At 41.0% G+C, this 60,038-nt stretch overlaps 4 protein-coding genes across 5 annotated transcripts; 2 read left to right on the plus strand and 2 right to left on the minus strand.

Moving 5' to 3' along the window:
* Positions 1-1,737: 1,737 nt before the first annotated feature.
* Positions 1,738-16,260, plus strand: pacsin1b (protein kinase C and casein kinase substrate in neurons 1b). 2 transcript variants are annotated; one of them, XM_084542653.1, is made up of 9 exons: positions 1,738-2,392; positions 6,227-6,383; positions 6,769-7,004; positions 7,181-7,336; positions 8,556-8,731; positions 8,814-8,934; positions 14,129-14,250; positions 14,452-14,645; positions 15,439-16,260. In XM_084542653.1, the coding sequence occupies exons 1-9, from the start codon at positions 2,333-2,335 to the stop codon at positions 15,546-15,548; spliced, it is 1,332 nt and encodes a 443-aa protein (XP_084398779.1). In that variant the 5' UTR covers positions 1,738-2,332; the 3' UTR covers positions 15,549-16,260. The 2 variants fall into 2 exon arrangements, with proteins under 2 accessions (XP_084398779.1, XP_084398778.1); XM_084542652.1 differs by lacking the exons at positions 1,738-2,392; positions 6,227-6,383; positions 6,769-7,004; ... (1 more) ...; positions 8,556-8,731; positions 8,814-8,934 and adding an exon at positions 12,100-13,412.
* A 6,787-nt stretch (positions 16,261-23,047) lies between these two features.
* On the minus strand, positions 23,048-31,220 carry spdef (SAM pointed domain containing ets transcription factor; the record flags this gene model as incomplete). Its single annotated transcript, XM_084542656.1, has 6 exons — positions 30,828-31,220; positions 25,308-25,761; positions 24,439-24,636; positions 24,258-24,305; positions 23,896-24,030; positions 23,048-23,226 (listed from the first exon to the last, which is right to left on the minus strand). The coding sequence occupies exons 2-6, from the start codon at positions 25,750-25,752 to the stop codon at positions 23,048-23,050; spliced, it is 1,005 nt and encodes a 334-aa protein (XP_084398782.1). The 5' UTR covers positions 25,753-25,761; positions 30,828-31,220.
* Positions 31,221-41,920: 10,700 nt separating this feature from the next.
* Positions 41,921-52,801, minus strand: ilrun (inflammation and lipid regulator with UBA-like and NBR1-like domains). The gene is made up of 5 exons (XM_084542657.1): positions 52,514-52,801; positions 49,981-50,135; positions 49,662-49,859; positions 48,656-48,960; positions 41,921-44,766 (listed from the first exon to the last, which is right to left on the minus strand). Exons 1-5 carry the CDS (start codon positions 52,669-52,671, stop codon positions 44,731-44,733), a joined length of 852 nt encoding a protein of 283 aa, XP_084398783.1. The 5' UTR covers positions 52,672-52,801; the 3' UTR covers positions 41,921-44,730.
* Positions 52,802-55,326: 2,525 nt separating this feature from the next.
* snrpc (small nuclear ribonucleoprotein polypeptide C) lies at positions 55,327-58,565 on the plus strand. The gene is made up of 6 exons (XM_084542659.1): positions 55,327-55,399; positions 56,039-56,081; positions 56,194-56,302; positions 56,884-56,943; positions 57,165-57,269; positions 58,013-58,565. The coding sequence occupies exons 1-6, from the start codon at positions 55,392-55,394 to the stop codon at positions 58,132-58,134; spliced, it is 447 nt and encodes a 148-aa protein (XP_084398785.1). The 5' UTR covers positions 55,327-55,391; the 3' UTR covers positions 58,135-58,565.
* Positions 58,566-60,038: the final 1,473 nt, after the last annotated feature.

Here is a 60,038-nt window from a genome sequence, read left to right on the forward strand (position 1 = left end):
TTCCTCTTCTTCTTCTTCTTCTTCTTCTTCTTCTTCTTCAGTTTTTTGGCAGCTGTGATGCCACCACTAATACAGATGAGGAAGAAGAGGATGCTTTGAAGCTACAGAGACCTGGTTTTGGTTCATGGCAGAACTAAAATAAATAACTACAAAACGCCTGGATCAGCCATGTGTATGACATCCCTAGAAATTACAACAAAAACTGTTTGCTTGTTAGATATCCACATTAAATCAGGTTTGTCTGTTCTGTGTAAATGTATAGATGCTGTGATATCCCGGAGAGTTAAATGCCAGACTATTTCCTGGTCACATGCAGGGATATTTACGCTTTTTATCCACTCCACATAAAGACGACTTCACCCATAGATTACCTGAAGAGCAGTTTTGAAGCTGAATGTGGCAGCCCTGGCTGTATTTCCCAGCTAATAAACATCTTTGCAAAGAGGTGGAGATAGAGTAATGCAATGTCGGGTTGTTGATGCCAAGGCAGACAGCTAGCAACCTGTGACGTGACCCACCTACTACTCAAAGCAGCCATGTTGTTAATAATGCATGACTTTAAGTCTTGATGTAATTTAAACAGGTGAGACTTCTGAGTTGGCCTCATTTTTCAGTCCTTGAAGTTACCACTTGTTTTTGTCTCACACAGCCCTTCCAAACAGCCCATTAAACAAAAGTGATATGACGTGTTTTATTGTCACAGTGAGCTTTAATTGTGCTGGTAGGTGGATTGTCCCTTTTACACGGAGTCAATCTTGCTGTTTTCTTTCCCCGGTTTACTCTTTTTGCAAAGCCAAGCTATGTGCTATATGTTTAGCAGGAGACATGAGAGCAGTATTGATCCAACTCTCAGAAAGAAAGCCAATATTTTCTCAAAATGCCAAACTATTCATTTGACTCCCAGAGTTAGTCATTCATCACAGGTTAGATAGTCCGTGCCTCAGCGTTTCGGGTTATTTAATTGAGCCCTGCGGCAGAAATGACCTCACATTCGTTAGCCAGTCAAAACAACATAGCAACCCAGAGCGAATCCTCATCAGATCCCAGTCACGTCATCTGTCCGATGATATTTAGTATTCCAGCAGAAGCTGTGGTGGCTGCAGCTGGCGTTTCACACACTGATAACAGTTTTGTCAGAGAGCCGTCCTCATTGTTCAGTTGTTATCTCGTGTTTGTTATCCGCTTCATTAGCATCTGCACTTTGCATTTCGTCTTCATCTGCATTTCTGCTTGGTTTGTTTGCACGCTTTGGTTTGGGTTTGTGTCACCTCCGCACATGTATATTATATATTTTTTGGGACACATCTATCTCACTTGTGTCGCGTCAGATTTGTGATTTCTGCTTGTTTCTAAAGTAAATAAGATCCTCATCTGCTCCCCTTTCATTAGCTAATTTCATTATGGCCAGAGGCTGTTTAAGTGTATTTCCATAAAATTGAAGTTTATCTAGAAGGCTTTAGGATGCTTGTGCAGCTCATCCTGTTCATTGTTTTACCGTCATTTTCCAAAAACAGTGGAGGTGGAGGCGATTGCACCATTTGAAAAAGGCTGGGAAAAGGCTGGAATTTTCCTTTTAAGCGTGCCAAGCTAAATTAATGAGCTGCTGCTGGTTAGTGAAACGTAGCAAATGTTAGTATCATTGGTCTGATTATGTGTTGGAGTCAGATAGATAGTTAGATAGTTCTGTGATATAAGGAACACTGGTGCTGAATCAACTGTAATTCTTCCAGTTCATCATTTGCCTGGATATAAAAAACATTGCTCACCCTTGTTCTAATCAACCAGAAAATTAAGCTATTTCGTGATAAATCATTTCTTCCGTTTATTGGTTCCACGGCCGTGAGAATTTTCAGCTTTCCTGTATTTAATTTGATTATAATCTGAATATTTGCGAGTTGAAGGCAATTAAACAGAGAAACTGAGCAATATGAAGACACTCGAGCTTTTATGGACTAAACAATAATTTATTTGTTGGCAGTAGTCACACTGTGTACTGTTCTGTAAAAAGCAGCTTTATTTGTGTGTCTGTACTATTCTGCCTGCACGCAGCAGCTGTATTACAACTAAGAGCTTGAACAAACCATTTATATTAAGACTGATGTGATTACAGAAGCTGCAGTGATGAACTAAGACATGCATTTTTCAGTCAGCTTCATTAGGGCACAGTGTTTAAGTAGAAATTGTTGTTTTACTGAATCTAATATGAGGGCACGTAATTTGCAGCTTATTTTCTTTTTATGAGTTTGTGTTTCTGTTCCTCTTACAGTGCATGAGGAGCTTTGTTCTGCTGCAGACCGCCACAACCTGAAGCCACCCTGCCAAATCTGGGACCATGTCTGGAGTCTTCGACGAGTTCACCAGCCAGGAGGAGACCACGGACAGTTTCTGGGAGGTGAGACAACGTGACAGATTAAACCTAACTGGGGAGTGACACGGTCTGTTGATGAACTCCCAGTGAACCTATTTCATCAGGGAGGCGTGAGGAAAGATAAGGGGCCTCATTTATGTGTGTCAACACAGGTTGGCACATAAATCAAGGATAGCATCGGATCGCTGCTCTGGATGCTGCGCACGCCACTGATCAGTGATGACACTTTCCTCAAATAATAATGACAAACGTTTTAGTACGATTATTTATCAGTGAGTTGAACTCAGCCGTTGAAATCTTCTGTTCAACCTGTAACAGAGCGTTTCAGTGTAATATCAGTGACTACTCCAGCAATAACTGCTGCTATTTTGTCATCTCTGGATGACCCTGCAGTGACACTCTGACTCCTTCTGAGTCAATGACGCCTCTTTTTATGAGCTGTACATGTTGTTTTCTAGTCATTTAGTCCACCTCGGATACAGCTCTTATTAAAGGTGGTGGTTTATCACTTTGTGCTGTCTTGTTTCTGTGTGTACAAGCCACTTGAGAAATGTAACACTTTGGTTTAGTTGAACATCTTTCACAAAGATCAGCCATTCTTTGCTGCTAGTTCGATGCTTTAAGGCACTGGTTTAATATTGTTTTGTTTTTTTTGTTCACAGTAACTATTAAACTGGTAGAAGCTTCTATTTTCTGCCTGTACACAGGTCTAAAACTGTGTTTAACTCAACAGCTACACTCAGCTCTTCTAACGCCTGTCTCCTGTTTAGGAAGTAGTCCCAAAAACTTGCGTGCACTAGCAAACGTGATATTATCCGTGATGTCTTAAGCAGAGTTTATGCCTATGCGTAACTAGACGGCATAACTTACGCACGTAGCTGACGTCGGTGCGAGCCATTTATACTTGTGCGCTCGTCAGTCTGGCTCGCTCTGTAACAACGCCACCCAAACGCTAGTCGGCGCCGTGTCTTTTCTGTCAGTTGGGTTAATTTGTGTTTCTACTTCCTACTTCACTTAAAACTTGGTGTGGGGAAAGGTATGAAGACAGACTATGGCAGAATTCAGACAACTCAATACTGACACAAAAATAGCCCAACCTGAAAGACGTAGAGTGTGTGGACCGAAAAAAATCTGTTGTGCCTCGTGATTACTTTGACCTCCTTTCACCACCTTTTGAGAACCTCCACAACATGTCTGTGACGCTTGCCAACACAAACCCAAGCCACTCGTCTGCACACGACATGTCAAATGACGGCCCTGTATGCTCGATGAACTGTTTTTTTTTCTTTCTTTGCTGCAAACGCAGCCAGTTTACATTGATCTGTTTGCATTAAATATGGGAAGCAATGATTGGTTGTTTCTCTCTCATGTCTCTCAGCCAAGTCAGGACAAGGATTTATGTTTCTATAGTCGCCTAATCTGACACAGCGACCAAAATATTGTTGTGTAGTGTGCCTGAATGGAAATAGCGCGGACAGTGACACGCATCACACAGTTCCACATCATGTCATAGAAAATTGTAATTGATTAACGATGCCGCACTGGAGTGGCCTGGCTAAACTCAGTTCTTGCCAGAATAAGCGTCTGGTGACACACCACGAGGATTTCATTATGGGGCAATAAACTACGTCACTGATACTACATATCATATAAACCCCACCCAGACAGTTAGATTGACCCGGCAGATATTTGCCTGAGCACAATCATTTCCTAGAGGAGAGGTTCCAGACCACAAAATATTTGTGGTAACAGAGATTTCTATCTCGTAAATGTGTCAGTACTAACCTACCATTATAATACAGTATCTCAACTCTGATTACAGGTTAAAAGTTCATTATTGATCAATCTGAAGAATATTTTTCTTCACTAATTATTAGTTTAGTTTATTGAATATCAAAAAAATAGGGGAAAGCAAAGATTTCCAGAATTATGATAGCCACATAAACAGCAGCAGATTGTTGTCACATAAGTGACAGAAAAGCAATATGTTGTTAGTCATTACATCACCAGCAACCTTTCCTGAGCACAAACAGTCCTGAGTAATTTGAGCAACAAGATCCCAGAAGCTCATCCATTATATATGAGAGCGTCCGGAGCAGGGAAACATTCACCTCATCTCAAACAACAGAGAACACAGACTGTGAAGCGGCTGTAGGTTCAGGTGGATTTATGATGAATGTTCTCAACGGGCGCTTTAGAACAAAGAGAAGTGTTGTCAGTTCCTACGCTCCACAATCAATTTCCTCTCAGGCTTCGCTCTGTTGTATTTTGCCCTGGTTGTGTCTCAGCAGCCTGGCGGTGTGCTCAGGAATCAGCTGTTACAGCAAAGGTGTTTGCTTTCAGCTCACAGTCACTTCATCACGGTCAGTCACTGCATTACAGTGAAGCTGTGGCAGAGCTGCCTGCTGACTCGGCTGGCTGCCGCCGGAGCAGCAGAGGCCTGGTGCGGAATGCAATCATTTGTCTCCCAGCGGATTTCGTTTAGTCGCAATTTGATGTTCGTTGAGTGTCATTTTCAGGGTGAGTTAGGCGTAAATATGTTCCTTATGTTCGCCGTTTCAAAGGCGGGAAATGAACGGAGCGAGCAGGGTCTCTGTGGCTCTGTCTCTGGGTGAAGCTACCTGCTCTCTGGGAGGTTGCTGCCCCTGCGTCTGTTGAGAGTTGTAAATTATGTGACATTAACCCAGCCCCTGCTTTCATTGCATAACTCCACACAGCAGCAGCAGCAGCAGCAGAGGTAGACTGCTTCCTGCTGTTCCCTCCTCCATATTCAGTGCATCACCCGCAGGATAGAGGAGAGTTTGTTTTTAAAGTGGCATCTCACACAGAGGTGGTACACAGCAGTTTGAGTCGTTCAATAATATAATATCAAATCTACCAGAAAAGTTTCTTATTTTAAGTAAAGACTGTGAAAGTCATAAAAACACGAGGCCATCCTTGTTTTTTATACACCTTCTTTTGCATTTTTACAAGTTGAGAGGTGACTTAGCATGAGCAATGAAGAAAGGTTCCTTGCTGCAGTGCATTCAAGCTCTTTTTCAACTTTGTAATGTCCTCATACATCACCAGATTGTGTCATGAATCCTCTAGTTTCTGCTGACTCATGAGCTCAAGAAGAAAACAAGATGCTCTATCCGCGCCAGTCCGTTGTACCCGTCGTTCATGTTCATCCATTCTCACATGGCTGGGGTCTTTTAGTGACCCAATACTGACCTGCAATTAGAGGATGAAGTTCATATTAAACTGGGTGGTAGCTTCTTTTGCACATCAGCAGTTCTCTAGCGCTAGTTTCAGGTGAGTTTTTAGATGGGCGGCACCAACCTCAAACTCACAGATGTTCCAAAATAAAAACCTAAACTCCCCTTCAATCATTTAGAACTGAAGAAGCTACGTGGATGAAACGTCTTCACAAAAACATGTCCAGTTGCCATTGTTGTAGCTCTAACAAGAAAGTTTTTTGAGTGATCTGATCTCAAAGGCATCCTTCATCTGTCTTGGGTGAGTTCACACGTGTAACTGTGGTTGAATCACCCAGGATTGAAGTCTGAATGGGGCAATAATGTAGGGTATGATGGCAACAATATGCCTCATTTGCAGAGAGTTTATCCCTACAGGAAACAAAGAGGGGCATCTGCATTTGAATCACTGATTAGGGCCCCAAGACAACTCCTCTCCAAAAGCATCTGATGTTCTCCAAACTGAAACAAATTGTAAGCCATATTTTAAGTTAAAAAGTTAGTGGGTACAAGCAGTCGTAGGTTATAGGTATGTTTGCATCCTTTTTTGGCTTGTACTGTAAAACACACATATGAGTTGGCCTAGAAGCTACATTTAATGTTGATTGTCTTTTAATGTAAGGTTGGAAACTACAAACGCACAGTGAAGCGGATTGATGACGGCCATCGGCTCTGCAATGACCTAATGAACTGCATCCAGGAGCGTGCCAAAATCGAGAAAGCCTATGCACAGCAGCTGACTGAGTGGTCCAAGAGATGGAGGCAGCTGGTGGACAAAGGTGGGAAGTTTTTCTCACTCTTGTAGTGCAAGTCTGCATCAGTGCTGTGCAAATGCATGAGCGTTTTTTTATTTATCAGCTGACTTCCTGCAAAGTACAGTAAAGAGAAAGACCTACTGATGTTGAGATCTCTGAATCTCGAGATGAGATCTTGTGAATTGCACAATGAATTTGCAACCTAAGTTACATATCCATCGTGCCTGATGAATAGAAATCCAAAGATCTTAAATGTCTTAAACTTTTCACAGTCACACACATGTATATATATATATATATATATATATATATATATATATATATTTATGCATGTATGTGTGTTTTCCTTTGACGTAAATGTTAAGTGCCTTACTAACGTGCCTTACGTCACCGTTCATCCCTCCACCAGGGCCTCAGTACGGCACAGTGGAGCGAGCTTGGGTAGGGCTGATGGCGGAGGCGGAGAAGGTGAGCGATCTTCACCAGGACGTGAAGAACAGCCTGATGAACGAGGACTTTGAGAAGGTGAAGAACTGGCAGAAGGATGCCTACCACAAGCAGATGATGGGAGGATTCAAGGAAACCAAAGAGGCGGATGAGGGCTTTAAGAAGGCCCAGAAACCCTGGGCCAAAAAGCTGAAAGAGGTGAGGGAGTGTGGCGTCTTGTTGAGGTGGCAGCAGATATTTCACTAGTAAAAGCACAATGATTTACACGAATCTGACACGGTGACTGAGGAAAATATATATATTCTGCCCTCCCTTGTTTATAGCAGCTGTTCGTATTCTTGTTTCATTTATCTCATGTTATCTTTCTCACTCAGCTCGAAGCTGCCAAGAAGGCGTACCACATGGCCTGCAAAGAGGAGAAGATTGCGTCGATCAGAGAGAACAATAGTAAAGGCGAGGCGTCCGTGACAGCTGACCAGCTGAAGAAACTCCAGGAAAAAGTGGACAAGTGCAGACAGGACTCACAGAGGGTGAGGACGACAGCTCTGACCGGCCTGTGGAATTTGTTATTATGCAAATCAGTTTTTGTACAGTCGAGCCGTAGGCAAATCAGGTCACAGGGTATTTTAAGGCACTGGGCTGGAGTCAGCGTCGCATTGTTAATGTGTGACTGAAGGCCACACCCTCGCCTCTATATCTGTGCATTATTACAGTGGACTTCAGTCGCCTTTTACTGCGTCAGCCTCTGAACTATGATTCTTTTTAGCGCTCGAAAACACATTCCTAATGTCCTTTCATGGTTAACAGAATTCACATTTGACCACGATAATGAAAAACAGGAAGCATTAAAGGGGAACTACTGTTTTTTACAACCTGGACCATATTTCTGGCATAAAATACGATCGTTTACTCACTCATACAACTTTTGTGTAATTTGTATGGGTCAGGAGATAATTAGATCAGCGTATATCAATATAGTGGGAGTGACTGGGGCACCGAAACGCAGCCTCTAAATAACGCATTATCTGCCACGAAACTCGTCATTTCACCAATATTTTGTTATCGTACGCTAGTGCTATTCCCCGTTGAGTCCAGAGTTACCTGTTATCATCATCCAGGGTCTGTAGATTGACCTTCAGACCCCGGATGATGTCTTCTGACCTGGATGATGTCATCTCTGAGTGCTTGTTTACTTGTAATTTGCTACTGCTGTGGTTCGTCCACAAACTCAGAATTGGAAAAATATTCAACCATGTTGCAAAAAAACTAGCAGTATTCTTGTGTTCTTGAAATGAACGAGTTTCACGGCAGATAATTTATTATTTATTTATTATTTATGATTATTTAGAAGCTGCTTTTCGGTGCCCCAGTCACTCCCGCTATATGTATATACGCTGATCTAATTATCTCCCGAACCAATACAAATTACACAAAAGCGATATGGGTGAGTAAACGATCGTATTTTATGCCAGAAATAAGGTCCAGGTTGTAAAAAACTGTAGTTTTAAAGGCATTCTCCCACTTTCTGCATAAAAATTACTCAAAACATCAGTGGATTTTCAGCAGTGCAAGATTGATCTGTAGTATTAGCAGTAGTGCCAACGATGGAGTCCCTACAAAAATAGCATACAAACATACAAAAAACTTATACTGTCACAGGCTTAATCTACACAGGGAAATGGGGTAGTTTGAATTTTGTTCACAGTAATTTAAGTCCAAGTCTGTTGCTTGTGTGTGTTTATTATCCAGGCGAAGGAGAAGTATGAGAAGACACTGGATGAGCTGACTAAGTCCACCCCTCCTTACATAGAAAGCATGGAGCAGGTGTTCGAGCAGTGCCAGCAGTTTGAGGAGAAGAGGCTGAGCTTCCTCAGGGAGGTGCTGTTGGATGTCAAACACCACCTCAACCTTGCAGAGAACCAAAGGTTTGACGAACACGTTCGTACTTAACAACACATCGCCAGCCCATTATTACTTGTATGTTAAATCCTGCCTGTCTGCGCACAGTTATTCTACAGTATACAGAGAACTTGAACGCACCATCACATCATCCAGCCCGCAAGATGATCTGAAGTGGTTCAGCAACACCCACGGCCCTGGCATGCCCATGAACTGGCCACAGTTTGAGGTACGGAGAAAACAAACAACAGGTCGTAATTTAAAGACATAATATCACAACTGGAGACATGCAGAATCTTATATACCAATACATTATGTCTGACCATTTCCTTTTCACTAAATAGTAAACATAACTCCTACCAGTAATCTTTAACATGAAATCTGTGATTGGAGACGTTATTTAAAACTTTAACTTTTACCCAATAATTCATCACAAAACTTCCGATCTATGCAATTATTTAACATGCTGTTTGCTATATTCTGACATCAATTAGCATACAGAGTGAACTGGACTCACGCTCACACATTCAAGGTCTTTGTCTTGGTGTTAGGAGCAATAAACTTTGTATGAGAAAATAGGAAAGTAAAAAGCAAGTACTGCAAGTCAAAGCACAAAAAAGCAATAATAAATCGACCAGTAGATTGTGAAGGTAGTGCAGGTAGATTGCGTGCCATTGAAAAAATGTTAGATGTTAGTTTATCACCTGTTGCACATCCAGAACGAAAAGCAAAACACACCTTCATCTTTTTATTTACTTTTTATTGCAACATGCCCTCAGTTCAGTGGCACACATTCACAACAACAACTCAAGACTACAGTCTTTCTTAAAGAGAGAGCTTTTTTTCCCTGAAGGTGCCGTACAACACTTCAACAATGAGAGGTATATTTATATTCAAATAGACAGAACAACAACTACAGGAATCATTACAGTGAATCTGCAGGTCCTGTGGTCCTCTTTCTTTTTTTTGGGGGGGGGGTCCTGACTGATGGCAGCCCATTCTTGCATAATCAGAATTTGTGGGTTTTTGTTTGTCCACCTGCCTCTTGAGGATTGACCACAAGTTCTCGATGGGAGTGGGGAGCGCCATGGACCCAAAATTTTTATTTTGAGTTTTGCTCCCCAAGCCACTTAGTTATCACTTTTGCCTTATGGTAAGTTCCTCCATCATGCTGGAAAAGGCATTGTTTATCACCAAACTGTTCTCAGATGGTTGGGAGAAGTTGCTCATGGAGGATGTTTTGGTATCATGCTTTATTCATGGCCGTGTTCTTTATGCAAAATTGTGAATGAGCCCACTCAACCTGAACACATGAATGGACTCAGGATGTTTTACTGTTGGCGTGACAAAGGACTGATGGTAGCGCTCACCTTTTCCTCTCTGGACAAGCTTTTTTCCAGATGCCCTAAACAATCGCAAAGGGGATTCATCTGAGAAAATTACTTTACCCCAGTCCTCAACACTCCAATCCCTGTACCCTTTGCAGAATATCAGTCTGTCCCTGATGTTTTTCCTTGACACCAGGCCATCCTCCAAAAGTCATCGCCTCACTGTGGCTTCTGCTATCCCTGAGCAAGCTCTGCACTGGTGGCGCCCCAATCCCGCAGCTGAATCAACTGTAGGAGACGGTCCTGGCGCTTGCTGGACTGTCTTGGGCACCCTGAAGCCTTCTTCACAACAATTGAACCTCTCTCCTTGAAGTTCTTGATGATCCGATAAATGGTTGATTTAGATGCAATCTTACTAGCAGCAATATCGTTGCCTGTGAAGCCCCTTTTTGTGCAAAGCAATGATGACTGCACGTGTTTCCTTGCGGAAAACAGAGGAAGAACAATGATTTCAACCACCACCCTCCTTTTAAAGCTTCAGCTATCAGCATGACAGAGTGATCTCCAGCCTTGTCCTCGTCAGCACTCTCACCTGTGTTAACGAGAGAATCACTGCCATGATGTCAGCTGGTCCTTTTGTGGCTGGGCTGAAATGCAGTGGAAATGTTTTTTTGAGGATTAAGTTCAATTTCATGGCAAAGAGGGCCTTTGCAGTTAATTGGTGTGTTTTGCAGTGGTTCTGCCTCTTGAAACCCATGTAAGAATAAGAATAATAATAAGAATAAGAAAACCTTTATTAGTCCCGCAATGAGGAAATTGCAGATAGTGGGGGGAGGAAAGGGGGAAAAAACAAGAGGAGAGGGGAGGAGAAAAAAAGCAGCTCCCAGACTACACTCCTCTGGGGGAGTACAGTGTGTAACCGGGAAAATAACCTCAGCAGCAAAAGCACATATGAGGACACTTTACAACATAAGAACTCAAAACAACTTGCACCGGGGGAGGGGGGAAAGGGGGGTGGAGGTGTTCCAGCGCAGACAGGCAGCCGCGGCCACAGCCATCTTCGGTGCCGCCTTCGGACCCCGCCTGTCGCACTGGGGGGTGAAAAAAGCGGCGAAGGCGTGGGATTGGGGGTTAGGGAGGTGTATTGGATATGTGCATGTGTGTAAGTGTCCGTGCCTAGCCTTCCAATCAGTGCCTCAGTTCGCAGGATGTCATTGCGATAACACAGCAGGTTGCCATGGAGACGTCCCTGATCGGGTCCCAGACGGAGTCAACCATCAACAGGTGTCAGTGAAGGAAGGGAGGGAGGAATAGGACAGAGCGTCTCACTGCAGTGATCTCCTGGGGGGGTTGTTCCAGCAGCGGCCTCGGCCAAGGCCGATGCTGCTCAGGGGCCGGAATGCAGATAGATTATGATTGTTTGGGTTAGGGCGAGTAGTCGCGTTTCAATAGACACGACTTACTCTGTTTGTCCATTCTGGTCTTCAAATCGATTCATTCGCCTTTGCAAAGCCGAAAGCTTCTCCAAGATGTTTTCCATGTTGCGGTTAATGACCACAGTCTGAGCACGAACAGCTCTGCTCACTCCATCAATCATGTCGGGCAGCTTCAGGGGGCTTTGGACTGCTGACACCGTCTTCCGAATTTTCCGATACACCAATGCCTAATCCAATCAGCAGATAGCCTGTTATCATGGTTCCGAATATGTAAAGATCCTCGATGTCCTCAACGGAAAGAATCGCCAGGCACACGACCCTCCACTTCTCCCAGGAGTCCATCATGTATCCAGCGGCAAACGTTCCGTCAGGGCAGACAGGTTCCCCTGAACCCGAGCTTCTTGTCGAGAAGATTCTGTCAATTGCGTTGAGAGACCAGTTGACCAGTTCCATGATTTTAAATTTTGGAGAGCAATGCAGAGAGAGGCCCCCAAAGTTTGACACAAGACAGGACTAGACGTGAGAAGCAAAGCAGGGAAGATAAGGGAGAGGGGAGAGAGAGAGAGATGCGTCGGCCTTGTTGATGCTCTGAAGAAAAAAACTTTTCTCCACGATTGATAGAGGTGTCCTCGTGGTGGGAGAGGAGAGGATCTTGGAGTTAGACAGGTGTGAAGAGGTCTGCTGTGATTGGGGAGGTGGAGCCGGTGGACGATATCAGGATTGCCTTATTATCTTTCAAAGCTTTAAAAACTCATTCAGGCTGTTGTTGCTGATTTTTTGGAGCTCGTCTGGTTAGAAGACCAAAGATGGCACCTCGTCCGGCCGCGTTGGATTGTTGGGTCGCACTGTTTGGTTTAGTGTCGCTTTTAAAAACTGTGTCGTGCAATGATATGAGGAGCTCTTACACCAGACAGGAGCTCGTGGACATCAGGGATTCAACCCCGGAGGATATATTTGTTACATTCATCGCTACGTCTGTAGAGTTTCTAGACATCCTGGTAAAAGGAGCACTCACCCTTGTCCATGTGGTGAAACGCCGGAGAAGAGGAAAGCGTGCCGGTGCGCTTGCGCGTCTTCGCCAAATAGGACATCGGACGCCGCTGCCCGGTATATTTCTCTCCAGCGTGTCTTCGCTGATGGATAGACTTGAGGAACTTCAGCTTCTGGTGGTAAAAATCAGCGACTTTGCCAAATCATCCGTTCTGTGTTTCACGGATACTGGGCTGTGTGGGCTGACCCCGGACTGTGCGCTGCAGCTGACCGGCTTCCAGCTCTTCAGAGCGGATCGCCTCACTCAACTTTCAGAGAGCAATAAAAGTGGAGGAATCTGTTTTTATATCAACAGCGGCTGGTGCAACGACGTGGCCGTCATTCAGCAACACAGTTCTCCTGATTTGGAGTCATTCTTCATAAAGTGTAAACCTTTTTACTCCGTTGAGTTCCCCTCGTTCATTCTGGTCGGTGTGTTCATTCCAGCGCATGCCGCCGTGCAGGACGCACAGCGCGCCCTCGCCAACCAGATACTGTGTGTGGAGCGGACGCACCCGGGCTCCTTGGTCATTGTCCTCGTCCATTTTAACAAGGGAAACCTCGCTCATGAACTGCCCAAGTACACGCAGTTTATTACCACAGAGAAGGAGGACGTTGTGGATCACTGTTATACTTCAGTGAGTAATGCCTTCCGCGCCACCCGACGCACCTTCTTGGGATACTCTGACCTCACCACGGTCCATCTGATCCCTACATACAAGCAGAAACCCAAGCATGTGGCGAGGAAATCAAAGCGGTGGACCAGAGAGGCCTTGGACAATCTGCGGGCCTGCTTGGAGTGTACTGACTGGGAAGTGTTCAGGAGTGCTACCAACAGTCTGGAGGAGTACATAGAGGTTGTGACTTCATATATCAGCTTCTGCGAGGCCAGCTGTGTGCCATCACGCTCCAGGGTGAGTTATGGCAAACCCATAACGGCAAGAAAGCAGAAAAGAGAAGGAGAAATCATCAAGGAGACAGTTGAACTCGTGTGACTTACTCTTATCCCGTCTGGAAAGGGCCCAGACTTGCATGTATGATTTAACAATGGCTTTTGCAGACACCTGGAAACATGTCTGTATTATTCATATGCAGAGGGTTGCTTACACCCACTCTGAGCGTAACATTACAGATAATCTACGCTATTTAGTTTTATTGCTCTATTTGCACTCAGACAAACTGCTAAATGCACTGGAAAGCAGCGCTTCCATTAGCATCTGCTCTAGAGAGTCTTTGTTGCCACTCCTGCTGCCATCCAACGATCAGACAATACTCAATGTAACGGTCGGGTTACTGATGCTTCGGCCTCGTTGTTTTGAGGTTGAACAGTTGTGGCAGGACGATTCATTTTCCAAATTGGCTCCCACACTCCTGATGGTCGGGATTTTTTTTTTTTTATTCAGCATGTCTTGCTGCAGGAGCCTGAAGGAAACTACCTCCAGTTTATCGAGAACAAAAAGCTTCTGGTTTGCATTTGTATTTCCGTACCTGAAAGTTTCCACCAGGAGCAATCACAACCTTACAGCCCCTCCACGGCTCGTTCTTCTGATTATATACTTAGTTTAATTAACCTTTCCCTTTCATTTTGTATTTAACACTAAAATATAAACATGATTTTTGTTGTTCTCAGGACTACAACCCAGACCTTACCCATCACATCTCTAAGAAAGAGAAGTCAAGGAAAGGTGAAGGGATCACGCTGACTCATGTCATGCCTGCAGTAGAAAACGCTCAAGCTGGAGACCGAGAAAGGTAAAGTCTGATCAGTTTTTCTGTTTTTAAATTACATCCTATGCAGATCCTATTCGCATGGTACATCTGCTATTTCCACCGTCTTCATTACTGCTATAGTCTCTTATCACAACTACACCTGTGCTAAACGATAATAAAAGCACTTAACATTTTCCATTAAAACCTTGATGGCTAATGCATTTCTCTACATGCTGCGTTCAGCGTCAGCAGCTACGACAGGAACCAGGCGTACACGGCCTCCAAGGAGTGGTCGGACGATGACCAGACGCCCCCGAACTCGGGCTCCGACACCAACGGAGGGTCGAACCCCTTCGATGACGACGTGAAAGGCGTGAGGGTGAGAGCGCTGTACGACTACGATGGACAGGAGCAGGACGAGCTCACGTTCAGAGCAGGTGGGAATTTAAATGTGGAACATCCTCCTGTGGATTGATTGCGACAAAGCACCACGGCTGATCATTTGCTATACGACATAAAATGTTAAAGGTTAATTTGGAAAAAGGTTGTATGAATATGTTAAAATGTTCTTGTGCTTCTCGCCGCTCCATTCCTTCACACATTAAATGAGGAGAGATTTTTGCTGGAGTGCCAAGAGAGACTAAGTCTAGATGCTGGTGGCAGTAAAGCACATGCACTGAGAGATTGTCATTTAGATGCTCGTGTCCAACAGGATGAGGTTGAGATGGGGAGCAGGAGGGCTGCACAACAAACTGATCAACGGATAAGAATAATGATATGATGAGAATCATTTATCTTTCACTAAGCTTAATTTTAAACGGTTCATAAGTGATAATTCCAGTTTTGTGTTTGTTTTTTGTTTTTTTTCTGAGCCCGGCATATTTCTCATTAGTATACGGGTCATGATAATGTTCAAGCAAATCAGGACAACACGGAGTCGCACAAAACTTGTAAACAAACTGCAAATTGCAAAGAAGTGCGAGATCCCATAAAATTTCCAGATGAATGTGTTTTTGTTTTTAACACGGACCATTTTAAACATAATCACCATGTGCAATAGTTTACTTTTTGGATATACTGTATGCTGTTTTGAAATAAATAAATCAGAACTCTCCCATAAGTGACCCTTGGTGGGCTATTCATTTATTGTTGATGGTGTCATCTGGATGATCCATATAGAGTTTCACATGATCTCCTGCTCCATATTTCTGTTTCCGTTTCTTGGTAAAGGTGACGAGCTGACAAAGCTAGAGGACGAAGATGGCCAGGGCTGGTGCAAAGGTCGCCTCGACAGCGGCCAGCTGGGCCTTTACCCGGCCAATTACGTGGAGCCGGTCTAGCAGCTCCACCGGTGAGCTCTTTCCTCGTCAGAAGTCGACCCCCAGACTGAACCGTCCGGTCATTACTGCACATTGCCAGAGACTTCAAAGCAAAGCTTCCTCTCCCTGTCGGGCACAGCGAGCTGTCTTCATCTCAGCACTCATCACTGAAAAAGAAACTTTACTGAAACAAGATCGGGTCATGATCGCATCACCTCCAGAAACTGGAACAGATACAACAAATATTTTACTCTTTAGTGTGTAGCCGTTTTTGACGCTAACATGCCATACAGTATCTTCTCTCATCATAATATTGATATGGTATCGTCAATTGTGCCTGCATAGCGAGAACGAGCTGTGAATTGTGCATTTCATGTATATATTTTAATCTTTTTTTTTTTTTTTTTTTTTTTTTACAGTCTGGATGCGTGTACAGTTTGTTTTTCCTCACTAAAGACAGTGTTTTCATTCTTAGTCTTTATATGTTTAGCCTTAATAGTTGTTTGACTTTTGGAAAATGTACACATTAAATTTTATCCTTGAGTATCAGATGAGAAGATTTACACCCCTCTTGTGTCTGTATGGAAATATGAAGCTACACTGACATCACCGAAGAGCCATTTTGAAGCTCGGTGTGTTTGCTCTGGTTGTCACCATCTTGGCGGTGCCGGATTTTATTATTATTTTTTTTTTATATCCTCATAAAACCTCTTAAACAATCATCCGTGTACCGTTGTCACACATGAAGAATAGAGGCCAAAACCGTTTTGGACCATAATAATAATAATACATTTAATTTATAAGCGCCTTTCAAGACACACAAGGACACTTTACAAAACACAAGGACACAAAACAAGACAGAATAGAAAAAAAGGTTGTAAATGTTTATTTCTGCTATAAAGTTTAATTTTTTAACATTTATGGGGATTGATTCACATCTGGAGCCTGCCTCAAGTGGCCATTTGAGGAACTGCAGTTGCAGTTAGCTTGGCTTAGCATAAGGTCTGAAACAGTTGGCTCTGTCCAAAGGAAGCAAAAGGAAAATCCTACCAGCAACACAAGACAAATATACTGTCAGCAAGCCAGTAGTTGTTGTTTGATGCAGTTTGAAGTAGCAGAATAAAATTAGCTTTATGAGATCAGCAGAACTGCAGCCTGGTTTAAACCATAAGGATTTGCAGCACAAACTCAGCTGTAAAACCTCAACGTGACACTTTTGTTTGTGCAAATTAAACAATCTAGATGTTTAGAAGCTGGGCGCAAAGACAAGCTTGCTGTCTCTCTGAATCATATTTATCATTCAGACATGAGAGTCATATCAATCTTCTCATCTAATTCTCTGCAAGAATGCGAAGCAGCTTTTTTCCCCCTCAGACTGTTGAACTATTCCTTTTAATGCATTAAGTTGTGTTTGTACTCCACTCCGCAGCATGTCACTGAATTAGCATTTTGAAACGAGATAAAAGACAGAACGCCATCACCAGTGGACAAACGCACTCTGCCTCGGCAGAGCTCGCCTTTGAAATGGAAATGCCCGCTCGGTCGAACAGTGCGAGGATTGTTTAAATTAACCTCAGCTGTCCCAACTGTCTGCAACAACGTGTCTGTTCGCGCCATTTAGTTCCTCCATCTCTGCATTTGACGCCATGAGCGAAACCTGCCTGGAAATATAAGCCCGCGGCCGTTTTGTGTGAAGATAAGACTCACGCCCAGGGTTTTAACTTATTTATTTAGTTCCATGGGAAGTTAATGAGACTTGTTTACTCTGAGTGACTTTGCATTATCAGCTGTTCTCTCTATGTGCATGCTGATGCTCCCACACAGTGACCCAGCGCATGGCTTTGATCCGTTTCCTCCAAATCCATTGATTCAATCTCAAATGAACACTCCTACTCTGTACCAAAAAATCAAAAAAAGCAGGCTGTAATAAATCTGTTTAAATATTCTTTCATTGCTTTAATCAGAAAATCAAGATTAGGAGTGAATGGTCCACTCTGTAGGTGTCGTATGAGGTCGGTTTTGCTACCACTCGTAACCACACATACTGGTGAACGCTGCTCTTGGCAGGGAGACAGGCAGGTGTTCTCTTACTGATGCAGAGAGAGAAAGCTGCAACGAGAAGAGCAGAAAGACGATCCTCCTCTGAAATATTCATGAGGCGATCGTCGTTTCTGCCGCAAGTATTCATTTTTGCAGCCTCTCTTGCTGTGGCGCTTATGTGTGCTTCTTTAAAAAAACAAAAAACAAAACGTGTTGCTCCTGTTAGCGCTGGATTGATTCAGAGAGGTGAAACGTGTTCTGCCTTATCACAACCCACCACCCTGCCTCTTCAGAGACTCTCGGCCACCATCTTCAACAAAGCGAAAGAGAGCTTGCCTCCACGGACTTTAGCTCATCCCAGATCAGTTTACACCGACACGACACGACACGCTGGCCCTCTTTGACTGATTGAAGATGATATAAGATTTCAGCATCTTAACTGTCTTAACTGCTTTTTTGGGACTGTTAACAGGTGTACTGTAAAAGTGCGGCATCCACTGTGAAACTCCCGAAGGGCGGGAAATCGTGTTTAAAAGCGCTCCTTTCTTTTCTGTCTCTTGTCCTAACGCTGGAAACTTCTGTCTAGAGAACTCGAGGGCTTTCTCTCTCCTTTCTTCTTTCCTCTTTCTTTTTCTTCTTTGCATAGTGTTGTGATTTCCAAACTGTAGTGCCTGTTCATCTGCAGAAGCAAAAATAAAAGATGTCATTAGAAGTCTGAGTCATTTTAAACACGGAGTCGATTTTGAGGTTGTGTCATTGTTGAAGCGCACCAAGTGATGCCTGCTGCAAATAAAACATTCATAATGTCGTGTAATTTACCTGGAAGCTAGAGGTGGCAGAAGTAGAAGGTAGAAGTATCACGCAGCGAAAGAAATATTGTAAGTGGTAATAATGCAATGGAAAAACAGCCCCTTTAAAGGCCCCTTAGATTATTATGGCTGTTAATATGTTTTATTTTTCTGCCGTAGATTATCATTCAGTGAATTTTTATTTTATATACAGTAGGGGAATAAAGTAGTATTTGCTCCCCTCAGAATGTTTGACATGTCTGCAAAAAAAAAAAGACTCAAAACTTCAGCAGACAGTACAAAGAGAAGTACAAATGAAACGGAAATGTCATGTTTTTGTATTTGTTCACCCTGTTAAAAGGGAGTTATTTTTTCTTGCCATCTTCGCCTTAATACATGCTCCGTCTTGAGACAGAATTGCCAAGAGAGGGGTTTAGCGGGTAATGAGGGTAGGGCCCAAATGCAGGACAGAGAGGGCAGAGGCAGGAGTTGGCGAAAAAAGGTATTCAATTAACAAAAACAGGCAAAACTAAAGGCGCGGCTGGCACGGCAGGACTTAAGAAACAAAAGCTTCTATGAAACATAACCTATGAACTTGACAAAACAAAACTATGACAAGTTACAAGAATCATGAACTTGACAAGACCATTACAACAAACGTGACCAGTACGACAAGACAGAGAACAAAGGGGAAGGCAGGGCTATATATACACACACGGGGGGACAGGGGAGTGACGAGACACAGGTGAAACGAATCAGGGAACACCACAAGAAGAAATCAATGAACTAATCAAAAGGGGGAAACACAAAACAGGAAACAAAATAAAACAGGAAACAGAACCCCAGGTTAAACTAATCACCAAATCATGACAAGATTTGTTATTGATGCGACATAAGTGGATACAAACATGCCCCATTACGCTGCAGAAAAATTACCCTGTGGCTGACTGATTTATTCACATATGATTAGTTTATTTCTGTTAGTTCTGCTACACTGACACACAGGTAGCAGAGGGTGATGGAGCTATGTCGAACTTCTTCATATACAGTTAGACAGGTCATAAAGGTGCCAGACCTCCTCTAAAGGGTCAATATAAATTAGAGCGTTTCCAAGATAAAATTTCTTGGGACACACCAGTGCTAACACAATATATGAATAAAGTACATGACATCCATGGAGATGTCTCAGCATTCAAGTACAATTAATGTTGATTCTTAATTTTCTGGCTTTGCGGTTTTTTTTTTTTCATTCATAAAACTTTCTTAGATGAGAGGTGCCCCCTTTAATTTTAATCAAGGGTGACAGACTGGGGGTCATCATCCTTGTTTTTTGGTTTTGACAAAGACTTCTCTTTCACTTTAAAGTTAGTAACACCTGCTGCCAGTAGAGGTCGCCATTAACCAACCACCTTGAGAGAGGTTTCACTTTAATCATCAGACTCGAAGTCAGGTCCCAACAAAAAAAAAAAAAGAAAAAAAGAAAAACACACTTTTACTAATGCATTCACTCGGTAAGTTCGGCCCACACGCCTGCTGTCAGTAAGAGAACCTCATCTCCAAACCACTAAAGTTCATTACTCTGCAGGTGCCTAATATTTACCCCTGACATGTAGGCCCACAGGTGCTTTCGCTTTTTATCATTCAAAATATGTATTTAATAATATGCTGCAAAACTGAGCAGGCATTTGTCAACTTGTGCAGATTACTGGTAATTAAATTTGTGGTTGTATAAATATAATAATATGTACAGATATTTTGGTATTTCTTGAGGTTTTTGTCTCTATCACATGATTCTGTGTTTACTTTTATTTGTCTTACAGGCAGCTAACGGCAACGGCTGAAGTCTTATTCTTACGGATAAAACTAATTACCGCTGCATTTTCAATTTAATACTTTTTATTTTCAAGTTTAAGTGCATCAGAATCAAGGTGGTTGTTTCTAAATTTGCCACTTTGTCAAATTTTGGGAGAAGACCTTGAGTGTTACTGAAACAGCACAGTGTTTAAGTGATACATTGATTTGTACAAAATAAATATTGGAAAAACTTTGCTTTGCACCTGTTTTCAGAAGAAACTTTGGGAATTAAAGAAACAACACAGTGCAGGTAAAATAGTTGACCGTATCATAGCCGCCACTCTCTACAGAGGGAGTTTGGTACATATGTGAGTTTTTCCAGGCTGGATGATAGATGAATTAAAACCCTTACTGACAGCAACATGGGGTGGGTGAGGCCTTCCACAGCTTCTGTAAATACAGTGGTAACTCTGTTTGTGTTCTCCTCGTCTGTAATTGCTGAAGCATCACATCATGGTCTACGTTTCGCCACGGTGCTGATAACGATTATGATCACAAACATCACACTGTGAAACCCCTTCACCTTTCGAATGGGTCCATCCATATGAGCTGGGTTCTGCTCAAGGTTTCTTCCTGCTAAAAGGGAGTTTTTCCTTGCCACCGTCGCCTTCAGGCTTGCTCTGGGGGTTTCAGGCCGGGTTTTGTAAAGCGTCTTGAGACGATTCGTATTGTTATTGACGCTATATAAATAAGATTGAATTGAATTGAATTGAATGACATCTTGGTGCCACTCGATCTTTTCTGATTCGCTTTACCCTCGGTGACATTTGAAACCTGCAACAGCACATGCAAGAGATAACTTCACCTCTCGGTAAAGGCTGATTAAAAAAAAAATAAAAAAGCCCTGCATAGCTCCAAGCCACATTATATTGGCACATGTCCACCCCGTGACTCACTACACTGCAAGGGAAAGCACCAATATAAAAACCTGTTGGACAGTATCAGCATCAGTTAGTGGTTGGAGAAGATAAAAAGATCAATTCGCGTGGGGAAAAAACACACAGTAGGCGATAATTACCAAATAACTGCTGAGCCTTCAAGAGACGACACGGCTGACAGATCATAAAAAATTTTAATGAGTCCCGTTTGAACATTTAATGTGTTCAAACAGACATATACTTAGACAGATGAGAGCGGTAAGCAGTGTGGTATGTGGACACATCAGATGAAATAAATACTCATCGGGATAAATGTGAACAAAATACACAACTAGAAAGCTCCATTCATTATAATAAAATGTTGGTTAATCCCATTTCTTTCTAAAGTAAAGGATTTTGTTTCTTATTTCATGCTAACAGTGAAGCTGTATGTAAGCACAGGGCTGCTAGCATGTAAAGCAGATAATATGCAAGCTGCGTTTAGTGAATGCTAACTCGAATTAGCACACACAGGTATTTAGATAGATTGATAGATTGAAAAATATGAATTGATGATGATATTTCTCAGACGCCTGCGTATATTTGAGCAGCTACGCAGTTAATTTGTATAATTGTATGTCACCTGCAGTGGTGTAAGAATCAGATTATACAGTATGTTACTGGGTCAGAGTAAATGAACATTCATTCATTCATCTTCTGCAACCACTTGTCCTGGAGGGTCGTGGGGGGGCACATTTGAGAAGCATCTGTAAGTGCAGTTGCTCGCAGTACTGACGTGTGCTTAATGGGTTAAAACTTTTAAAGTCAACAATGGTTAAGACGTTTTACTCAGACAAATTACGGGTGGTACTACATTCATTCATCTTCTGTAACCGCTTGTTCCTGTGAAGGGTCGCGGGGGTCTGCTGGAGCCTATCCCAGCTGTCACCGGATGATTGGCAGGGTACAACCTGGGCAGGTCAGCCGTCTATCACAGGGCTAACACAGAGAGACAGACAACCATTCACACTCAGGTGCGGGTGGTACTAAATAAAAAAACAAAACAAAACATAGGGATTCATCTTCCAACATTTTGTGTCGATTACTGACAGAAAGGCGGATATATTGTGGCTAAAACTTGAAAATGCCACGGTTGAATTATATATTTTTGTATTTTCTATTTATTAAGTCTTGAACAATCCGGGTCTCAGACAAACACATAATATGCATTGCACAGTTGTATATAAACTGGAGTTGACAACATAAAATATAAAGCAGGGCTACGAAATGAATGCATCACTCTTCACCATCAAAACATATATGTACAAGTAAACTAACGTAGACACAGCAGGGCTGCTGGAGGATTTCAACCTCCAATCCCAACTTCAGCAAACTGCTCAAGTGTCCTTCTCTCTATCTTCCAGATGAGATAAGAGGAGAGTGCACTGTCCCGCGGTTTAACAGGTTCTGCAAAATAACCCTAAGCACATTTTCATCTGTGGCCGTGAAGATGAGAAAAACCAAAAGACAAAGCAAGCGTAGCTGCAGACGAAAGGCGTTTTCCTGAAGCAATCAGCTGTCGCTCTATGATGTTGGGAGTTTATGATGACTGGGACTCACATTATGGAAAGATAAACAGGCAGATCATGCAAATGAAAAGGCAGTTCATTGATTATCTTCTGCTTTTTTTTTTTCTTTTTTAATCACCAGGAAAATGCCTCGACAGCCACATTGTTTTGTCTCTTCCTCTCGACCTCTGCAAAGATAAGCCTCCATGCAGCAGCTGCCAGCTGTCGCTTCTGTGTTGGCAGTGGAAGTGTGTACCATTGGGGTTGGTCAGTGCACATGTTCCATGTCACCTGTCCAGCTTGGGCGTTCAAGTGCATGGCGAAATAGTGTGTCCTTTTAATTTAGTAAGTTTCCACCGCCTCCTCCTCCTCCTCCTCCTCCTCCTCCTCCTCCCTTCCTCTCTGCTGCAGCCTCATACTGGGTGAACAAACTGGTAGACCAGTCTCTGAGACACGTCAGGCTTGCGGATGATGCCTTTCTTGTAGTACTGACGTATGGAGCGGCTCAGCTTGTCATAGTTCATAGCAGGTCGATTCTTTCTGAGTCCCCACAGTCTGGCAACGTGAGCCGAGTCTTCGATTTTAAAAATGCCTGATGGGAGACACAACCGGTTTGAAGTTGTTTTAAAACAATGTACAACAAAATAAGTTTTCTTTTCCCAAACAGCTGTATGTGATCCAGCAAAGACATCATGTTTTATGTGTGTGTCATTTATTGTGCTATTGTGATATAAGAAAATTGTGCAACAGGGAGCTGCATTTCGGGGGTGTTTCTGTCTTCATTCTTTAAAAAAAAAAAAATGAAGAATTTTAATTTAATTTCTTTTCTATTATTTCAGTGTTTTTTTTTGAGAGAGAGAAGAAAGTTTAAACAGTGAAAGTGGTGAAACAGTGAGTCGAGAGGAAATAACTAAAAGCCTTTAGAGATAAAATTGCCTGACATTAGAAGCTGGAAAAAAAAGTGTTGGCTGAAACAGTGAAAGGGTTCAAAGTGCGACCGCTTAAGTCTAGTTGCTGCAGTGAGCTGAAGACTCTGCTGAAGTGAAAGAGTTTAAAACAGATGAAGCACAAGAGATGGTAACAAGTGAAAGTAGATGAAGAGGCAGGGTTACAGTCTAGTAATAAAAGCACTGCAGCGTAATCACAAAGGTTAAGCGCCGAAGACTAAGAAGTTTCTAATTTTCTCCTTTTATCGAAGTATGTGTCTGGCAAAATTAAAGCAAAAAAACAAAACTAAAACTAATTAATGGAGCATGTGTACCCTTTTCTTTATTGAGCCAGCGGATGCAGCGCCCGTAGTTGTGCGGTTTGAGCAGGAGCTCTCTGAGGAATTGCCACAGATGAATAGGTTGACCCGAACAAGATGAATCTGCCTCGGACCACAGCTCTTCTGTGCCTGCAGGACAAAACAAAAACATGTGGTCCTTAAGGTCATCGTGTCATGATTCATTGATACAAGACATGTTCACGGAACACCAAAGGGTTACAGAGACCATAGAGCTCTATGTTTCACTTTGCATTAGATTAGACTTTTTTTTTTTTGCCAAGCTGCAAAATGTGAATGCAACTTTCATTAATCGTAAATATCTTTAAGTTGTGACCATATGAGGAAAACAATCCTACTTGCAGTCTTGGTGTCTCCAACTGAACACCTCTCTTTCATCCAAGCAGCTGAGGAGAAAAGAGAGACTTTAAATTAGTTGATGCATTCACTCAGGGGTTCAGCCAAACATCAGATAATAAAGTAATCACAGGAGGTGCAGCAGCAGGCCGTAATTAACTTTAGCAAATATTACGCACTTACCTGACTTCCATATGTCCAGGTGTGCGTGCAGCGTGTCGCCACACTGCGGGGAACGCTGACGAAACTCCTCCTCGCTCATGGCGCACAGGTCCTTCCCTGTCAGTTCCTGGAAGGCCTTTCCTGCATGGGGCAACCTGTACAGATGCTCAGTCCACAGCAGCCACTTCTGGACATTCGCTGAGTTCCACTCTATGGGGTCTGTCGACAAAGAGATAGGTAAAAAAAAAAAAAAATGGTGAGAAAACATCCAGCTGGGACCCTGACTTCTGCAAGATAAAGGGCAATTTAGTACAATTTAAATTTTTTCAGCTGTGCACTGCCTGTATTTAGTTCAGCACCTTTACACAAGGTTATCGTGCTTTTATGCCACTAGAGTTTAAATCAGGAGAACAGATGACCGCATAGGTTTATGACAGCCAGAGGCAGTACAGTACATAAAAAAATAAAAATAAAATGCTTCCTCTGTTTGCTTTACGAGCAGGAGAGACCTCGCCCTTAAGACTGTGTACACATCCACTGGCAGAAAAGAACCATCACTGTCACAATCCAGAAGAACTCATGTAAAGGTCAGGATTAAACAGATCCTGGATCGGGCAAACACAGCTTTGCGTCAGTAAAGACATGATTTAGGAGATCTGTCAACTCGCCTGGCCTAGCCGCACACATATGTGTTGGTTTTGGGACTAAGATCCAGTAGCTTAAGTATCTTTGAATCAATATTTCTTTGTCTGTAAATAATGAGCAGCACTTTGGGGTTTTCTGTAATGAAATATGCCTTATTTGCTTTTGTTTATTTGTCGGTTATATGCCTTAATACTGTAACACCCTTCTTGATAGACTGCCGCAGCGGTTGTTGGAAAAAACCCTACCTGGGGTGATGTTGAGCAGTTTGCAAGCTGTTTCAATGTCCTTCAGCACTTCTCCCACCACCATGCTCTGCACCTGCTCCAGAGACCGTTCCTCCACCTGCCCCTCCAGCCCAGGAGAGAGTCCCTGTTCCTGGCTATCGATGACGGGGCACTGCTCTGGCCCCTCCCGGGGCTCCATGCGAGTCATGGGTACAGGCAGCGTTTGGGGGGCCTCGGAAACTTTCACCAGCCACGTGGCGTCTTCGGTGAGGAGCATGTCAAAGCAGGAGAGGTAGAAGCTTGGCATGCCTCGCTCCAAGGCTTCCACACTTGGTTTGCTTTCCTCCATGTCCCAGAGTTCTCCAGAGCTTCTGCTTCGCTCCAGGAGGGTGAGGGAGTCCTCTGTCATCCCGATCCGGGACCCATACAATGTGCCTTCAGATAAACTCTCCACTGGGTTTGACATAACTGGAACCTGAGAATGAAGAGAAACCACACTAAACTTGCAACCTTCACGTAAAATCTTTAAAAGCCCTGAAAAATCCTCATTTAAATCTGCATTTGACAAGAGTTAAATAATCTTCTCAGATAAAACATTACCTTTACCAGCCGTTCTTTTCTTGCACTTCTCTGGCTACTAAACCAGCAACTGTTTTGAAAAAAACTCCATCAGAGAAGCTGCAGAGCCGAGGTGAGACTGTGCTAGATGACGCTCTATAAGAACCCCCAGTCTACTGGAGATACCAAGGAAATTACCTTGAAGAGGGCTAAAACACACACAGCGCTGACAGGCATGGGGCAAAATGGATTTGACTGAGTCTCTTATTTGTGGGTCAGTGGCCCAGAATGGTTCACGTCTTAAGGGTAGGTGACTTGAATTGAGGCCCGAGGCAGCTCTGCTGTCTGCCTCGGCTTTCAAGGTGCCGTCTCTGCAGCCCTCTGTCTCCACTGTCAGCTGGAGATTTTAATCAAATAGAAGTTAGATAATGCGGAGAGGAGAGTTCCCGAACCACATGAAAACAACCAGAACGCCTGTTTTATGAAGCAGCTGCTGATTGGTCTAGCAGGAGAGTGCTATCAGAAGTGTGCATTTATGGACATATAACGTGTAGCATAAGTGTAATCTTGCATATGGCACCCATAATGTGTACCTGCCACAGCTGGCATATGGGAAGCACCACTGCTGCCACACACCAGGTTATCAGCGGCCGTAAGAAAGTGTGCTCCCACAGAGCACATGTTCCAGGAGTAGTCATGGCGTAATGTGTCTAAGGAGAAACTATTAAAGTCTCATAAAGTCTGGAAAACAATGCATCACACCCATTAGGACAAAATCAAACTATTAGGCAACGTTGGAATGACATTAAAGCTTTCTCAAAGATAAAATGCAGATTTGTATTTTCAGTGATAATAAAGAAGAAACTCTTTAGAGACTAAAAGAATCGATTCTTTTTTATTATTATTACATTTGGTCACCTCTTATTCTGCGTTTTATTTGTCGCTGCACACGACTGGCACCACTTGTTGAAAAGTCTGGATTCAAGTAACCACTCATCTGTGTCTTTTTTCTTATGAGCATAATAATTATACGACTACTAAGAACTGCTGAGAAAAAAGTTAGATGAAGCTATCTTCCCTGCAACCCCCCAAATAAGATTCCCCCTGCTACTCCTTGGTCCTCAGCCATCCATTGTAAAACCCTCTTCCCCAGTCCTCCTTTTATCTCCTCTAAACTTCTCGTAAACTATAACCCACCCTCCCTTTCACTCCATCAGGAGTCAGATTAAAAGCCACTGGCATCCCAGCCTGCTGCTGGGTGTCAACTCTGCTCTGTAACAGCTTGCGCTAAGCCCATTAGCAAAGCAAATTTAGCCATATTACCTTCTTCCAAAAGGAAGAGGGGACACAAGAAAAAGACACAAACACACCCCCCCGGGGAGAGGGATTAAGGCCCTGACTGATCTCTAAATGAGTTTGGTCAAGACGCTGATATTCATTTCAGGAGCATTAGAGCTTGCTCCATTTACTCAGCAAAGTCAGCCTTTGACACCAAAGGGAAAGGAGTCCCTCCATGCAGGCGTCCACCATGGGAACCACATTCTTTCTACATGCTTGGACTCATTTAACATGAAGAGGAGGCATATGTGCAGCTGTATGAATGGATTTTTATTTCCTTTATTTTATTTTACCTTTACTGCTAAAAAACACGTGAATAAACTAAGGAGGTACCTATACGCTACATTTGCAATTCTCCTCTTGAAGAGAACATGCAACTAATCCATCATTGTTGCTGAATATTTGTGTGTCAGAAGGCAGCTAAGTGTTTAAATTTAAGTTAATGAGTAGCAATCAAAACAACCACAAAGTCTAGTCTTGTTTAACGTGGAGGATTCAGTGAGAAACAGAAAAGAAAAGGTCACAGGCGAGCATCTTGCCCGTATAGGCCATCCATCTAACGGCGACCAAAATGTTCACCGAGTGCTCTGCCGCTGTTGTTTGAGCCTGGAGTTAAAGGAGTGTGTACAGCCAGGCGTGACTGTTTGCCATGTGAGTGTTAAAGGGAGATTTTTTTTCGCCTTCCTCTTGTTTATTGTTTCTCATGGGAAACTTATATGGGCTAAGGAAGGCATTGTTCCGAGAACTGGGATAAAGGAAGCAGTTTAATTCTTGTGCAGAGCCTCCTCTTGCTCAATATGCCTGGAAGAGAGTATGCTGGTTGGAGGAAGTGATTTGTATCTGTATTTGTGTGCCGTAGGCCATTTATGGCATTAATGACATGCAGGTGTTCTGTTCACATTATAAACTAGTTCCAGGTGTAACAATCAGTGTTTTTTTTTCAGGTAGTTGCTTTTTTATGAAGACTGATTTTATGTCCAGTGCCATCCCAGATACCTAGCTGTTTATTTTTAATTACATTTTACTTTTATTCCCTTTTCCCCACCCCTAGGCAGATTGTATCAACTGCCAAAGGGTGATGTTTGTGCACTAGATGATTCATCCTGCGATCAGTCAGGTGCGCTGGCATCAGGCCATACTTAGGGAACATGACACCGCTCTAAAAGTTTTGGTATTGCTCCAAATTAATTTTGACAGAGGGCCGTGTTCACAGTTAATGATGGCGATGATAGCCTTTATACAACTTAGATTGGACCTGAAGATTGGAGGTGTGGGCAGATGGGGAAAGAAACATGTCACTTCACAAAGGCAAAGGTTCTTACATTTAAAAAGAATGTGTTTAACCAGCAGCTGTCTCAAAAAGTGACTTTTAAAACCTGGATGTAGATAGTAAAGGTACAGAAATTTAATGGCCGGGGGCGGCTGTGGCTCAGTAGGTGGAGCGGGTTGTCCACGAACCAGAGGGTTAGCGGTTCGATCCCCGGAATGTACCACATGCCGAAGTGTCTTTGAGCAAGACACTGAACCCCCTGTTGCTCCCAGTGCGTGGCACTGGTGTGTGAATGTATGAGTGCTTGTGTGAGCGAATGGGTAGATGTGTCTGTGACTGTAAAGCGCTTTGAGTGCCAATAGGTAGAAAAGCACTATATAAAAGCAAGGCCATTTACCATTTAACATTTAATTGTTCACACTGATGCTTGAAAAATGCTGGCATGTCACAAAAAGCATTTGGAATGGAGCTCGGCTTCAAATAAATGATGATGCACATGAAACATTTGAGTTTAATGTCCACCACTTCCACCAGACCTGGACACACCAAACCAACTTCAAGTAACTTCCTGCAATGAAGGCCGAATGTGACGTCGATCAAAAAGCAGCATTCGAACGGTCCAGATTAGACAAAGATGTAAAACAACATGAGCCTTCTCTCTCACCGACTCGTTTTGACACTGATTCAACAAACTGCATCTACTGAAGAGACGTCGACAGGCTTGAATGTCTGAATGATGACAGCGATGCAGGACACAAAAGGATGTGTGACAGCTTTAACGGTTTTAGGGCAGCTTGGAACGGAATCATACAATAATTTGGATTTTCTTTTGCCAGTTTGCGGGTGGGAAATTATTTGAAAGCTTGAGCTAAATCTGAATAGAAATATTCTTCAGCGGTGCTAACCATAGGGTTGAATGAATCCAGTGTCTGACCATTTATACTACTATCTGCTACTGCAGATCTGACACAATACCACCATGAGTGGCCAGCTGCGTGGAGGTTTGAGTTCCCTAAAGCTTTCTGTTTCGTGCCTTACACAAACATTTTCATCACTTTTAATGCGCTCAGCAAAGGACAAACATTATGATTAACACATAGGAGACATTGTCTGAAAATGTGCACCACTATTTTAAGTAAATTATAAATTATGTAAATAAATTATGTCACACCCCTTTATCTTGTTGGAAAAACTATAAAACACTTTTATAACACTAATGGAATATAACTTGCAACTTCACCAGCACTACATACACCAAGTAACAACAGTGGATTTACTTAGGGACAGTATGAAAATGATCAGTAGACAAGCAAAAGTCAAAAGAATATGGGGAACGGTGTTTTTTTGATTTAAAAAAAATATATATATTCAACATTTTGTTTCAGACTTCTCCCGTGAGATTTACTATCTTAGATCATAAAGGTGTGTTTGGCCATATGTAGTCTAAAACTGTTTTAGTAAAGTAAAACGTCCCCGATCATTTTTACACAATCCCAAAAGGGAGTCGGCTCAGCCTACCCAACAGTGTCATGATGTGAGGTAATAATCCAGATTAGTTTGACATTAGTCAGACAATAACAAGGCACCGGCTTCCTCACAAGGAACAGCGCAGATTATTATTCGTGTCTTTGAGAGTAGCTGCTGTATTTCATTTCCTCCTTTGATCCAAAAATCATAATTCAATCCCAGGTTTTATGCTGGGTGATAAATCTGTTTTGATTATGTCAGCTTAAGGCTGCGGCATCTAACAGCCGACCCCCAGACACCTCTTATCAGACCGCATTTTGCATTTTATCTCTCCGGGTGAAAGCTAACACAATATATAGAAACAAGAAAAACAGGTAAGTGTGAAATGATGCAGACTGAAAGCAAAGAAAGCAACAGAAATGACTCAGTAACTTTATAAAATAGCTTTGTACCCTGTGAACACACCTGGTTGATTATCTGATAACATCTAACGCAACGCACCTTAAAATCATAGTTGTCATTTCGATTTATGTTTTTAAAGCAGTTTGTTGAAGCCAAGGACATCTTTTCACAGAGTATACTTACTTAATAGCACAGCTCCTGTTAATGATGTAATTTTAACTGACTGAGGAAGTCAAGTTAACCAATAATAAATTATTAATATTCAGGAACCAGTGTTAATATTGTACTACACAAGCAGCTCAGTAGACTGTATGTTCTCTGAAAGACGAGATGTTGCTGACATTATCAACAACATTAAGAGGCTGGTGCAAATTGAATATTTGTGCTTTTTAAAAATATGCACACATTTGCACTAGTAAGTAAATCCGATGGTTTGTGTTGCACAGATATTCGACAAAAACATACACAAAATATTCAAGATCTTGAGTAAGGCTGTGTCTTCTTACCTACGATGAAGATGCTCTGACAGCCAGAGGCAGCAAAAGACTCGACTGGAGGCAGCAGCAGATGTGGTTTCCGATCAACGTTCACCTCAGACAGGAGGCCCTCTGTGCCACCTGAGGAAAGAGGAGCTGCAGGCGCTGGACTCCTTCAGTCTACTACCTTACTGGCGACTGTCCCCGTGGCCCCAGCTCGAGGCCTTGGACCTTCTCAGTCTTTTTTTTTTTTTTGCAGAATTACACTTAACCTGAAGCTACAGCCTAAAGCACAACCACAAACGAAATGTCAAGTGAAAGCACCTGCTGGGGGTGTGTACAGAGTGAGAAGGAGCGAAGTGGCTGGGTGAGTGAGTGCAAAGGAATTCCAGCACCATTGACTGCAATTTATATTTACAGGGGCAGTTGTGTTTACTTATGCATGCAATCCAGTGTGTGTGTGTGTGTGTGTGTGTGTGTGTGTGTGTGCTTGTGAGTGTGTGTGTTTTCTTGCAGATTAGCTCAGACCTCCTCAAACACTACTAGTTGACCTCAGTGCTTAAGTGAGAGAAATTTAAAACGATAAGAGTTTCAAGTGTATAAAAACAAATTTCTAAGGTTCACAAAGTACCTTTAGAGAAATCTTCCACTACTTTTATTTGACAACATTTTAGATTAATTACATAAAAAAAGAAGCATTTGAAATATAATACTTTGTGTGAAAGATGTTTGTGAGCTGTTAGCAGGTCACTTCTGCACTTTCTTTTTCCTGCTCAATGCTCTTTTTATACACATGTTTATTATTACTCATTCTTATGTCAAATTGCACGGTAGGTTTTATCCTTGCTTGTTTTAGATAGATTAGATTTTATTGTTCTTATTGTTAAACTTATTATATTTTCTCTTGCTTCCTAGTACTGCGCTGTGCTTGGACCTCAGAACGTAGTTTTGTTCATGCACGTCATGTTTTGTAATGACAATAAACCATGAAACCTTTACGCTTTTTATAATGAAAAGCAAACACGACTGCTCTTTGAAGGGGACTTAGACCTAAGCTGGAAACCAGTGGACAAGATTGTTTCACCTTGAGCAGCCACAGTAAACTCCTGCTTATGCTTAGAAATGCTGGTATGTATGATCATAATATCTGCAATAACTGTACTTTTACGATTAAAGTACATTTTGCTGATAATATTTCTGCACCACCACTTCCTTATTTGAAATGATCAATTCTTTTAATTGCAATGGGGTATTTTTACACTTCAATAGTGTGACTGAAGTCGTGGACTTGAATCTTGCTTCCAACACTGTCCAGGTTTCAACCAGTTGACCTGCAGCTGTAGGACATAATCCAATTCATTATTTACCACACACTTTAGATAATACTGTTTGAACACAAAACTGGAAAGAATACAAGTGGCACTTTAATATTAATTCATGATCCGCTCTGTGTAATATAAGACTGACATGCTGACATTGTTGTTAATGTTTCCTCTTGTCCATACAAGATGCAAAGTGACTTTAGTAATGTGAGACAAATAACACATCTTGTGCAACTGCAACTAAAAAATAAGATGCCAAAGGAAAAGTACTTCATTCATTCATTCATCTTCTGTAACCACTTGTTCCTGTTAAGGGTTGCGGGGTCTGCTGGAGCCTATCCCAGCTGTCATCGGGCGAAAGGCAGGGTACAGGTCTCCAGTCTATCGCAGGGCTAACACAGAGAGACAGACGACCATTCACACTCACGCCTACGGCCAATTTAGAATCACCAATTAACCTAACTAGCATGTCTTTGGACAGTGGGAGGAAGCCGGAGTACCCGGAGAGAAAGCATACAGACACAGGGAGAACATGCAAACTCCACACAGAAAGGCCCAGTCGGCCCATGGATTCGAACCCGGGACCTTCTCGCTGTGAGGCATCAGTGCTGGAAAAGTACTTATTATACACAATTTCAGAATCATACAATCATATGCTAGAAACATAAGCAGCATTTTAAAGATCATGCACACCATTGTCGTCCATTAAGTGTTTTCACTTAATGAGCCTTATTAAATTTCTTCTCCCAAACTCAGTCTCAGTGAACTTGGATGTTAACCTTTTTTATTTATTATTAATTTCCCCTTGACAATAGTGCTTTGTAAGCCAGTGATCAACCAGAAAAATGGTAATATTGCCAGATAGAGGCAGAGGTAATTTTAACTACTTTATATATTGTTTATCTCATGTCACAAGTATACATTTGTGTATAAAATCGTAATATGTAAATTACAATTATGGCTGAATAAAAAGTAACAAAAATCCTCTTTTAAATGTAGTGAAGTTAAGTGGAAGCAAGCACTAACTTCTCTACAATAACATGAAAATTGTATTGGGATAATGTATCAGTTATTTATCACTGTGAAGCTATAAACCATATTTAAGTAGCCTATCTCGTATCACGTAGAATGAATGGGCTAGAAGCAAGATGAAGCTTCATCCACAACAAGCAGTCCAGTAGCCTATAATGAAATTCATTTTAAATCAGTTTTAATTTAAAACCATTTATGACTTATTCTGCGTCTCTGTTGTCTTTCAGTGTATTCAGTATGTTTGCCCAGCTGTTTCACCAAAAGAATACCAAATACTGTTTGTAGCTTGTGCCGTTAGTTGCAAACATGCAGATAGTTCCGAACGTGCAGCTAGCTGCTAACGTGCAGCTAGCTGTTTAATGTAGTGAGTCACTGTGTCTACCTTTATGCTGTATTTATCACAACACGACTTGCTCTTGTTTTTATTTTGTACTACTTATTGAAAAAAAAAAACTCATTGTCAACATATCAGCTGACTTCAGTTACTCTAATGTTAATATTAATTTAGAATTAGCTGTTGCTAGCTTAGCTGCCAACCATGGCTAGCAGGGTTAAAAGTGCTAGCAAAGCCTTAGCATAGACTAAGTGAAATGCAGCTATTTAATATATATTGAGTATCAACATGAGCATACAGTATGGATTTGAATCAACCATCTTTTGATTTTCTTGTTAAGATTTAACAAAGGTGTTTAACAAAATCTTTAAAATTACTTTTACTAGATTACATATCTCATAGATAAAGCTAATGAACTGAAATAATTCAGTGGTTAATTGATACATTTTTAAAAAACAAAACAAAACAATTGTTTCAAGGCTTTCAACCATATCTTTCTCTGCAGCTTGACATTTCACTGGTTTTGGTGATATTTTACCATTTATTATCCAAATGCTGGATTAAAACAGTATATTTGAAATTGGACATGAAATTAAACTGTCGCCTTTTTCTCTTGTAGTAAAGTTAACTGCTTTCCACACATATTTCTCCTACTATCAGACTGTCAGACTTGTTAAACGGGTTGCAATATAATTTTCTATTCATTGCTTTGTAATGTGTTATGCATCACATCACTTGAATCAGTGTACTGTGATCACATAAGATTTTTGCCTCAATTAAAGCGGCTTCCCGACATCTTTTCAGATTCCATTTCTAACAATAACAACTGCAGAAAACAAATGCGGATTAAGAACTCACTACTTCAGAATATTGACTCTTATGCAATCAGAGGAACTGTCGTCAGCACCACATGTCTGCTTTTAAACAGATGATTATTTGCCTTGGGTTTGAATTTGGAAATCTAACCACAAAAGTTAAACAAACTGTGCAATTCTTTTTGCTCTAAGTGCAAAGTGATGCTTTGAAACAAAAGGTTCTGCTAAAGAGCCGCTTTGTGTAATTTAAATTTGTGTTTGTGAAAAGGCTTTCAAAGAAAACCTTGTTATTGGCAAAACAGTGGTCACCTAGAACAATAAAAGTTCTTTAAGACTTCTGTTTATCTAATCGTTACCCTCTAATCTTGCTTTTAATTAATCGTGTAAAATGCTAAATGGTCTGTCCTCTGATAGCGGCCTCCAAATCCTATAGTTTTTTTTTGTTGTTTTTCAGTTCCAGGACATATTTTCTATTCTTTCATTTCCTACACAGGAGTTGTGAGTTTGATATGGTTAGCCACACAGTCTGAATGGATTGATTGTGAGATGTGTAGAGGGTGTGCGCAAACTGCGTCAAGACTTAGCAGCTTTGTGTTTGTAGACACACCAAATCAAACTGTGAATGATGACAGCCTCCTTTCATTGGACAATTCAATACTGAAATTGGATATGAATGCGTGCATGTATGTGCCTTCCTATACTCCAACGCATGCATTCACATGTGTACTTTTTGAAAATGCATACGAGGAAATTGGTTAGTAATTAGCCAGAATGTACGGCAATACCAAATGATTAAGATGTGAAGTGTAGAGAACATATCTGTTTGCTTTTGGCTTTACCCGTTTCCATTCCATCAACAAAATTTGCATGGCAGTTTCTTTAACAAGCATTTGACCTTTTCCTTGGCTCTCGGACAACATTCTCATTGTTGACAGACACTGAGCTATAAGAAGCAGAACAGACTGGATTTCAAACACCACAATTGGTCCACTGTGATCTTGATATGAGTAATGATTGTGCAGGTGTCCTTACTGTAAACAGATGTCAGCGGCCCTCCTTAGCAGTCACAGCAGTGTCAATAAACACCCTTAGCTGGCCTCACTGTAATTTTTGTTGAGTGAATAAGTGTTATATTGTCAGACTGAAGTAATCTTCTCTTACTGTGACCAAAAACACCTCCTCCAACAGTTTGGTATAATTTGGTAATTGTGCCTTTTTTAACGTCTTCCTGATTAAAATAGAGAGTTGTTTAAAGACAGCGGTGCATTGACCTTTAACGTTACGCCTCAACCTGAGAGTGATCTACTTCAACAGCCTGGCAGTGAGCCAAGGCACTATGCACGCTTAAGATTCAGTTGATGCTGTGGAGACATGTTAGATCCTGCAGACATGCAAAAACGAGCTCGTTGATGCAGATAAATTGCATGGAGTGTTACGTAACGATTGACTTAGAGATTCTAGAGATTAGAAACGAAAGGTGTGACATGCATTGATGAAAGTGTGTTGAGGGGTTTTAACGCGGTGAGCCATGCTTTCTCCATAGTGATGCTTTTTGGAACTAATACGATACCTGTTCCAGGCTGCAGCAGCCAAGTGAAGCTGATATTTGGCTCCACAACGTTCACCAGCTTGTGGTTAACTTTGTCTTCTATTTGCTGCATGATTGCTTTCTAACTGAACACAGCTGCCTAATGCGGCGTCAAACAACATCATGAAAGTAGTCAGAGTAGATCAAACAGGTACATTAGCAGCCTAAAAAAAATTCAAAACAACTGCCAAAAAAGAATAACCTAATAGTCAGTCGATCATTTTCTGTTGGTTCAACGTTTGAAGCGACACTGATAATGTATTGTGTGTTAATACACAAATATTGGTTATAGCCACTTTCACGACACCAATATGATTAGTGATAATGACCTTAAGATAAATAGTATGCAGTATATCAGTTCCTTCTAGTTGTCTGACCTTTACATGCTCACAGGCTAGAACCACACAATGAAGGCTATGAGTTATTGGCTGGAAATATGGGAGCTAGCAAATAGCTTTCTTTTTACTATATCTGACAAATTTTCATTTCTTATCTGTAGATTTAAAGCTGAGGCTTTTGAGCAATTTCACTCAATAGACAGTTATTACATCGGTTATTCGGTTGACTACTGAGATGTTTTTCTTTTTGTTTCTTTGGTTGTACCGGTTTATGTTGACTGTGCCAGCATTTACCATTCATTCAGGTTAATGTTACCCAATCGGGATCTTTCAGATTCTGCTGACTAATAGTGGTGCAATTTGCATTGGCCAACTTGGCTCTGCTGAGAATATAATTGACTCTTCCAGAAAAGGCTCCTTCGTGCTTTTACCAGAGAGAAGCTCTGATAACAGGTTCCAATGACCGGCAGCTAGATTGCAGTTTTGATAATTCCTGCTTCGAAGTGATGACATTCAAGATGACACATATCTTGAGTGTGGTTAAAGGTGGGGTAACGTACCAGCACACAGGAATTATTTTTCAGGTTTCACCCACATAAGTCTACTGACAAACTCGCCAAGAAAGCATTTTGCCACAAAGATGGATTAGGCGGTAAATGGGTTGTGCTGAGAATAATTCTTTATTTTTTTGCACTCTGCCTGTGTCTAAACCAAAATCCCCCTTCATTTATGGATGTAATGATTGAAGGCAAATACATCAGTCTTAATGAGCATGATAAAAACTCATAAGGATGTATCAAGGCATACTTTCTCATGGTTAAGTCAAGCAGACATCAAAACATTTGTTAGATTCATGGCAAATGGTAACAGTTGTCGAAGTTGTGTTTTTGATCCCAATCTGTCACTGACTCTTCTTCAGTTTGCATTTGTCTGAAGGTTTCCTCTTGGGCTATCTTTCTGCCATCTCTCCTTCTTCATTAGCATTTGCCCGGATGAACCGTTGTAAGGGAGTGAACAAAAAATGTTTTGTGTCAAAAATGAAAATAACTGAAGGATGGATGAGTTGTGAAAACGTCTTCAAGAAAACTCAAATAGTCCACATTAGCCTTTGTCTTGGCTTTGTTTTAGATATTCCATGAGTTAGATGACTGAAATCTTCACAGAGAAATCAAACTCTAAAAGGAGATAATGTTCGAGATGAGGGGAGCTACAGAGTTTGTTCTAATTCTTTCTGGGTTTTTCACTATGAGCAACATCAGCTAAATCTGAGGTGCATAAATTACCCTAATTTAAGTGTGATGTGCATTTACAGTAAATCAACTTGTGCCCAACACCTGCAGGAAATAAAGAGTTTACTAGACATTTTGCAAGTGAGCAAAGTTGCTTGTAAAGCATTATTGTTTGTATTGTGGTATTGCTGCTTTTACTTGAGGAAATGATCTTCCACTGTTTACTCTCTGATGACTTCTTCATGCTCTGAGCCGTCCAGTCGCCAAAAGCTTGGCTTGTTGGTCGACATTTATGATGCCTGCAGTGGTCCCCACCCAGACAAATAAAATCCCTATCACTCTGATACTTCCACGGCAGAAGGTCCTCTGTTAACCAGATGGTGTATGAAAACACACGGCGGCTTCCGGTCTCGGTGAATTAATGAATGACTAAATGAGAGTTTGAAGCTCTTAATATTTTATCTTTAAAAGATCATTTCGAGGAGTGAACTCGCCCGCTGTGTAATGATGCATGTATTTGTTGAGTGGTGTGTGTGTGTGTGTGACTGGAGGCAAGACAGACAGAGATTTTTAAATTAAACATTTCCCCAAGAGTCTTGTAGCAACCAGTTCTTCATTAAATATTTTATTTAGGTTCAAGTTGTAAACCCACTGGGATCCATTTCCTGGCAATTTAACTTTCAGCTGACTTGCTGAAAAGCCTCCACGTAAAAGAAGACAAGCCGCTTTGTAGCGTATGAGGTGCAGTACATTGCAAGACTAAAACACTGTCTGTCTGTCCGTCTGTCTGTCACGCCTGCGTTTCATTCCGTCACTTGCCACCTTGAGCTTCAGGCTTGTTTGACTTGACAGAGATGATGAGCAGTTATCAAACACAACAAACCTATTGACTCAAGTGCAATGAGAGATGGGAGATATGATAGGAGCTTGCAGAATTAACGCCGAAACAAAAGCCAATATTTGCCCTCGCTTCCCCTGTCACACAATGTCTGTACAAGCCCCATTCAAATAATCGCCTCAATGATCGCAGCCTGCATGCGAAAGGACACTGTATGCAACCACCGAAAAACACAGATACACACTGTCTGTCTGAAAAGGAAACTGCAGATACAGTTACCCTTTCTTACTAAACGCACCCAGCTACGTGTAAGCTGACGTCATTTTAGTTTAATAATTACAAATAACAGAAATTCATTGACCATTTTGATGTTGTTATGGAATGGAAACTAATAATCAAAGTCAGAGGGATTGTCTGCAGGGCTTCGGCAGGTGAAATGCACATTACTTGTGTTTATTTGGCAGAGTAAACTCATTCATTCATCTTCTGTAACTGCTTGTTCTGTGAAGGGCCGCGGGGGGGCTGGAGCCTATCCCAGCTGTCATCAGGTGAGAGGCGGGGTACACCCTGGACGGGTCGCCAGTCTATCGCAGGGCTAACACAGAGAGACAGACAACCATTCACACTCAATTTAGAATCACCGTTTAACCTAATGAGCATGTCTTTGAACAGTGGGAGGAAGCCAGAGTACCTGGAGAGAACCCACTCAGACACAGGGAGAACGTGCAAACTCCACACAAAAAGACCCGGAACGTTCTTGCTATGAGGCATCAGTGCTAACCACCATGTCACTGTGCCGCCTGCAGAGTAAACTTTCATTGGAAATCTAAGATTAAAGTCTGCCGTCACTAAACAAACAAAGGAATTTGAATAATTGTTCCTGTGCTCATCGCTGACACTTCTGTGGAATCTCCTGAACCATATTCTCGACATTTGATACTGTTTGTGCATGTCATTACTCAAAGAAGCATCTTAGGATACTTTGATTTCTCGTATGTTGTTGTTATTTTGTACATGGTGACAGATGTGTTATAACATGTTGTTGAAGCATTTTGAATGACTTTTACTGTAAGTCTGTCAGCCCACTGGTTTGCTCTAAACTTTAAAATATCAACAATTCACATAACAGTTTCCCTGACGTTGATTCCCAATACCTTTGGCGATAACGGAATGTTTCCTTTACCACCACCATGACATTCCCATTTGTGTATTTTTACTAAAAGTCACTTTCGAGTAGCTCTTCGTCTTGCACCTGTTCAGTCACTATCAGTACAGTTATCTGCATAACAGCAACAGGAGATCAATTATTTTCTTTTTCTTTTCCTGCTCATGTACAAACCACATCTTCACAACTTTTGCGTGAGAGCACACAGGGACTTGCAAATTGATCTGCAAGTGACAGTTGTTCCTGAAATGTGATGCTGCCAACCTTTGCAGTCCTGTGTAAGCAGCGTTTGGTAATTGCTTTTGTGTCCCTGAGCAGTTCTGAGGCGACTGAACTAACAGAAGTAATAGTTTAGTGTTTTTAGTATGTTTTAGGCTTTTAGATTTTCTGCTTTAGCACTCTTAGTTTGCGCCAGAGTTCTCTCTTACTTTTATTCAAACTCTGATTACTACAAATGAAGCCTAGTCACACCTTTGGAAAACTTCTACAAACCTTGTGAGGTCATGTCCAACGCACACTGTTCGTGGGTTGTAATGCATGCTGTGGTAGGTTATATATTATTCTATAGGAAAAATATTTCGGTTGCAACCTCTTGTGGAATACTAACGTTTTGGGGCCATGTTGTCCTTGTGGGGACATTTTTTTGAGGGTTAAAACCAGTTAAAACTCGGTTTTAGGGTAGCTACAATTAAGGTTAGAGGTAAGGATTAGGGTTTAGCAGATGGTTAGTGTTGGGATAAGGAGCTAATGCATTATATCAATGGAAAGTCTTTTCAAAGACAGAATTCAGTTAGTGTGTGCGATGTTTCTCAAAAGAAATGTCTAAAACAAAGACGATTGGACTTGTTTGAGTTTTTTTGAAGTACTTTCATCCAAGTGGCTTTTTCATTTCTAAATGACTGGTGGGGACTTTAGGTTTTCATTCAGGAACATCTGTGGGCACACCTGAAACAGACAGGGGTCTCTCTACTCTAACAAGTCATTAATGGCAAGAAACTAAGACACAGAGTTCGAAGTGACTAATAAATCAATAGACTGTGTAAAGATGGACGGTGGAATTGCTGCTCAAAAGCGAAACCAAAGCAAGTCGAGCTCCCCCTGGTGACTGACTGCAATATAGATCTAAGCTCCACCTGATCCATGTTAGTGGACGGGACTTGGGCCAAATTAAAACACTAAAACACATGTCAAATACATTTTTTTCAAGGATAGATTCTGTCATTTTAAGTAGTTAGTATAATGTTAATGCATGTTCAAGTGTCAGTTGTTTTTTGTATAAGTTTTGTTTTAGTTATTTGATGCTATAGAAGCAAGACGTTACATAATGACGACCACCAGTTGCCATGCCAACCACTCTGTTAAGCGGTCCCCTGAGACCGTGAGTGTTGTAAATAAATGTGTTAAGCTGGTCGCGCAACATCTTCAGCGTGGTGGAGAATAAGCGGAGCTTGACTCGGTCTTTTCTATTTAGCCTTCAGGCACATTTTATTAAGGCCAACACAGCAGGTTACATCTGCATTAGGAATGAGCAGAGAAAGTATTTTTAACGACCGTTCTCGCGGTAGGCTACCTCCCAGCAACCGTGAACTTAAAAATAACGTGGTGACATCACATCCACACGTACAACAGGTAAATGCATACAATGAGTAAGTGCGCCCTCTGCTGGCAACACTTAACAAAATGTAAAAATAAGTTAAAGTAATCACGAGTTACTAAACTTAATTCTGAGATGCGGCAAATTTAATTTCAGTCCATCCAGTAGCTGTAGAAACATTAAAAACAATAGTTAGCTAGCTTAGGTTGGACAAGACATTCCACTAACAACCAAACGCTAAATGCTAATGATAGCATGCTAACATATTGTTGCCAATGTTTGACATGTTCACCAGAGTGTTCGCATACTAAGAGATGCTGATAAGAGCTAACAAAAAAAGCTTAGGCTACATTTGAAACTTATGAAAACATTGTTTTGCAGGTATATGGTCAAAAACCAAAGTACAGAACGAGCTGATACGTTGACATCAGGATGGCACTGGATGAAATGTTTAAGGAATCACAGTGAGATGTACCAAATTTTATTTTAACCAACAGCTGTTGAAACAGTGCTTGCAAAATGCACATTTTAAAAATGTGAGTTTAGATTTGACAAGAATAAAAAGAAAAAGTTAATATGATGCGTTCTCTGGGGACCATGCTTGCCTAATTGAAAAAGTTGAGATGTTATAGACTAGACCAAAACGATTTCATGGACAACCTACAGACTAAAAACTGCAGGTGGGAAGTTACCTAAAGCACCAGAACAGCAGATACTCCTGCTTCTTGATCTTTGCTGTTTGACATAAATAGCATTTTACACCTGCAGATCTAACGTGTTGCTGCTACATCTATTGCTGAGACTGCAGTTTTTCAAAACTCAGGATACTCTCCGGGCTTGGTGTAATTTAAGAAATAAGACAACTTAGTCATTGTTTCAGTGTTAATTTAATCATACAAATGCTTAATTATAGATACAGAGGAAAAAAAAGCTTTATCTTGACAATTTCTCTTCAGATAAATGTGCTATCTTAGGACTTTGTAAACTTTCATCTCACCCACTCACCATGCCATCCGTCTCAAGTCCATACATAGTCACACACTAAAACTAGAGACTGAATCCAGCAATATTCAGACTTCTGCACCATCTGTCTCTCTCAGGCATACAAGCCCACACACAAAGAATAAGTAAAAAAAAAAAAAAAAAAAAACCCTGACGTGACTTTAAGAAGCAATGCAGAACAGTGTATACTGTTTGGGAGGAGGACTCTCAGGTGACTTTGAATACAAATACAGAAGAGCTGCAACACAGTTTGCTGGTGAATTTTACGAACGGGTGAACTTTAGAATAAAGGCAACACACTTTAAATATGATAAGTAACATTCAGATGTTCAAAACTGTTAATAATGTAGAAAAAATGGTAACACTATCAAGGAGTTCTACCAACAACGTTATTTCATTTTATTTTTAAGCCATTCATACATGAAAGTCAATAGTGGACATAATGAACGTAGCAAAGTAATGTAAAAATTCAGGTGTAACAACAGACAAACTTGTTCACGTTATCAAAATAAATTTTCATTTCTAATATGACACAACGGTGCAGCGACGAAACTGGTGTGTAACAGTGACAATTTTATCCTCTGAAAATGAAACTTGAAGCAATGATCGAACAAACCAACAAATTAATTTTCTGGAAAATGCTGGTGTCACAATTCACAACGAGCCAAAAAAAATAAAAAATCTCTTCCTCAGCAGCGGTGGTGGACAGCGTAGTGCAAATAGCAGTAACACGACACCAGTGATTTTAACGCTGATGCAAAACTTTATCATTTCATGTTCAATCTGTCAGGCTTAAAGTACAGCTCATTTTCTCTTTTTGCGGTGTACTCTTGAGTAACGTCTGATGTTTAGCACCACCTGCTGGCTGTATCAGGGACATTGTTTTCTTCTTTTTTTTAAATCCGCAGTGCACAAAAAAAAAGACAGCAAATAAATAACATCAGGGTAATTATTGAATCAGAACAGTGCAGAATCACTCAAAAATACTTCTGAGGTACAAGCCTATTAAAGCTTTCTCAATATTGATGTGTACTGTATGCATCAAGCCATCCTTTGCCCAAGTAGTATACACCATTTCATGTCAGTTAAATCCAAAGAGAAACCGTAACATGCACACATAACAGGCACGCACGCACACATACATACATATATATTTAGTACACATACTGTAGACATGGACTCAGAAAACTACAATCACTCACCAGGCAAAATAGATTTAGATGGCTTTTTCAACCCCTCCTCACACACTTGCTCTAACTCACTCAGATCCTTTTGCGCTTCAGCATCTATTTAAAGCACACCCTAAAAAAACAAAAAAAACAAAAAAAAAAACAAACCCAACACACCCAGTCCAATGCAGTCTGAATCGGGCACCTGCAGACTGTATATCTGGATGACGGCATGGATTAGTGTCTTGGCTCTCTGTATTGTATCTTTGGGGAGAAAAAAAAAAACAGGGTTCCTACACAAGAATTGCCAATATTTTTTTAAGCACCTTTGAATGTGTTGGCGTTAAATGTGTCTGATTAGCCTGGGGCATTATGCCTACTACAGACACAAGTAAGGTGGAGTCCTTAGTGTAACGCTGGTTTAGTTTTTAGGTTACTGAAAGATCTTCATTTCAAAAAGGGCAAACAGTATAACAATAGTGAAAGTATAATGAAAAATTATGAGCTCAATATGTCCAAAACTGCCTAGTTTGAGCCTTAACGTGTGAAGCCTTGTTTCAAAGGTTCATCTATTATTCTTCATATTATTCCCCATTACGCAAATATTCGACAGCAGGATTTGAGATTCAGCATCCCGAACTCTGAATAAAGAAACAATCTGAAAGTTTTGAATAAATTCAGATTTGAAGCCCTGAAATAAAGAACGCCAACAGAGCATTCATTTAATGTCATGTTCATGTTACATTTACTTGTCTGTTGCACTGATATCCCAATTGCAATCACAAGTGATCACAACAAATTTAGCTTCCATAACTGCTACTGCCCTGCAGTCTATCTGTAAAAAATATTCTGGCACTACAGCTCGTATTTGTTGTCCAATTAGATTAGAAATCTAAAATTTCACCAGGTTTGAGTGCAAAACTGTAAGGCTTTCATTTAAAGAGAGTTTGGAACTTCTCCGCACACCTGTAAGTAAAGTGGTTTGGCGTGGTGAAGACTTGTTCAGTCCACTATAAAACAAGAATTAAGGCCTCGAAATGATCAGCTGTTCATTTTTGCGCTATTCTCTGATTTTCAAAATATTTCCAGACCTGGGTAGGAACCCAAAAGAGAGGAACTACTAATCAATTTGCCCATGGAATACCAAACTGTATGCAAACTGTTTAGGATGATTTTCCCTTTAATTAGGCGTGTTCTACAGTGGAAACAATAGGAGAGTCGTGTGTATCTATTTTATCAGGGTTTATATCACTCTTAGACAAAGCATTCACACATGCGAATCCGGGTGTTGATGTCAGGTGGGATGTTTTCACTGAAGCAGATGTAATCCAACACCTCTCTGTCGTTTGTGTTTCCGTGGAAAGGTTTTTTTCATTTTTTTTCGAGGGAGAGGGTTGTCACGAGTCAATATAAAACAACTGTTCCTCCACCCTCTCCAACTCCTCTGTATTTAAGGACTCCCAGGATGTTAAGCTCATCATCCACCCTGGAGGGGGTGTTTGTCATTCTAGCTCTGTCCAAATGGATAGGGTCCATGAATACCCTGCAAAAAATGAGACAAGTTGTATTAGTTTGTAGTTGATGGTTTGTTTTGTTACAATACAGAGAATGCAAACAGGTACAGTTGAGGCCGAAATTATTAGCCCCCCTATGAAATTACATTTTATTTCAAAATATTCCCAAGTGCTTTTTTAGTAGAGCATGGAATTTTCAACATAGCATTTCTAAACATACTAGTTTTCTTTAGAAAGCATAAATTACTTCAATTTGCACACAATAACAGAATTGTTCAAAAAAATCAAAAATTACCACGGTCAATATTATTAGTCCCCTTAAGAACTGACCATTTTATTTAGCCATAGCACAAACCACTGTTGTGCAATGATGTGCTTTGACTTTGTAATGCTCAAAGCTTGTAAAATCAAGTTAAAATTAAGAGTTATCTCCCAATTTACACACAGTATAAATCCTCCAGTAAGGGTTTTGGCTGGCACTTGAGGGAGCATCGTGCCAAAAACAAAAGAAATCAGTTTAGACTTGCGAAAGAGAATTGTTGATGCTCACAAAGCAGGAGAAGGATACACAAAGTTATCACAGCGTTTCCAAGTGTCAAGAAGTGGAGTGAGAACCATCATCAAGAAATTAAAAGAGAGCCACATTGTACGGAACAAGCCTGGCAGAGGTAGGAAGCGAAGTATTTCAAAGACCCTGGAAAGAAAGATGTGTCTAAAGACCCCAGAACAACCGCCAAGATACTAGGGCATGACTTAGCCTTGTCGGGAATTGTAGTCTCAAAGAAGACAATCACTAGAGTTCTGCACAGGAATGGACTGCGAGGTTGCAGACCAAGCAAAAACTCCACTTCTGCAGAAGAGACCTTAAAGGCAGACTGAAGTATGCTAAGGACAATCTGGAAAAAGATGATGCATACTGGAAGCATGTCCTTTGGTCAGATGAGACGAAACGAGAGCTCTTTGGCCACAGAGACATTGCTTATGTTTGGAGAAAGAAGGGTGAGGCGTATAACCAACAGAACACCATCCCCACAGTGAAACACAGTGGAAGGAGTATTATCCTGTGGGGATGCTTTAGTGCATCTGGAACTGGGAATCTGGTCAAGGTGGAAGGAATCATGAAGAAAGGATATGTGAAGATTTTTAAAGAAAATGTCAAGCAGTCAGCAGCAAAACTGGGTCTGGGTCATCGCTTTGTCTTCCAACACGACAACGACCCAAAACACACATCACTCCTGGTGAAGAACTACCTCCAGAAGACCAAAGTGAATGTTATTGAATGGCCTGCACAAAGCCCTGACTTGAATCCTGTAGAAAATCTGTGCGGTGAACTAAAGACCAAGGTCCATGCCAGAATGCCATCAAATCTGGAAGAGCTTCAGAGATTTGCCAAAGAAGAATGGGCTGGTATTCCTCAGGAGACGTGTCAGGGACTTGTTTAAAACTACAACAAACAACTACAGGCTGTGTTGAAACTGTCTAAATATTTCAATCTGGACCAACACATTGGACAAGGAATAGTGAGGCACATTGCTTACATGTCTAAATATTATACGGCACAGACTATTTCTATTATAAAAGTTCTTTGTTTCTGTTTAATATTAGCTTCCTTCAGTTGCACGTCTGACTGTCACAATATGTCAACTGCTGACCGGACTGCCAAAGTTGATGTGGATATCCCCAAAGACAAAACCCTAATCATTTGATAACCCACACCTTGAGTGAATAAGACTTCTGATTTAAATGAACCCAAAAAAATCCTCTTACCGGCACTAACTTTACAGTTTGAGGGCGACTACATGTGCAAGGTATAAACATGGAAACTATGCAGGATAGGGCTACACCAATGTAAGCATTTACATCGATCAGGCATAACATTATGACCTAATATTGTGTAGGTCTCCCTTGTTCCTCCAAGACAGTTGTGACTCATCAGAGAATGGACATGGGCCTTCTGAGGGTGTCCTGTGGTGTCTGGAAACAGGATGTTGTTAGTGTGGGCCTTTGGGTCCTACTGGTTGAGGGGAGGGGCCTCTGTGGATCAGGCTTGTTCTAGTGGAACCTTCAGATACTTGATGCTGTACCTTGAGCTGTTCTTCATGTTTTTTTTTTTGTTTTTTTTAGTTGTTCCTAAACTGTTTTTGTGTGTGCCTGTGTCAGGCTGCATCCTGCTGGGGATGGCTGCTGCCATCAAGGAATGTCATAGCTATGTGGTGGGGGTGCCTGGTCTGGTCATGAATCCACATGAGGTCCAAAAGTTTCCCAGCAGAGCATTGTACTGTCACCAAATGTTCAATGTTATTTAATTCTCCTGTCAGTGGTTTTAATGTTCTGGCTGGTTGGTGTATACTTGTGCTGCTGGAGTGTTTGTTTGTGTTGTTCAAACAATGGCAAGTGGTACTGAGGGGCTCATATTGGTGCTGGAGGTAATAAATGTTGAACAACTGTTACTTTTACCAAAACCACAGCGACACAATATAGAGAGAACATGTCTGAGTAGATGGTGTGTTGGAGGCAGAAGGACGGTGAATTTTTTTGGTTTGCATTGCCACAACATGTAGTGTGCATTTCTGAGGAGAAGCACATCTAGCTATGGCACGGGTGTGGACATACAAATCAGGCTTAAAGCTATGAGAAGATCAAAACTGAGTAGACACAACGTAGTCCAACACTTTCACGTTGAAGACCAGATTCACCATTGTGACTTCGAAAACTGCTGTGCCGATCAAGTTTTTTGTTTTTTTTTTGCCCCCGGTGCGATCCTGATCCATTAATATTGAGTATCAGCTGATCAGAGTACCGATCGGATCTTCAATAAACAAAATTTCTTTCCCTGGAGATTCATAAAGACTTATTATCTTACTTGTATTCCCCTATATCACATGTGCACTGTCTGACTGTATTAAATACAATAAATATGGCTTAACCATATTCTGGTAGAGTTATGACTGACATGTAGTGTTGAGGGAATAGCTCCCCTTGGCTTCAGAAGATGCCAGAAGAGTGTTCTCTACTACAGAAATGGGCTGGTCATCCAACACAACAAACTCTGCAACCCTCTTTGTATTATTTTTCCCCATGACATTGTGTAGAGGACAGGTTACTCTTCTTTTAAACGCAGCCTTCAGTGTTTCTTGTTGTTTCGGTGTACCTTTGCCTGAGTGTACTCGATGTATTCTGGTTTGTGATTTTTTTTTTTGTAGGTGGCGAATCAAGTTGGTAGCATTCAATGACGATCACCTACAACTATTTACAAATTGCTGTCTGACTGACTTCATTTTCCAGAGAAACTTCCACGCTGCAGGCATGTTTAGTCACGTGAAGCTAGCCAGCTGCCATTAAAACAGAAGAGGAAGTTACAATGCTACAGGGACGTGGTTCAGGTTCATGCCAGACCAAAAACAAATGACTACAAAAGTCCTGATCATTTTAAAAATGCCTGGATTGGCCCCAACACCGATCTCCTGATACAATTTGGGACGTCCCTAGCAAAAATGTCCCAATGGACAAACCCATCTTTAAACTTGACGGTGTCTAAAGTTCTGTAACCAAAGACTTTAGGTAGTGTAACATGCAGTTATATTGATTAATGAGATGCCCTGATCCAGAACACATGGACTGACTCAGCATACCCACCCTGAACAGAGTTCATATAAAGCTGAAGATTTAACTTTTGACTTATGCAAGTTCAAACAAGCGTTCACCAAACAAAACACAATCCTTAAATGATACGGGGTCACCCCAAGAAAGTCTACATATAACTCCACACCAGAGGCCACATATCGAAAGCTACCAAGAAGCTACACATAACATTTTAGATGGAGGCATGTCAAACTGTTGATGTAAGTTTCATTAAAACTATATACTGCACACTCACATGGCGAAGGTTTAAAGTAACTTTTAAAGGTGTGTACAAACCTGGCCATAAGTCACCACGGAAAGATTGGTTTGGAGACCATTTGACGCCCTATTTACAGCATTATGAGACAGTCCATTCTGATCTTGCTGGATTGGCTCTTGCGTGCGTTCCCATGCTCCGCCAGGATCTCTGAAACTGTTGTCAGTGGCATCGTGCTTGTTCTTCTGTGGTGAGGCAAATGGGTTGAAGTCTCCCTGCACGTTGCGCTGGGGTTGAGTGTTGAATTCCGTCTCGAAGGATGACAGCTGCTGAGTAACGCCGAGGAGACCTCCAACTTCTACGCTAAGAATCACCCAGATCACATCTGTGGAGAAATGAATCGAACGTGGGCTGACTTTACATGAGCCAAGACATCAGTTTGCTCATTTTCTTCAAGGTCAGAGAAAGTTCAATGTACGTCAACACACCAATACATTGTGGAAATGGCTGTCAGTCATAGGCCTATTACACATACACCGATCAGGCATAACATTATGACCACCATCCTAATATTGTGTAGGTCTCTCTTGTGCCTCCAGTTGTGACTCATAAAAGAATGGACATGGGCCTTCTGAGGGTGTCCTGTGGTGTCTAGCAACAGAATGTTGTTAGTGGGGGGCTTTGGGTTTAGTGGAGGGGCCTCTGTGAATCAGGCTTGTTCCAGTACATCCCACAGATACTTGATCAGTTTGGGATCTAGTGAATTTGGAGGCCAGGTCAACACCTTGTGCTGTTTTTCATTTTTTTTATTGAGTTGTTCCAAACCAGTTTTGTGTGTATGCCTGTGTCAGGCTGCATCCTGCTGGGGATGGCTGTTGCCATAAAGGAGTGTCATTGCTTTGGGGTGGGGGTGTCTGGTCTGGTCTAGGTGGGTGGTACATGGTGGGTGGTACATGTCTAAAATTTTCCCAGTAGAACATTGTACTGTCTCAATATGGTCAATGTTTTTTTACTTCTCCTGTCAGTGGTTTTAATGTTGTGGCTGATCTGTGTACTTATTCTAAATAAATCATGCTGTTTTCCTACCTCCGTAGAATAATCCGGTGGCTGTACACATCCTCCACTGACCCTGGTACATGCCAGGATTTGTGGGACTTCGCATCTGCACACTCACATCTGATATTTCCTGGGGATCTAGAGACTTCACCATAACTGTGTTTACATGGCCAAACTGATCCCCACCAATGTACTTGAGACAAACCCCAGGCGGCCACGATTCTGCACCTACAATAAAGAAGTTGGATGGAGTCAGTCAAAACCATGACAGTGTTACTGTGCCTGCTACATACAGCTTTAGGGAAGGGTATTCATAAGAGCTAAAAGACGTAAATACAGTGACATATACCTGTGTTTTGTATCCTCCAGGTCTTCGTGAACGGTGTATCTGGAGGAACAGACTCTCCTTCCCCAATTGTTACATCTTCAACAAAGGACATGGATGGCGTGTTGACGTTGGGACTTTCAAAGTCATAATATGCACCGATAGCAGCCTGTAGGTTCCTATATGAACACAAAAAAGAGAACAGCGTATCACACTTTTGATGCTGAAATGTATTATAAATTAACTGTACTAGTCTATGTTTTTCGTAAGTCTGTCCTGTCTTTACAATATTAACTTATATTCGCCAGGTGTCAAATCTTCTCACAAATGATATGACTATTTCATCAAACATACATCAAACACACACTTCTTATACTTCCATGCTAGTGCAGCCAAGTTGTTGTTAGCTTCTTAAATATTGTACCAAGTTAGCTGGTGAGGTGATGACAGCACACATCCTAACAATCCTAACTGAGCAACAACAAAAGTCTTTTTGTTTGTAAATTTGTGCTTCTAAAATGCATGCATATGCTGGTTTATAAGTACCCTATGTGAGTACACTGAATATTGTGAGGTCTTCCGACTGCTGAACAAAACAAGCCATTTAAATAGTTATCTTTGGTTCTGAAAAGTCGTTATTGGCATTTTAAATTAACTTTAAAGGGTATCTGTGAACATTCTCAGTAATCCAGGTAAAACAAATAACTAAAGAAGTTAGTTGGATGAGTTGTGAAACGTGGACAAGAAAACTCAAACAAATTGAGCTGCCTTTGTTGTAGCTACCTTTGTTTTTATATATTATTTAAAGGGGGGGCCACAACAGTTTATAAATGTGCTTTTATAAAGCCCCAGACTCATAAGGGACAGACTTTTACTTAACAATTGGGCAAAAATCATTGTGTGACAGATGTCAAAAAAAAAAAGTGTGCTTTCTCACCTCTGCTCATTTGGCTAAGCTAATAAGTGATCATGCTTGTTGAACTGTTGGTTGTGAAGAGGTATAAAATTTTCCTCCATGCTGTTTCTGCTTCAAAACACTTTGAATCTTCCACTTCCCATACTGCAACGTAGCGCCTGTCATCAGACCTTTCCCGCCTGGTTAAAATCCACATCAGCCAAATTCCACACCTCCAGTTTGCAACAAAAGACACTTTGATATACACTCTCTAGACAGTTCATTAGGTACACTGGTGACAGTGAATGCATTCTATTACAACAGTCCTGCACTAACTCTTCGCTTCATTACGGTTATGGTATTCAGTATTAGTTTAAAACATCTGAGAGAGCTGTTGATTCATCTGTGTTTTTATTTGGCAGGCTGTGGTTTGCAGCGCTATTGATTTGTACTGTGTTGTGTTGTACTGACAAATGTTTCTATTACTCTGACGACCTCATTTTAATCGGGCTAGGCTAAATAACAGAAACTTTTGTGTTTAATTCAATACAGTTTAACACCATCACAAAGTCTAAAATGATCATACAGCTGTATTGCCACCTTCATAATGCAGTTTCGACATAAACTGAGCATTATGAGTCATGAAGCTAAGCCTTATAGCAGGACTGTTATTTTAAAAGTACATTCGCTTTCAGTTGTGTACCAAATGATCTGTCTAGTGATTGTACATTTATAGTCTGAATGAGGAGGTATGAATGATGACATTACTGCTATAATCTCAGACTGGACTCCCCCCAAAGTCAGCAAAAGATGTTTTCAGCACTGTCACTACTACCTGGCTGTAAGAGCCTGAAAGTTGTGTGTTAAATAAAATACCTGGAGGCTCTTATAATGAATGAGACTAGTTTGATAACTAACGGCTAAATTAATGAACATTGCTAATTTATTCCTAGAGCTGTTTTCAGTGGGCAAATCCCAACAACTGTCACATGATTGTGTCATCTGATCTCATGCTACAGAGACCATGTGAATTCTCTCTTTTTTTTTTTTTTTTTTTTGGAAGGGAAGTGGATTTTTTTTTTTTTATCTTTAAACGCGATGCGATCAAAGCTATCAACTTAAAAGCGTGATTGCAGCTGATCAAGAACACAAAGCCATACTGATCAAATACCACTTGTTGTTGGACGTGGATGTATCACGACTGGTTACGTCACCAGACTAACGTGAAGTGACTGGCCTGAGTTTAGGAGTGGGGTTTCACTGGCTCTCTGTATTATTATGTAACATGGCAGATAAACGTCGAGAGTTCCCTGTGCTCAAATTAGCCTGCCAGCGTGTTGGCTAGCTCGCACTTTGCTTTGCTTTTTTTTTTTCCAGTTATTTTACCTTAATACAACTCACGGTCAACTCAAACTTTCACTTCCGTTTTGCCACTGATCGATCGTGAGGAGTTAACTGCCATTTCCCGTGTAGGAGTGATGAACCGACCCCCTCTGCTCTGAACACCACTAACTCAGCAGCGTGTGTCTGCCTCCATTTTTTTTTTTTTTTTTTTTTTTTTTTAGCATTATAGCATTTTAACGTTTGCTAACTAGCTAATTATAAAGCTAGGTGAGCGTCATGTTGTTCTCCGACAACAGGCCCTCCTATCCCCGCACTCACCAGTTAGTCATGTCCAGGAAGAAGGCGCAGCCGGCCGGGTTGAGCTGAAAGCCCAGCAGCCTCTGGAACTCCGAAATCAGGACGTCCTTGTCCGTGGTGCCCATGCAGCTGAACTTCTGCATGAGCTCCGCGTCCACGTCCATGTCCGTGCCCTCCATTGGTGGCGGGTGTCCCGTAGCGGAGACGGGGTGGTGCGGGAGGGGGGGACGGAGTCCTCTCTCAGTTTATTCCGAGGCCTTCTCCAGCCATAACAACCAGCTCAACAACAACAACCGTCAGTGCGCATGGCACGACCGGGGGGACGATGTTTGACGTTGCAACAGCGCGCGCGTCATCCTCACCAATCACCTACGAGGCGTCGACGTCATCTGTTGCTATTTGTAGCCTCCTTTTCATTGGTTTATGAATGAAACCTGAGTTCCTCATTATTGCCATTACACCACGACATTGATACTCGATACTATAAATACACATCATCTATAGCCGGTATTTAACTACTAGAATTATTGTTTTTATATATATTTAATTAGTATTTGAATTATATTTTTGTACCAAAGTGCCACAACTATTGATCAATGGACGCCCAGCTTTCACTTATGTTAGTTTTATATATGAAATAACATATATATATTTTATATAGATTCTATGGTCTGGTTGTCTATGGTCTGGTTGTCTGTCTCTGTGTTAGCCCTGTGATGGACTGGCGACCTGTCCAGGGTGTACCCCTGCCTCTCGCCCGATGACAGCTGGGATAGGCTCCAGCAGACCCCCGTGACCCTTAACAGGAATAACCAGGTATAGAGAATGAATGAATGAATGAATGAATGAATGAATATTTTATATATTATATATTTATTTACTATATATAAATTGACATTGGCAATTTGGCATTGACATATGTACACCAAACTAAATATCCAAAACGTTCAAGAACGGCAACTGGACTTGAAGAGTTTCTTGAAGACAAGTGGCGAAACATCTTTAAGAACTCCAGTTGCCTTCCTTTAACGTTTCTGGATATTCCGTGACCTGGATTACTAAAAACCTTCACAGGCATATACACCCAATGCAGTCTTTACTAAGAGGTGTTTTTTATATATATATTGTACAGGCCCTTTACACTCACTTGCCCAAACATTAGGTACACTAGTAAAAATGAATGCATTCCTATATAACAATCCTGCACACACACTTAGCTTAATGAAGGTCAGAATGATCCGTTTATGTCAGGGATGTCAAACTCATTTTAGTTCAGGTGCCACATACAGCCCACTTTGATTTCAAGGGGGCCTGATCAGTAATATAACAGCATAATGACCTATAAATAATGACAACTCCAAAATGTTCCCTTTGTTTTAGTGCAAAGAAGTCCAAGTACATTATGAAACTATCCTTTTACTAAAATAATTATGAAAAAAATTCTCTGAAGATATGATGCATTACAGATTTAGAGCCTTAAGTTCATGATTCAAATTTTTACATGTGTCAGATTAGATATGACCAATATACTGTATATAAATATGTGATTTTCAGCTCAGTAACATACTATATATAGGAGTACATACTGTAGAACAAAGGTTTATTATTGAGTGTGTTGTCTGCACAAACTGTAAAGCTGATACTATCTTATCGTTAATTAATACACAAACTTTTATTTCCATATGTGAATTTTTGTCTTGTCTTGGTTTTATATTATAATGAACTACTCCATGATGCACATTTTAACTTTTATATAAAAATCCCAAACAGTCTTTAATTTATTTCCTATTTGTTGTATTTGCAGGCTTGAATTATTTGTGTACTTGTTAATTGCGCTCTTGAGAAATGTAGGATACTGTTTGAATCTGTACACCCAAGACAACATTTTCTAAAGCTATTTCAACTTCCCGTGGAAAGGCTTTCAAAAATAAACCCTTATTTTCAAAGAAAGCGGACATTGTACTGGTAGGGGACTTTTTGTTGACATACATAAATGATGAAGTGTGTAAATTATATAAGCGACATACAAAAAGCCTCTTTTTATGGAAAGAATGACTCTTTGTCTGTATCCCCCGCTCTTCTTTCTCTGTATTGCTGTGAGTCATATTTTATTAGTAGTACTAAATTAATCTTCATCATCCTGAGTAAGTGTATCTTGTCATTTTGATTTGGCAATAACAATATGTATGCTTGCAGTTCGAGGAAGTATGATTGTATTAAGTACATTTTGAGGGACTAATTATTAGATTTTTCCATTTCCTGCTCTTTTAAACTTCTACCCCATAACATTTCTGTCAAAATACTTTACCTCTGCTCGGCTACTTTTATAGGAAATCTGAGGATATTTTCAATAATGAAATAATGAATGTCTAAATGAGCATAATGTTTCATTTGCATAATGTTTCATTTCATAAAACGTTATTTAGGTAGTTTGAGAACATATTGCCAGTCAGTCATACTAAACTTAAAATTATGAATGCGAAAACATTTCGCAATAAGTAAGGGATACTTTTTTTGTGTGATTAACTAAATTAAGGTTTTGGACTGTCAAATAACTCAGCAAAATAATCATGAAAGATATTCAAAGAGTGGATAATATCTTTAACTTCTATCATAAAGCTTTGCTTTGGTTTGTGTCATTTCTGATTAACAGACGTCAAATGTGTAATCAACATGCCCTTAATTTAAAATTGTTATGTTTCACGTTACCTTGCCAACAAATTAAAATGTATATATATTTTATAAACATATTTTTCATATTTTTATCTTTTTAATGTGAAAAAGACTCACTAGGCAGTTCACGTCTTAAAGCGGAACTAATCTTTGTTAGGTCAATATCTAGTCGGAACGCATATTGGGAACACCGGAATCGCGCTCTCATCGGAGCTTGCCGAGAAACATGCCTAAGTAAGTCTAGTTATTATTTGATTTTACTACAAAATCTTACACTCGATTTATTCAGCAGATTTAATAATCATTTATACTTGTGCCAAGTGTCGAGTGGCTGTTAGATAAACCCCGGAAATGAACGTATCATAGCGGGTTGTTTTAAAGTGAACGCTGGGAGCTTTGTTTGGGCTCTGTCTATTTGCTGGTGCTAACCTCGATGTAACCGGCAAATAGTGGCACACCGCGATATTCAAAATTTCTTTATTTAGAGTCAACTAACCCGAGCTAACATAACAACAATAAAGTTGCCTATTAAACAAACTCAAACTGCAGATTAGCCCAGTTTGATCTGGAAATTTCGACCTCTATCTCATGGTCCTCATCAGCAGATTGGGGGCTTCTCTGTATTTCAACACTGCCATCGTCTTTTGCTATGATTGCTAACAAGTACTGTTCCCCCAAAAAAGGGTGAATAATATATCTTCAGGTTGGTTGTCCAACTGGGACCGTAAAAGGCTGCAGCTGCAAAGATCGATGCATCACGATAAAAAATAAGTAGCAAAGAAAAGGAGAAGATCAGACGTTGTGTGCAAGATCCGGACAAAAGTGTAACTTTGGAGAGACATTCTGATCTTTTTTTTTTTTAATATTTCGCAGGTTTTACTGTGACTATTGCGATACTTACCTGACGCATGATTCGGTAAGTTGTGTTTGGATAAAATTAAATTGTTGAAAATCTTCAGAGAATTTCTGTTTATGGTGCTCCTCGTAAAAGATGCATAATTAAATAATTTACCTTCTTTCCATTAAAGCCGTCGGTGAGGAAGACCCACTGCAGCGGCCGAAAACACAAAGAAAATGTGAAAGATTACTACCAGAAATGGATGGAGGAGCAGGCCCAGAGCTTGATCGATAAAACGAGTAAGCAGACAATAGTTAATGTTACTGCACGGTTTGGTTTGAGGGCTTATTGGCCTTTTCAAGATGGGTTAAATCTTTAAAGATTCTCAATTTTAGTGCACAACATGATGTAATGATTAGGAAGTTGTGTTCAGACTCTCAGATGATGTGTGCAGTGAATTTAGCTTAAACCCGCAACCAACATCTAGTGGCACTTACATACTAAACATTTCACACTCTCAATGTGGGCTATTTACTTTTCATATTTAGCAGCCTGTTTGGATTTAGTCAATAAAAGCCTGTTGCATATCCCACACAAGACATGCTTCTGCACATTTGTGGGATATCCAAGCTCTCTGCTTAAACAGCACACTTTATACTAGACACCAGTTTACTGGGAGCCTCCTCTGAGATTACAAACCACTAATCCACGCATGAAAAGCAAAGCTAATGTGCGGTATTGTCCACTGTGGAGGAATTTGTTTTGCATACTAAATTCTCATTTGAAACAAAAGATGATTCCACATTAAATATTGGTAAAGGAAAAAACAAACAAACAAAAAAAACAACATGTGTTAATGTTTTGTCTTTTCTCCTGACAGCGGCTGCATTTCAGCAGGGAAAGATTCCTCCCACACCGTTCCCTGGTGGCCCTCCCCCAGGTGAGTCCATCGTCTTAATGATCTGTAGTAATTTAATTTAATAATTTACCAACTATAAAATGAGCACTGGTGAACCTTTACATTCCTGCAAGATGTAGCATCTAATTCAAATAGATAGTGCTTCTTTTTTTGGCTTTGTCTGGATTTACATGCAAGTTAAACTGTCAGAATATTTCACCTACTGCGACTCATGTGAATCGGATCCGATATTTGCAACACAGGTGGTCCTCCTCGCCCTGGCATGCTACCAACACCCCCAATGGGAGGCCCTCCTATGATGCCTATGATGGGGCCCCCGCCACATGGGATGATGCCCGGTGGGCCTGGTAAGAAACATGTTCTTTTTGAAGCTCCACTATTTCCTAAGTTTTGTAACGTAACATTTAAAAGTGCCTCTTGAAACTGGATTTTTGTGTGGGGGGATTACAGACAAAAAGGCAGTCCTTACAGTCACCTGAAGCTGCAGAAGTTTGCATTAATTCAATTTGTTTAGAGAGGAGGCTTTGACCGTGCAGAGTTTCATCTGTTTCTATGTAGTTTCTGCTTGATGTTGACACAAATAGTCGTTTAAAGAATAATTCTCTTCAACCTTTCCTCCTCACATATGAAACGAGCTGATTAAAAAAAATGTTCCTCTAGTCTAGTTAATAATCATCGTGTGCACTAGTTCTGAAATGATTAGTCGATAAGTATATAATATAATATATAATTTTGATGAGATTTGCAGCTTTTCTTTTTGCAGCATTTTTGTATGATTATAAATTAAATGTCTTGAATGTGACTCTGACAAGCTCTGATAAATAGTGATGCACTGTTTTACTATTTTACTGATTACATGATGAATTGATAATTAAAATAATTCCTAGTTGCAACCATAGTTTATCATGGCTAAAGTCAAACAAATCGCAGTCTGCACATATACGGTATTTCAGTGCTGTGGTGGTTTAATTAATATCTCTTAGACGGGTTATTCTGAATGAGTATTTCTTAATGCATAAATGTGACTCTTTATGTAAAGCGGTTGTCATACCAGCACCTAAGCTGCATGTTTCAACACTGTCGCATGTAGGAGGCATGCGGCCACCCATGGGAGGACCCATGCAGATGATGCCAGGGCCGCCACACATGATGCGTCACCCTCGACCGATGATGATGCCAGTCAGGCCGGGCATGATGCGACCGGACAGATAAGGCCGAGCGGACGTTGTGCGTCCTTTGTTGCCATGAACAGACGCTGTGTAGTGAGGACACTTGGACTAATGCGACTTTTTTTTTTGTTTTTTTAACGCCGACTCAGCCTCCCTTCAACCTTGAACACAAGTTTCCGGTTGTCAATTTCTTTACTTTAGGTTCTGGTATTTATTACTATTCACCTCATTTGAAGAAAACTCAGATTCCCTCTTAAGAACTTTTTTTTTTTTTTTTTTTTTTTAAACAAACCCTCAAATATTTTAGTGTAAAGAATAAACACGTTCTCACCGACATACTGTTCAGCCCACACATTGAAAAAACATGTTTGATTTGACTATATTTGTTGCTTTATGTTTTTCAATAGGTTTTAAATGTTTTCTTTTATATTTCATTGCATTGTTTTGAGAAATAAAACAGTGATTTCAAACCGGTTTCTTACAGATTCTAGTTCATGTCAGCACTATTTAATGACTTAATCGTTCTGACCTCTCAAGTCACAAAATATAATGTGCCAATAACAGTAGTAACATACACAGCCTTGCCAAAAAAAAAAGTCGCCACCTGGATTTCACTAAGCAAATAGGTACAAGCCTCCTATTGGATAATTACTGCATGGGTGATTATCTTTCAGCTGGCAACAAGTTATTTAACCCCAAATGATGCAATGAGTAGCTTCTCATTTCTTAAACAACCATGTCGAAAGACACATCCCGTGGTTGTGGAAAAGATGTTAGTGTGAGAAGGGTCAAATCATTGGCATGCATCAAGCAGAGAAAACATCTAAGGAGACGGAAGAAACTACTAAAATTGGGTTAAGAACTGTCCAATACAGTATTAAAAACTGGAAGGATAGTGGGTAAAAAGAGAGGCAGATGAAGTGATGCACCCATCATGCCTAGTGTCTACTGTACAAGCCTGTGGGGGCAGTGCTATGATCTGGGGTTGCTGCAGTTGGTCAGGTCTAGGTTCAGCAACATTATGCGCTCAAAGAATGAGGTCAGCTGACTACCTGAATATACTGAATGACCAGGTTATTCCATCAATGGATTTTTTTTCTTCCCTGATGGCGCGGGCATATTCCAAGATGACAATGTCAGGATTCATGGGGCTCAAATTGTGAAAGAGCGGTTCAGGGAGCATGAGACATAATTTTCACACATGGATTGTCCACCACAGAGTCCAGACCTTAACCCCATTGAGAATCTTTGGGATGTGCTGCAGAAGGCTTTGTACAGTGGTCAGACTCTCCGATCATCAATACAAGATCTTGGTGAAAAATGAATGCAACACTGCATGGAAATAAATCTTGTAACATTGTAGAAGCTTATTGAAACAATGCCACAGCGAATGCACGCTGTAATCTAAGCTAAAGGCGGTGCAACGAAATATTAAAGTGTGTGACCTTTTTTTTTGGCCGGGCAGTGTAGTTTGAGACTTCAGAGTGAGGGTAGGTTTCAGTCAAACACAGCCACCTTGGGAGGAGCTCTAACGAGGCAGCGTAAGTGAAAACACCTGGATGTGGAGACGAATCTCAATGAGGCATGACTCCAAATTGATGCTAATGTTTCTTTTTACTTCCTTGATGTGTAAGGCAACTATTTGCATATGCTTACACACAGATTTATGAATGCTGTCAAGATTAAACTGCTGCGGCTTAAAAATGAAGCTCCGAGTAGGAAGCTGAATGCAGCTTTGGGCTGTTTAAATCACAAGGTGTGACATGTGTATTTAAAAATGCGAACAGTGCACGCAAAACTAAAATAAATTGGCTGCCTTTTTTTTTTTTTGTCTCCCAAGCTGAATGAAAAAATAAATAAATAAATTTGAGTTAAACCTTCAAATCAGAGTGCAGTGTATGTGAGTCTATTGTTCTCGGTGCCGTACCGCATTTAGTGTTAAATTTG

The sequence above is a fragment of the Chelon labrosus genome, assembly GCF_963514085.1.
Source record: "Chelon labrosus genome assembly, chromosome: 4".
Classification (NCBI taxonomy): Eukaryota; Metazoa; Chordata; class Actinopteri; order Mugiliformes; family Mugilidae; genus Chelon; species Chelon labrosus.

Excerpts from the sequence above, each read along its gene's own strand:
- pacsin1b (XM_084542652.1), top strand. The coding sequence starts at position 12,276 with ATGGCACCTCGTCCGGCCGCGTTGGATTGTTGGGTCGCACTGTTTGGT. Across the intron at positions 13,413-14,128 it reads GTGTGCCATCACGCTCCAGG|GACTACAACCCAGACCTTAC; the intron begins GTGAGTTATGGC and ends TGTTGTTCTCAG. Across the intron at positions 14,251-14,451 it reads CAAGCTGGAGACCGAGAAAG|CGTCAGCAGCTACGACAGGA; the intron begins GTAAAGTCTGAT and ends TGCTGCGTTCAG.
- ilrun (XM_084542657.1), bottom strand. The coding sequence starts at position 52,671 with ATGGAGGGCACGGACATGGACGTGGACGCGGAGCTCATGCAGAAGTTC. Across the intron at positions 50,136-52,513 it reads TTCCTGGACATGACTAACTG|GAACCTACAGGCTGCTATCG; the intron begins GTGAGTGCGGGG and ends GTGTTCATATAG. Across the intron at positions 49,860-49,980 it reads CTGGAGGATACAAAACACAG|GTGCAGAATCGTGGCCGCCT; the intron begins GTATATGTCACT and ends TCTTTATTGTAG.
- snrpc (XM_084542659.1), top strand. Across the intron at positions 56,303-56,883 it reads GAGCTTGATCGATAAAACGA|CGGCTGCATTTCAGCAGGGA; the intron begins GTAAGCAGACAA and ends TTCTCCTGACAG. Across the intron at positions 57,270-58,012 it reads GATGATGCCCGGTGGGCCTG|GAGGCATGCGGCCACCCATG; the intron begins GTAAGAAACATG and ends TGTCGCATGTAG.